We start from the raw sequence: 72,089 nt of genomic DNA on the forward strand, positions 1-72,089 counted from the left end.
GGTTCAAAACGTAGACAGTAAGAATAGTCAGTCTTCTTGTACTTAATTCGGCATTGTGCCTTTTGTATTTAATTCTGATGCAATTTCTGTGTTTCATCGTCAATAAGAAGGTCAGAGGGATACAGTAAACCTGAAGTGAAGCATCGGAATCTATAACTAGTGTCACAGGAATGGTTCAAAACATAGTCAGTAAGAAGAGTCAGTCTTCTTGTACTTAAGTCGGCACTCTGCTTTTTGTATTTAATTCCGATGCAATTTCTGTGTTTCATCGTCAATAAGTAGGTCCAAGGGATACAGTAAACCTGGAGTGAAGCATCGGAATCTATAACTAGGGTCACAGGGATGGTTCAAAACATAGACAGTAAGATGAGTCAGTATTCTTGTACTTAAGTCAGCATTGTGCCTTTTCTATTTAATTACGATGCAATTTCTGTGTTTCATCGTCAATAAGAAGGTCCAAGGGATACAGTAATCCTGAAATGAAGCATCGGAATCTATAACTAGTGTCACAGGAATGGTTAAAAGGATAGACAGTAGGAAGAGTCAGTCTTCTTGTACTTAAGTCGGCATTGTGCCTATTGTATTTAATTCCGATGCAATTTCTGTGTTTCATCGTCAATAAGAAGGTCCAAGGGATACAGTAAACCTGGAGTGAAGGATCGGAATCTAAAACTAGTGTCCCAGGGATGGTTCAAAACTTAGACAGTAAGAAGAGTCAGTCATCTTGTACTGAAGTCGGCATTTTGCTTTTTGTAATTAATTCCGATGCAATTTCTGTGTTTCATCGTCGATAAGAAGGCAAAAGGGATACAGTTAACCTGAGGTGAAGCATATTAATCTACAACTAGTGTCACAGGAATGGTTCAAATCATAGTCAGTAAGAAGAGTCAGTCTTCTTATACTTAAGTCACCATTGTGCCTTTTCTATTTAATTCTGATTCAATTTCTATGTTTCATCGTCTATAAGATGGTCCAAGGGATACAGTAAACCCAGAGTGATGCATCGGAATCCATAACTAGTGTCACAGGAATGGTTCAAATCATAGACAGTAAGAAGAGTCAGATTTCTTGTACTTAAGTCGGCATTGTGCCTTTTGTATTTAATTGCGATGCAATTTCTGTGTTTCATCGTCATTATGAAGATCAGAGGGATACAGTAATCCTGAAGTGAACCATCGGAATCTATGACTAGTGTCCCAGGAATGGTTCAAAACATAGTCAGTAAGAAGAGTCAGTCTTCTTGTACTTAAGTCATCATCGTGCCTTTTGCATTTAATTCCGATGCCATTTCTGTGTTTCATCGTCAATAAGAAGGTCCAAGTTATACAGTAAACCTGGAGTGAAGCATCGGAGTCTATAACTAGTGTCACAGGAATGGTTCATAACATAGACAGTAAGAAGAGTCTGTCTTCTTGTACTTAATTCGGCATTCTGCCTTTTGTATTTAATTCTGATGCAATGTCTTTGTTTCATCGTCAATAAGAAGGTCAGAGGGATACAGTAAACCTGAAGTGAAGCATCGGAATCTATAACTAGTGTTACAGGAATGGTTCAAAACATAGTCAGTAAGAAGAGTCAGTCTTCTTGTACTTAAGTCGGCATTGTGCTTTTTGTATTATTTCCGATGCAATTTCTGTGTTTCATCGTCAATAAGAAGGTCCAAGGGATACATTAAACCTGGAGTGAAGCATCATAATCTATAAGTAGTGTCACAGGAATGGTTCAAAACATAGTCAGTAAGAAGAGTCAGTCTTCTTGTACTTATGTCGGCACTGTGCTTTTTGTATTTAATTCCGATGCAATTTCTGTGCTTCATCGTCAATAAGTAGGTCCAAGGGATACAGTAAACCTGGAGTGAAGCATCTTAATCTATAACTAGTGTCACAGGAATGGTTCAAACCATAGACAGTAAGAAGAGTTAGACTTCATTTACTTAAGTCAGCATTGTGCCTTTTGTATTTACTTCCGATGCCATTTCTGTGTTTCATCGTCAATAAGAAGGTCCAAGGGATACAGTAAACCTGGAGTGAAGCATCGGAGTCTATAACTAGGGTCACAGGAATGGTTCAAAACATAGACAGTAAGAAGAGTCAGCCTTCTTGTAGTTAAGTCGGCATTGTCCCTATTGTATTTAACTCCGATGCAATTTCTGTGTTTCATCGTCAATAAGAAGGTCCAAGGGATACAGTAAACCTGGAGTGAAGCATCGGAATCTAAAACTACTGTCCCAGGGATGGTTCAAAACTTAGACAGTTAGAAGAGTCAGTCATCTTGTACTTAAGTCGGCATTTTTCTTTTTGTAATTAATTCCGATGCAATTTCTGTGTTTCATCGTCAATGAGAAGGTCATAGGGATACAGTTAACCTGAGGTGAATCATAGGGATCTACAACTAGTGTCACAGGAATGGTTCAAATCATAGTCAGTAAGAAGAGTCAGTCTTCTTGTACTTAAGTCACCATTGTGCCTTTTCTATTTAATTCTGATTCAATTTCTATGCCTCATCGTCAATAAGATGGTCCAAGGGATACAGTAAACCCAGAGTGATGCATCGGAATCCATAACTAGTGTCACAGGAATGATTCAAATCATAGACAATAAAAAGAGTCAGACTTCTTGTACTTAAGTCGGCATTGTGCTTTTGGATTTAATTCCGATGCAATTTCTGTGTTTCATCGTCATTATGAAAATCAGAGGGATACAGTAATCCTGAAGTGAAGCATCGGAATCTATGACTAGTGTCCCAGGAATGGTTCAAAACTTAGTCAGTAAGAAGAGTCAGTCTTCTTGTAGTTAAGTCGGTATTGTGCCTTTTGTATTTAATTCCGATGCAATTTCTGTGTTTCATCGTCAATAAGAAGGTCCAAGGGATACTGTAAACCTGGAGTGAAGCATCGGAATCTATAACTAGTGTCACAGAAACGGTTCAAAACATAGACAGTAAGATGAGTCAGTATTCTTGTACTTAAGTCGGCATTGTGCTTTATCTATTTCATTCCGATGCAATTTCTGTGATTCATCGTCAATAAGAAGGGCCATGGGATTCAGTAAACCTGAGTTGAAGCATCGGAATAAAAAACTAGTGTAACAGGAATGGTTCAAACATAGACAGTAGGAAGAGTCAGTCTTCTTGTACTTAAGTCGGTATTGTTCCATTCCAATTTCATTCCGATGCAATTTCTGTGCTTCATCGTCAATAAGAAGTTCAGAGGGATACAGTAAACCTGAAGTGAAGCATCGAAATCTATAACTAGTGTCACAGGAATGGTTCAAAACATAGAGAGTTGGAAGATTCAGTCTTCTTGTACTTAAGTCGGCATTATGCATTTTCTATTTAATTCCGATGCAATTTCTGTGTTTCATCGTCATTAATACGGTCGGAGGGATGCAGTAAACCTGACGTGAAGCAGCGGAATCTATGACTAGTGTCACAGGAATGTTTCAAAACATAGTCAGTAAGATGAGTCAGTCTTCTTGTACTTAAGTCGGTATTGTGCCTTTTGTATTTAATTCCGATGCAATTTCTGTGTTTCATCGTCAATAAGAAGGTCCAATGCATACAGTAAACCTGAAGTGAAGCATCGGAATTTATGACTAGTGTCACAGGAATGGTTCAAAACATAGACAGTAGGAAGAGTCAGTCTTCTTGTACTTAAGTGGCAGTTTGCCTATTGTATTTAATTCCGCTGCAATTTCTGTGTTTCATCGTCAACAAGAAGGTCCAAGGGATACAGTAACCCTCGAGTGAAGCATCGGAATCTATAACAAGTGTCTCAGGGATGGTTCAAAACATAGACAGTAAGAAGAGACAGTCTTCTTGTACTTAAGTCGGCATTGTGCCTTTTGTATTTAATTCCGATGCAATTTCTGTGTTTCATTGTCATTATGAAGCTCAGAGGGATACAGTAATCCTGAAGTGAAACATCGGAATCTATGACTAGTGTCACAGGAATGGTTCAAAACGTAGTCAGTAAGAAGAGTCAGTCTTCTTGTACTTAAGTTATCATTGTGCCTTTTCTATTTAATTCTGATGCAATTTCTGTGTTTCATCGTCCATAAGAAGGTCCAAGGGATATAGTAAACCTGGAGTGAAGGATCAGAATCTATAACTAGTGTCACAGGAATGGCTAAAAACATAGACAGTAAGAAGAGTCAGACTTCCTTTACTTAAGTCGGCAGTGTGCCTTTTGTACTCAACTCCGATGCAATTTCTGTGTTTCATCGGCAATAAGAAGGTCCAAGGGATACAGTAAACCTGGAGTGAAGCATCGAAGTCTATAACTAGTGTCACAGGAATGGTTCAAAACGTAGACAGTAAGAATAGTCAGTCTTCTTGTACTTAATTCGGCATTGTGCCTTTTGTATTTAATTCTGATGCAATTTCTGTGTTTCATCGTCAATAAGAAGGTCAGAGGGATACAGTAAACCTGAAGTGAAGCATCGGAATCTATAACTAGTGTCACAGGAATGGTTCAAAACATAGTTAGTAAGAAGAGTCAGTCTTCTTGTACTTAAGTCGGCACTCTGCTTTTTGTATTTAATTCCGATGCAATTTCTGTGTTTCATCGTCAATAAGTAGGTCCAAGGGATACAGTAAACCTGGAGTGAAGCATCGGAATCTATAACTAGGGTCACAGGGATGGTTCAAAACATAGACAGTAAGATGAGTCAGTATTCTTGTACTTAAGTCAGCATTGTGCCTTTTCTATTTAATTACGATGCAATTTCTGTGTTTCATCGTCAATAAGAAGGTCCAAGGGATACAGTAATCCTGAAATGAAGCATCGGAATCTATAACTAGTGTCACAGGAATGGTTAAAAGGATAGACAGTAGGAAGAGTCAGTCTTCTTGTACTTAAGTCGGCATTGTGCCTATTGTATTTAATTCCGATGCAATTTCTGTGTTTCATCGTCAATAAGAAGGTCCAAGTGATACAGTAAACCTGGAGTGAAGGATCGGAATCTAAAACTAGTGTCCCAGGGATGGTTCAAAACTTAGACAGTAAGAAGAGTCAGTCATCTTGTACTGAAGTCGGCATTTTGCTTTTTGTAATTAATTCCGATGCAATTTCTGTGTTTCATCGTCAATAAGAAGGCAAAAGGGATACAGTTAACCTGAGGTGAAGCATATTAATCTACAACTAGTGTCACAGGAATGGTTCAAATCATAGTCAGTAAGAAGAGTCAGTCTTCTTATACTTAAGTCACCATTGTGCCTTTTCTATTTAATTCTGATTCAATTTCTATGTTTCATCGTCAATAAGATGGTCCAAGGGATACAGTAAACCCAGAGTTATGCATCGGAATCCATAACTAGTGTCACAGGAATGGTTCAAATCATAGACAGTAAGAAGAGTCAGATTTCTTGTACTTAAGTCGGCATTGTGCCTTTTGTATTTAATTGCGATGCAATTTCTGTGTTTCATCGTCATTATGAAGATCAGAGGGATACAGTAATCCTGAAGTGAACCATCGGAATCTATGACTAGTGTCCCAGGAATGGTTCAAAACATAGTCAGTAAGAAGAGTCAGTCTTCTTGTACTTAAGTCATCATCGTGCCTTTTGCATTTAATTCCGATGCCATTTCTGTGTTTCATCGTCAATAAGAAGGTCCAAGTTATACAGTAAACCTGGAGTGAAGCATCGGAGTCTATAACTAGTGTCACAGGAATGGTTCATAACATAGACAGTAAGAAGAGTCTGTCTTCTTGTACTTAATTCGGCATTCTGCCTTTTGTATTTAATTCTGATGCAATGTCTTTGTTTCATCGTCAATAAGAAGGTCAGAGGGATACAGTAAACCTGAAGTGAAGCATCGGAATCTATAACTAGTGTTACAGGAATGGTTCAAAACATAGTCAGTAAGAAGAGTCGGTCTTCTTGTACTTAAGTCGGCATTGTGCTTTTTGTATTATTTCCGATGCAATTTCTGTGTTTCATCGTCAATAAGAAGGTCCAAGGGATACATTAAACCTGGAGTGAAGCATCAAAATCTATAAGTAGTGTCACAGGAATGGTTCAAAACATAGTCAGTAAGAAGAGTCAGTCTTCTTGTACTTATGTCGGCACTGTGCTTTTTGTATTTAATTCCGATGCAATTTCTGTGCTTCATCGTCAATAAGTAGGTCCAAGGGATACAGTAAACCTGGAGTGAAGCATCTTAATCTATAACTAGTGTCACAGGAATGGTTCATACCATAGACAGTAAGAAGAGTTAGACTTCATTTACTTAAGTCAGCATTGTGCCTTTTGTATTTACTTCCGATGCCATTTCTGTGTTTCATCGTCAATAAGAAGGTCCAAGGGATACAGTAAACCTGGAGTGAAGCATCGGAGTCTATAACTAGGGTCACAGGAATGGTTCAAAACATAGACAGTAAGAAGAGTCAGCCTTCTTGTACTTAATTCGGCATTCTGCCTTTTGTATTTAATTCTGATGCAATTTCTGTGTTGCATCGTCAATAAGACGGTCAGAGGGATACAGTAAACCTGGAGTGAAGCATCGGAATCTATAACTAGTGTCACAGAAACGGTTCAAAACATTGACAGTAAGATGAGTCAGTATTCTTGTACTTAAGTCGGCATTGTGCTTTATCTATTTAATTCCGATGCAATTTCTGTGTTTCATCGTCAATAAGAAGGGCCAAGGGATTCAGTAAACCTGAAGTGAAGCATCGGAATAAAAAACTAGTGTCACAGGAATGGTTCAAACATAGACAGTAGGAAGAGTCAGTCTTCTTGTACTTAAGTCGGTATTGTGTCTTTCCAATTTAATTCCGATGCAATTTCTGTGCTTCATCGTCAATAAGAAGTTCAGAGGGATACAGTAAACCTGAAGTGAAGCATCGGAATCTATAACTAGTGTCACAGGAATGGTTCAAAACATAGAGAATTGGAAGATTCAGTCTTCTTGCACTTAAGTCGGCATTGTGCCTTATCTATCTAATTCCGATGCAATTTCTGTGTTTCATCGTCAATAATACGGTCGGAGGGATACAGTAAACCTGAAGTGAAGCAGCGGAATCTATGACTAGTGTCACAGGAATGTTTCAAACATAGTCAGTAAGATGAGTCAGTCTTCTTGTACTTAAGTTGGTATTGTGCCTTTTGTATTTATTTCCGATGCAATTTCTGTGTTTCATCGTCAATAAGAAGGTCCAAGGCATACGGTAAACCTGAAGTGAAGCATCGGAATCTATGACTAGTGTCACAGGAATGGTTCAAAACATAAACAGTAGGAAGAGTCAGTCTTCTTGTACTTAAGTGACAGTTTGCCTATTGTATTTAATTCCGATGCAATTTCTGTGTTTCATCGTCAATAAGAAGGTCCAAGGGATACAGTAACCCTCGAGTGAAGCATCGGAATCTATAACAAGTGTCTCAGGGATGGTTCAAAACATAGACAGTAAGAAGAGTCAGTCTTCTTGTACTTAAGTCGGCATTGTGCCTTTTGTATTTAATTCCGATGCAATTTCTGTGTTTCATTGTCAATATGAAGCTCAGAGGGATACAGTATTCCTGAAGTGAAGCATCGGAATCTGTGACTAGTGTCACAGGAATGGTTCAAAACATAGTCAGTAAGAAGAGTCAGTCTTCTTGTACTTAAGTTATCATTGTGCCTTTTCTATTTAATTCTGATGCAATTTCTGTGTTTCATCGTCAATAAGAAGGTCCAAGGGATATATTAAACCAGGAGTGAAGGATCGGAATCTATAACTAGTGTCGCAGGAATGGCTAAAAACATAGACAGTGAGAAGAGTCAGACTTCTTTTACTTAAGTCGGCAGTGTGCCTTTTGTATTCAACTCCGATGCAATTTCTATGTTTCATCGGCAATAAGAAGGTCCAAGGGGTACAGTAAACCTGGAGTGAAGCATCGAAGTCTATAACTAGTGTCACAGGAATGGTTCAAAACGTAGACAGTAAGAATAGTTAGGTTTCTTGTACTAAATTCGGCATTGTGCCTTTTGTATTTAATTCTGATGCAATTTCTGTGTTCTATCGTCAATAAGAAGGTCAGAGGGATACAGTAAACCTGAAGTGAAGCATCGGAATCTATAACTAGTGTCACAGGAATGGTTCAAACATAGTCAGTAAGAAGAGTCAGTCTTCTTGTACTTAAGTTATCATTGTGCCTTTTCTATTTAATTCCGATGCAATTTCTGTGTTTCATCGTCAATACGTCGGTCCAAGGGATGCAGTAAACCTGGAGTGAAGCATTGGAATCTATAACTAGGGTCACAGGGATGGTTCAAAATATAGACAGTAAGATGAGTCAGTATTCTTGTACTTAAGTCAGCATTGAGCCTTTTCTATTTAATTCCGATGCAATTTCTGTGTTTCATCGTCAATACGAAGGTCCAAGGGATACAGTAATCCTGAAGTGAAGCGTCGGAATCTATAACTAGTGTCACAGGAATGGTTAAAAGCATAGACAGTAGGAAGAGTCAGTCTTCTTGTACTTAAGTCGGCATTGTGCCTATTGTATTTAATTCCGATGCAATTTCTGTGTTTCATCGTCAATAAGAAGGTCCAAGGGATACAGTAAACCTGGAGTGAAGCATCGGAATCTAAAACTAGTGTCCCAGGGCTGGTTCAAAACTTAGACAGTAAGAAGAGTCAGTCATCTTGTACTTAAGTCGGCATTTTGCTTTTTGTAATTAATTCCGATGCAATTTCTGTGTTTCATCGTCAAGAAGAAGGTCAGAGGCATACGGTAATCCTGAAGTGAAGCATTGGAATCTATGACTAGTGTCACAGGAATGGTTCAAAACATTGTCAGTAAGAAGAGTCCGTCTTCTTGTACTTAAGTCGGTATTGTGCCTTTTGTATTTAATTCCGATGCAATTTCTGTGTTTCATCGTCAATAAGAAGGTCCAAGGGATACAGTTAACCTGAAGTGAATCATAGGAATCTACAACAAGTGTCACAGGAATGGTTCAATTCATAGTCAGAAAGAAGACTCAGTCTTCTTGTACTTAAGTCACCATTGTGCCTTTTCTACTTAATTCTGATTCAATTTCTATGTTTCATCGTCAATAAGATGGTCCAAGGGATACAGTAAACCCAGAGTGATGCATCGGAATAGATAACTAGTGTCACAGGAATGGTTCAAAACATAGAAGTAAGAAGAGTCAGACTTCTTGTACTTAAGTCGGCATTGTGCCTTTTGTATTTAATTCCGATGCAATTTCTGTGTTTCATCGTCATTATGAAGATCAGAGGGATACAGTAATCCTGAAGTGAAGCATCGGAATCTATGACTAGTGTCCCAGGAATGGTTCAAAACATAGTCAGTAAGAAGAGTCAGTCTTCTTGTACTTAAGTCATCATTGTGCATTTTCTATTTAATTCTGATGCAATTTCTGTGTTTCATCGTCAATAAGAAGGTCCAATGTAAACAGTAAACCTGGAGTGAAGCATCGGAATCTATAACTAGTGTCACAGGAATGGTTCAAACCATAGACAGTAAGAAGAGTCAGACTTCTTTTACTTAGGTCAGCATTGTGCCTTTTGTATTTAATTCCGATGCCATTTCTGTGTTTCATCGTCAATAAGAAGGTCCAAGTTATACAGTAAACCTGGAGTGAAGCATAGGAGTCTATAACTAGTGTCACAGGAATGGTTCAAAACATAGACAGTAAGAAGAGTCAGTCTTCTTGTACTTAATTCGGCATTCTGCCTTTTGTATTTAATTCCGATGCAATTTCTGTGTTTCATCGTCAGTAAGAAGGTCCAAGGGATACAGTAAACCTGGAGTGAAGCATCGGAATCTATAACTAGTGTCACAGAAACGGTTCAAAACATAGACAGTAAGATGAGTCAGTATTCTTGTACTTCAGTCGGCATTGTGCTTTATCTACTTAATTCCGATGCAATTTCTGTGTTTCATTGTCAATCAGAAGGGCCAAGGGATTCAGTAAACATGAAGTGAAGCATCGGAATAAAAAACTAGTGTCACAGGAATGATTCAAACATAGACAGTAGGAAGAGTCAGTCTTCTTGTACTTAAGTCGGTATTGTGCCTTTCCAATTTAATTCCGATGCAATTTCTGTGCTTCATCGTCAATAAGATGTTCAGAGGGATGCAGTAAACCTGAAGTGAAGCATCGGAATCTATAACTAGTGTCACAGGAATGGTTCAAAACATAGAGAGTTGGAAGATTCAGTCTTCTTGTACTTAAGTCGGCATTGTGCCTTTTCTTTTTAATTCCGATGCAATTTCTGTGTTTCATCGTCAATAATACGGTCGGAGGGATACAGTAAACCTGAAGTGAAGCAGCGGAATCTATGACTAGTGTCACAGGAATGTTTCAAAACACAGTCAGTAAGATGAGTCAGTCTTCTTGTACTTAAGTCGGTATTGTGCCTTTTGTATTTAATTCCGATGCAATTTCTGTGTTTCATCGTCAATAAGAAGGTCGAAGGCATACAGTAAACCTGAAGTGAAGCATCGGAATCTATGACTAGTGTCACAGGAATGGTTCAAAACATAAACAGTAGGAAGAGTCAGTCTTCTTGTACTTAAGTGGCAGTTTGCCTATTGTATTTAATTCCGATGCAATTTCTGTGTTTCATCGTCAATAAGAAGGTCCAAGGGATACTGTAACCCTCGAGTGAAGCATCGGAATCTATAACAAGTGTCTCAGGGATGGTTCAAAACATAGACAGTAAGAAGAGTCAGTCTTCTTGTACTTAAGTCGGCATTGTGCCTTTTGTATTTAATTCCGATGCAATTTCTGTGTTTCATTGTCAATATGAAGCTCAGAGGGATACAGTAATCCTGAAGCGAAGCATCGGAATCTATGACTAGTGTCACAGGAATGGTTCAAAACATAGTCAGTAAGAAGAGTCAGTCTTCTTGTACTTAAGTTATCATTGTGCCTTTTCTATTTAATTCTGATGCAATTTCTGTGTTTCATCGTCAATAAGAAGGTCCAAGGGATATATTAATCCAGGAGTGAAGGTTCGGAATCTATAACTAGTGTCACAGGAATGGCTAAAATCATAGACAGTAAGAAGAGTCAGACTTCTTTTACTTAACTCGGCAGTGTGCCTTTTGTATTCAACTCCGATGCCATTTCTGTGTTTCATCGGCAATAAGAAGGTCCAAGGGATACAGTAAACCTGGAGTGAAGCATCGAAGTCTATAACTAGTGTCACAGGAATGGTTCAAAACGTAGACAGTAAGAATAGTCAAGCTTCATGTACTAAATTCGGCATTGTGCCTTTTGTATTTAATTCTGATGCAATTTCTGTGTTTTATCGTCAATAAGAAGGTCAGAGGGATACAGTAAACCTGAAGTGAAGCATCGGAATCTATAACTAGTGTCACAGGAATGGTTCAAAACATAGTCAGTAAGAAGAGTCAGTCTTCTTGTACTTTAGTCGGCACTGTGCTTTTTGTATTTAATTCCGATGCAATTTCTGTGTTTGATCGTCAATAAGTAGGTCCAAGGGATACAGTAAACCTGGAGTGAAGCATCGGAATCTATAACTAGGGTCACAGGGATGGTTCAAAACATAGACAGTAAGATGAGTCAGTATTCTTGTACTTAAGTCAGCATTGTGCCTTTTCTATTTAATTCTGATGCAATTTCTGTGTTTCATCGTCAATAAGAAGGTCCAAGGGATACAGTAATCCTGAAGTGAAGCATCGGAATCTATAACTAGTGTCACAGGAATGGTTAAAAGCATAGACAGTAGGAAGAGTCAGTCTTCTTGTACTTAAGTCGGCATTGTGCCTATTGTATTTAATTCCGATGCAATTTCTGTGTTTCATCGTCAATAAGAAGGTCCGAGGGATACAGTAGACCTGGAGTGAAGCATCGGAATCTAAAACTAGTGTCCCAGGGCTGGTTCAAAACTTAGACAGTAAGAAGAGTCAGTCATCTTGTACTTAAGTCGGCATTTTGCTTTTTGTAATTAATTCCGATGCAATTTCTGTGTTTCATCGTCAATAAGAAGGTCAGAGGGATACAGTAAACCTGAAGTGAAGCATCGGAATCTATAACTAGTGTTACAGGAATGGTTCAAAACATAGTCAGTAAGAAGAGTCAGTCTTCTTGTACTTAAGTCGGCATTGTGCTTTTTGTATTTAATTCCGATGCAATTTCTGTGTTTCATCGTCAATAAGAAGGTCCAAGGGATACAGTAAACCTGGAGTGTAGCATCGGAATCTATAACTAGTGTCACAGGAATGGTTCAAAACATAGTCAGTAAGAAGAGTCAGTCTTCTTGTACTTAAGTCGGCACTGTGCTTTTTGTATTTAATTCCGATGCAATTTCTGTGTTTCATCGTCAATAAGTAGGTCCAAGGGATACAATAAACCTGAAGTGAAGCATCGGAATCTATAACTAGTGTCACAGGGATGGTTCAAAACATAGACTGTAAGATGAGTCAGTATTCTTGTACTTAAGTCGGCACTGTGCTTTTTCTATTTAATTCCGATGCAATTTCTGTGTTTCATCGTCAATAAGAAGGTCCAATGGATACAGTAAACCTGAAATGAAGCATCGGAATCTATAACTAGTGTCACAGGAATGGTTATAAACATAGACAGTAGGAAGAGTCAGTCTTCTTGTACTTAAGTCGGCATTGTGCCTATTGTATTTAATTCCGATGCAATTTCGGTGTTTCATCGTCAATAAGAAGGTCCAAGGGATACAGTAAACCTGGAGTGAAGCATCGGAATGTAAAACTAGTGTCCCAGGGATGGTTCAAAACTTAGACAGTAAGAAGAGTCAGTCATCTTGTACTTAAGTCGGCATTTTGCTTTTTGTAATTAATTCGGATGCAATTTCTGTGTTTCATCGTCAATAAGAAGGTCAGAGGGATACGGTTATCCTGAAGTGAAGCATTGGAATCTATGACTAGTGTCACAGAAATGGTTCAAAACATAGTCAGTAAGAATTGTCCGTCTTCTTGTACTTAAGTCAGTACTGTGCCTTTTGTATTTCATTCCGATGCAATTTCTGTGTTTCATCGTCAATAAGAAGGTCCAAGGGATACAGTTAACCTGAAGTGAATCATAGGAATCTACAACTAGTGTCACAGGCATGGTTCAAATCATAGTCAGTAAGAAGAGTCAGTCTTTTTGTACTTAAGTCACCATTGTGCCTTTTCTATTGAATTCTGATTCAATTTCTATGTTTCATCGTCAATAAGATGGTCCAAGGGATACAGTAAACCCAGAGTGATGCATCGGAATCCATAACTAGTGTCACAGGAATGGTTCAAAACATAGACAGTAAGAAGAGTCAGCCTTCTTGTACTTAATTCGGCAGTCTGCCTTTTGTATTTAATTCCGATGCAATTTCTGTGTTTCATCGTCAATAAGAAGGTCCAAGGGATTCAGTAAACATGAAGTGAAGCATCGGAATAAAAAACTAGTGTCACAGGAATGGTTCAAACATAGACAGTAGGAAGAGTCAGTCTTCTTGTACTTAAGTGGCAGTTTGCCTATTGTATTTAATTCCGATGCAATTTCTGTGTTTCAACGTCAATAAGAAGGTCCAAGGGATACTGTAACCCTCGAGTGAAGCATCGGAATCTATAACAAGTGTCTCAGGGATGGTTCAAAACATAGACAGTAAGAAGAGTCAGTCTTCTTGTACTTAAGTCGGCATTGTGCCTTTTGTATTTAATTCCGATGCAATTTCTGTGTTTCATTGTGAATATGAAGCTCAGAGGGATACAGTAATCCTGAAGCGAAGCATCGGAATCTATGACTAGTGTCACAGGAATGGTTCAAAACATAGTCAGTAAGAAGAGTCAGTCTTCTTGTACTTAAGTTATCATTGTGCCTTTTCTATTTAATTCTGATGCAATTTCTGTGTTTCATCGTCAATAAGAAGGTCCAAGGGATATATTAATCCAGGAGTGAAGGTTCGGAATCTATAACTAGTGTCACAGGAATGGCTAAAATCATAGACAGTAAGAAGAGTCAGACTTCTTTTACTTAACTCGGCAGTGTGCCTTTTGTATTCAACTCCGATGCCATTTCTGTGTTTCATCGGCAATAAGAAGGTCCAAGGGATACAGTAAACCTGGAGTGAAGCTTCGAAGTCTATAACTAGTGTCACAGGAATGGTTCAAAACGTAGACAGTAAGAATAGTCAAGCTTCTTGTACTAAATTCGGCATTGTGCCTTTTGTATTTAATTCTGATGCAATTTCTGTGTTTTATCGTCAATAAGAAGGTCAGAGGGATACAGTAAACCTGAAGTGAAGCATCGGAATCTATAACTAGTGTCACAGGAATGGTTATAAACATAGACAGTAGGAAGAGTCAGTCTTCTTGTACTTAAGTCGGCATTGTGCCTATTGTATTTAATTCCGATGCAATTTCTGTGTTTCATCGTCAATAAGAAGGTCCAAGGGATACAGTAAACCTGGAGTGAAGCATCGGAATCTAAAACTAGTGTCCCAGGGATGGTTCAAAACTTAGACAGTAAGAAGAGTCAGTCATCTTGTACTTAAGTCGGCATTTTGCTTTTTGTAATTAATTCCGATGCAATTTCTGTGTTTCATCGTCAATAAGAAGGTCAGAGGGATACGGTAATCCTGAAGTGAAGCAATGGAATCTATGACTAGTGTCACAGGAATGGTTCAAAACATAGTCAGTAAGAATTGTCCGTCTTCTTGTACTTAAGTCAGTATTGTGCCTTTTGTATTTAATTCCGATGCAATTTCTGTGTTTCATCGTCAATAAGAAGGTCCAAGGGATACAGTTAACCTGAAGTGAATCATAGGAATCTACAACTAGTGTCACAGGCATGGTTCAAATCATAGTCAGTAAGAAGAGTCAGTCTTTTTGTACTTAAGTCACCATTGTGCCTTTTCTATTGAATTCTGGTTCAATTTCTATGTTTCATCGTCAATAAGATGGTCCAAGGGATACAGTAAACCCAGAGTGATGCATCGGAATCCATAACTAGTGTCACAGGAATGGTTAAAATCATAGACAGTAAGAAGAGTCACACTTCTTGTACTTAAGTCGGCATTGTGCCTTTTGTATTTAATTCCGATGCAATTTCTGTGTTTCATCGTCATTATGAAGATCAGAGGGATACAGTAATCCTGAAGTGAAGCATCGGAATCTATGACTAGTGTCCCAGGAATGGTTCAAAACATAGTCAGTAAGAAGAGTCAGTCTTCTTGTACTTAAGTCATCATTGTGCCTTTTCTGTTTAATTCTGATGCAATTTCTGTGTTTCATCGTCAATAAGAAGGTCCAAGGTAAACAGTAAACCTGGAGTGAAGCATCGGAATCTATAACTAGTGTCACAGGAATGGATCAAACCATAGACAGTAAGAAGAGTCAGACTTCTTTTACTTAGGTCAGCATTGTGCCTTTTGTATTTAATTCCGATGCAATTTCTGTGGTTCATCGTCAATAATACGGTCGGAGGGATACAGTAAACATGAAGTGAAGCAGCGGAATCTATGACTAGTGTCACAGGAATGGTTCAAAACATAGTCAGTGAGGTGAGTCAGTCTTCTTGTAATTAAGTTCTCATTGTGCCTTTTCTAATTAATTCTGATGCAATTTCTGTGTTTCATCGTCAATAAGATGGTCCAAGGGATACAGTAAACCTGGAGTGAATCGTCGGAATCTATAACTAGTGTCACAGGAATGGTTAAAAACATAGACAGTAAGAAGAGTCAGACTTCTTTTACTTAAGTCGGCAGTGTGCCTTTTGTATTCAACTCCGATGCAATTTCTGTGTTTCATCGGCAATAAGAAGGTCCAAGGGATACAGTAAACCTGGAATGAAGCATCGAAGTCTATAACTAGTGTCACAGGAATGGTTCAAAACGTAGACAGTAAGAAGAGTCAGTCTTCTTGTACTTAATTCGGCATTGTGCCTTTTGTATTTAATTCTGATGCAATTTCTGTGTTTTATCGTCAATAAGAAGGTCAGAGGGATACAGTAAACCTGAAGTGAAGCATCGGAATCTATAACTAGTGTCACAGGAATGGTTCAAAACATAGTCAGTGAGAAAATTCAGTCTTCTTGTACTTATGTCGGCACTGTGCTTTTTGTATTTAATTCCGATGCAATTTCTGTGTTTCATCGTCACTAAGTAGGTCCAAGGGATACAGTAAACCTGGAGTGAAGCATCGGAATCTATAACTAGTGTCACAGGGATGGTTCAAACCATAGACAGTAAGATGAGTCAGTATTCTTGTACTTAAGTCGGCATTGTGCGTTTTCTATTTAATTAAGATGCAATTTCTGTGTTTCATCGTCAATAAGAAGGTCCAAGGGATACAGTAAACCTGAAGTGAAGCATCGGAATCTATGACTAGTGTCACAGGAATGGTTCAAAACATAAACAGTAGGAAGAGTCAGTCTTCTTGTACTTAAGTGGCAGTTTGCCTATTGTATTTAATTCCGATGCAATTTCTGTGTTTCATCGTCAATGAGAAGGTCCAAGGGATACAGTAACCCTCGAGTGAAGCATCGGAATCTATAAGAAGTGTCTCAGGGATGGTTCAAAACATAGACAGTAAGAAGAGTCAGTCTTCTTGTACTTAAGTCGGCATTGTGCCTTTTGTATTTAATTCCGATGCAATTTCTGTGTTTCATTGTCAATATGAAGCTCAGAGGGATACAGTAATCCTGAAGTGAAGCATCGTAATCTACGACTAGTGTCACAGGAATGGTTCAAAACATAGTCAGTAAGAAGAGTCAGTCTTCTTGTACTTAAGTTATCATTGTGCCTTTTCTATTTAATTCTGATGCAATTTCTGTGTTTCATCGTCATTAAGAAGGTCCAAGGGATATATTAAACCAGGAGTGAAGGATCGGAATCTATAACTAGTGTCACAGGAATGGCTAAAAACATAGACAGTAAGAAGAGTCAGACTTCTTTTACTTAAGTCGGCAGTGTGCCTTTTGTATTCAACTCCGATGCAATATCTGTGTTTCATCGGCAATAAGAAGGTCCAAGGGTTACAGTAAACCTGGAGTGAAGCATCGAAGTCTATAACTAGTGTCACAGGAGTGGCTCAAAACGTAGACAGTAAGAATAGTCAGGCTTCTTGTACTAAATACGGCATTGTGCCTTTTGTATTTCATTCTGATGCAATTTCTGTGTTTTATCGTCAATAAGAAGGTCAGAGGGATACAGTAAACCTGAAGTGAAGCATCGGAATCTATAACTAGTGTCACATAAATGGTTCAAAACATAGTCAGTAAGAAGAGTCAGTCTTCTTGTACTTAAGTCGGCACTGTGCCTTTTGTATTTAATTCCGATGCAATTTCTGTGTTTCATCGTCAATAAGAAGGTCCAAGGGATACAGTAATCCTGAAGTGAAGCATCGGAATCTATAACTAGGGTCACAGGAATGGTTAAAAGCATAGACAGTAGGAAGAGTCAGTCTTCTTGTACTTAAGTCGGCATTGTGCCTATTTTATTTAATTCCGATGCAATTTCTGTGCTTCATCGTCAATAAGAGGTCCTAGGGATACAGTATACCTGGAGTGAAGCATCGGAATCTAAAACTAGTGTTCCAGGGATGGTTCAAAACTTAGACAGTAAGAAGAGTCAGTCATCTTGTACTAAAGTCGGCATTTTGCTTTTTGTAATTAATTCCGATGCAATTTCTGTGTTTCATCGTCAATAAGAAGGTCAGAGGGATACGGTAATCCTGAAGTGAAGCATTGGAATCTATGACTAGTGTCACAGGAATGGTTCAAAACATAGTCAGTAAGAATTGTCCGTCTTCTTGTACTTAAGTCAGTATTGTGCCTTTTGTATTTAATTCCGATGCAATTTCTGTGTTTCATCGTCAATAAGAAGGTCCAAGGGATACAGTTAACCTGAAGTGAATCATAGGAATCTACAACTAGTGTCACAGGCATGGTTCAAATCATAGTCAGTAAGAAGAGTCAGTCTTTTTGTACTTAAGTCACCATTGTGCCTTTTCTATTGAATTCTGATTCAATGTCTATGTTTCATCGTCAATAAGATGGTCCAAGGGATACAGTAAAGCCAGAGTGATGCATCGGAATCCATAACTAGTGTCACAGGAATGGTTGAAATCATAGACAGTAAGAAGAGTCACACTTCTTGTACTTAAGTCGGCATTGTGCCTTTTGTATTTAATTCCGATGCTATTTCTGTGTTTCATCGTCAATAAGAAGGACCATGGTTTACAGTAAACCTGAAGTGAAGCATCGGAATCTATGACTAGTGTCACAGGAATGGTTCAAAACATAGACAGTAAGAAGAGTCAGTCTTCTTGTACTTAAGTCATCATTGTGCCTTTTCTGTTTAATTCTGATGCAATTTCTGTGTTTCATCGTCAATAAGAAGGTCCAAGGTAAACAGTAAACCTGGAGTGAAGCATCGGAATCTATAACTAGTGTCACAGGAATGGTTCAAACCATAGACAGTAAGAAGAGTCAGACTTCTTTTACTTAGGTCAGCATTGTGCCTTTTGTATTTAATTCCGATGCCATTTCTGTGTTTCATCGTCAATAAGAAGGTCCAAGTTATACAGTAAACCTGGAGTGAAGCATCGGAGTCTATAACTAGTGTCACAGGAATGGTTCAAAACATAGGCAGTAAGATGAGTCAGTATTCTTGTACTTAAGCCGGCATTCTGCCTTTTGTATTTAATTCTGGTGCAATTTCTGTGTTTCATCGTCAATAAGAAGGTCAGAGGGATACAGTAAACCTGAAGTGAAGCATCGGAATCTATAACTAGTGTTACAGGAATGGTTCAAAACATTGTCAGTAAGAAGAGTCAGTCTTCTTGTACTTAAGTCGGCACTGTGCTTTTTGTATTTAATTCCGATGCAATTTCTGTGTTTCATCGTCAATAAGTAGGTCCAAGGGATACAGTAAACCTGGAGTGAAGCATCGGAATCTATAACTAGTGTCACAGGGATGGTTCAAAACATAGGCAGTAAGATGAGTCAGTATTCTTGTACTTAAGCCGGCATTGTGCTTTTTCTATTTAATTCCGATGCAATTTCTGTGTTTCATCGTCAATAAGAAGGTCCAAGGGATACAGTAATCCTGAAGTGAAGCATCGGAATCTATAACTAGTGTCACAGGAATGGTTATAAACATAGACAGTAGGAAGAGTCAGTCTTCTTGTACTTAAGTCGGCATTGTGCCTATTGTATATAATTCCGATGCAATTTCTGTGCTTCATCGTCAATAAGAAGTTCAGAGGGATACAGTAAACCTGAAGTGAAGCATCGGAATCTATAACTAGTGTCACAGGAATGGTTCAAAACATAGAGAGTTGTAAGATTCAATCTTCTTGTACTTAAGTCAGCATTGTGCCTTTTCTATTTAATTCCGATGCAATTTCTGTGGTTCATCGTCAATAATACGGTCGGAGGGATACAGCAAACATGAAGTGAAGCAGCGGAATCTATGACTAGTGTCACAGGAATGGTTCAAAACATAGTCAGTGAGGTGAGTCAGTCTTCTTGTACTTAAGTTCTCATTGTGCCTTTTCTATTTAATTCTGATGCAATTTCTGTGTTTCATCGTCAATAAGAAGGTCCAAGGGATACAGTAAACCTGGAGTGAATCGTCGGAATCTATAACTAGTGTCACAGGAATAGTTAAAAACATAGACAGTAAGAAGAGTCAGACTTCTTTTACTTAAGTCGGCAGTGTGCCTTTTGTTTTCAACTCCGATGCAATTTCTGTGTTTCATCGGCAATAAGAAGGTCCAAGGGATACAGTAAACCTGGAATGAAGCATCGAAGTCTATAACTAGTGTCACAGGAATGGTTCAAAACGTAGACAGAAAGAAGAGTCAGTCCTCTTGTACTTAATTCGGCATTGTGCCTTTTGTATTTAATTCTGATGCAATTTCTGTGTTTTATCGTCAATAAGAAGGTCAGAGGGATACAGTAAACCTGAAGTGAAGCATCGGAATCTATAACTAGTGTCACAGAAATGGTTCAAAACATAGTCAGTAAGAAAAGTCAGTCTTCTTGTACTTATGTCGGCACTGTGCTTTTTGTATTTAATTCCGATGCAATTTCTGTGTTTCATCGTCACTAAGTAGGTCCAAGGGATACAGTAAACCTGGAGTGAAGCATCGGAATCTATAACTAGTGTCACAGGGATGGTTCAAACCATAGACAGTAAGATGAGTCAGTATTCTTGTACTTAAGTCGGCATTGTGCGTTTTCTATTTAATTAAGATGCAATTTCTGTGTTTCATCGTCAATAAGAAGGTCCAAGGGATACAGTAAACCTGAAGTGAAGCATCGGAATCTATGACTAGTGTCACAGGAATGGTTCAAAACATAAACAGTAGGAAGAGTCAGTCTTCTTGTACTTAAGTGGCAGTTTGCCTATTGTATTTAATTCCGATGCAATTTCTGTGTTTCATCGTCAATGAGAAGGTCCAAGGGATACAGTAACCCTCGAGTAGAGCATCGGAATCTATAACAAGTGTCTCAGGGATGGTTCAAAACATAGACAGTAAGAAGAGTCAGTCTTCTTGTACTTAAGTCGGCATTGTGCCTTTTGTATTTAATTCCGATGCAATTTCTGTGTTTCATTGTCAACATGAAGCTCAGAGGGATACAGTAATCCTGAAGTAATGCATCGGAATCTACGACTAGTGTCACAGGAATGGTTCAAAACATAGTCAGTAAGAAGAGTCAGTATTCTTGTACTTAAGTCATCATTGTGCCTTTTCTATTTAATTCAGATGCAATTTCTGTGTTTCATCGTCATTAAGAAGGTCCAAGGGATATATTAAACCTGGAGTGAAGCATCGGAATCTATAACTAGTGTCACAGGAATGGTTCAAAACATAGAGAGTTGTAAGATTCAATCTTCTTGTACTTAAGTCGGCATTGTGCCTTTTCTATTTAATTCCGATGCAATTTCTGTGGTTCATCGTCAATAATACGGTCGGAGGGATACAGTAAACCTGAAGTGAAGCAGCGGAAACTATGACTAGTGTCACAGGAATGGTTCAAAACATAGTCAGTGAGGTGAGTCAGTCTTCTTGTACTTAAGTTCTCATTGTGCCTTTTCTATTTAATTCTGATGCAATTTCTGTGTTTCATCGTCAATAAGAAGGTCCAAGGGATACAGTAAACTTGGAGTGAAGCATCGGAATCTAAAACTAGTGTCCCAGGGATGGTTCAAAACATAGACAGTAAGAAGAGTCAGCCATCTTGTACTTAAGTTGGCATTTTGCTTTTTGTAATTAATTCCGATGCAATTTCTGCGTTTCATCGTCAATAAGAAGGTCAGAGGGATACAGTAATCCTGAAGTGAAGCATTGGAATCTATGACTAGTGTCACAGGAATGGTTCAAAACATAGTCAGTAAGAAGAATCAGTCCTCTTGTACTTAAGTCGGTATTGTGCTTTTTGTATTTAATTACGATGCAATTTCTGTGTTTCATCGTCAATAAGAAGGTCCAAAGGATACAGTAAACCTGGAGTGAAGCATCGGAATCTATAACTAGTGTCACAGGAATGGTTGAAATCATAGTCAGTAAGAAGAGTCAGTCTTCTTGTACTTAAGTCGGCACTGTGCTTTTTGTATTTAATTCCGATGCAATTTCTGTGTTTCATCGTCAATAAGTAGGTCCAAGGGATACAGTAAACCTGGAGTGAAGCATCGGAATCTATAACTAGTGTCACAGGGATGGTTCAAAACATAGACAGTAAGATGAGTCAGTATTCTTGTACTTAAGCCGGCATTGTGCTTTTTCTATTTAATTCCGATGCAATTTCTGTGTTTCATCGTCAATAAGAACGTCCAAGGGATACAGTAAACCTGGAGTGAAGCATCGGAATCTATAACTAGTGTCACAGGAATGGTTATAAACATAGACAGTAGGAAGCGTCAGTCTTCTTGTACTTAAGTCGGAATTGTGCCTATTGTATTTAATTCCGATGCAATTTCTGTGCTTCATCGTCAATAAGAAGTTCAGAGGGAAACAGTAAACCTGAAGTGACGCATCGGAATCTATAACTAGTGTCACAGGAATGGTTCAAAACATAGAGAGTTGTAAGATTCAATCTTCTTGTACTTAAGTCGGCATTGTGCCTTTTCTATTTAATTCCGATGCAATTTCTGTGGTTCATCGTCAATAATACGGTCGGAGGGATACAGTAAACCTGAAGTGAAGCAGCGGAATCTATGACTAGTGTCACAAGAATGGTTCAAAACATAGTCAGTGAGGTGAGTCAGTCTTCTTGTACTTAAGTCATCATTGTGCATTTTCTATTTAATTCTGATGTAATTTCTGTGTTTCATCGTAAATAAGAAAGTCCAAGGTAAACAGTAAACCTGGAGTGAAGCATCGGAATCTATAACTAGTGTCACAGGAATGCTTCAAACCATAGACAGTAAGAAGAGTCAGACTTCTTTTACTTAGGTCAGCATTGTGCCATTTGTATTTAATTCCGATGCCATTTCTGTGTTTCATCGTCAATAATAAGGTCCAAGTTATACAGTAAACCTGGAGTGAAGCATAGGAGTCTATAACTAGTGTCACAGGAATCGTTCAAAACATAGACAGTAAGAAGAGTCAGTCTTCTTGTACTTAATTCGGCATTCTGCCTTTTGTATTTAATTCCGATGCAATTTCTGTGTTTCATCGTCAATAAGAAGGTCCAAGGGATACAGTAAACCTGGAGTGAAGCATCGGAATCTATAACTAGTGTCACAGAAACGGTTCAAAACATAGACAGTAAGATGAGTCAGTATTCTTGTACTTAAGTCAGCATTATGCTTTATCTATTTAATTCCGATGCAATTTCTGTGTTTCATCATCAATAAGAAGGGCCAAGGGATTCAGTAAACCTGAAGTGAAGCATCGGAATAAAAAACTAGTGTCACAGGAATGGTTCAAACATAGACAGTAGGAAGAGTCAGTCTTCTTGTACTTAAGTCGGTATTGTGCCTTTCCAATTTAATTCCGATGCAATTTCTGTGCTTCATCGTCAATAAGAAGTTCAGAGGGATACAGTAAACCTGAAGTGAAGCATCGGAATCTATAACTAGTGTCACAGGAATGGTTCAAAACATAGAGAGTTGGAAGATTCAGTCTTCTTGTACTTAAGTCGGCATTGTGCCATTTCTATTTAATTCCGATGCAATTTCTGTGTTTCATCGTCAATAATACGGTCGGAGGGACACAGTAAACCTGAAGTGAAGCAGCGGAATCTATGACTAGTGTCACAGGAATGTTTCAAACATAGTCAGTAAGATGAGTCAGTCTTCTTGTACTTAAGGCGGTATTGTGCCTTTTGTATTTATTTCCGATGCAATTTCTGTGTTTCATCGTCAATAAGAAGGTTCAAGGCATACAGTAAACCTGAAGTGAAGCATCGGAATCTATGACTAGTGTCACAGGAATGGTTCAAAACATAAACAGTAGGAAGAGTCAGTCTTCTTGTACTTAAGTGGCAGTTTGCCTATTGTATTTAATTCCGATGCAATTTCTGTGTTTCATCGTCAATAAGAAGGTCCGAGGGATACTGTAACCCTCGAGTGAAGCATCGGAATCTATAACAAGTTTCTCAGGGATGGTTCAAAACATAGACAGTAAGAAGAGTCAGTCTTCCTGTACTTAAGTCGGCATTGTGCCTTTTGTATTTAATTCCGATGCAATTTCTGTGTTTCATTGTCAATATGAAGCTCAGAGGGATACAGTAATCCTGAAGCGAAGCATCGGAATCTATGACTAGTGTCACAGGAATGGTTCAAAACATAGTCAGTAAGAAGAGTCAGTCTTCTTGTACTTAAGTTATCATTGTGCCTTTTCTATTTAATTCTGATGCAATTTCTGTGTTTCATCGTCAATAAGAAGGTCCAAGGGATATATTAAACCAGGAGTGAAGGATCGGAATCTATAACTAGTGTCACAGGAATGGCTAAAAACATAGACAGTTAGAAGAGTCAGACTTCTTTTACTTAAGTCGGCAGTGTGCCTTTTGTATTCAACTCCGATGCAATTTCTGTGTTTCATCGGCAATAAGTAGGTCCAAGGGATACAGTAAACCTGGAGTGAAGCATCGAAGTCTATAACTAGTGTCACAGGAATGGTTCAAAACGTAGACAGTAAGAATAGTCAGGCTTCTTGTACTAAATTCGGCATTGTGCCTTTTGTATTTAATTCCGATGCAATTTCTGTGTTTCATCGTCAATAAGAAGGTCCAAGGGATACAGTAAACCTGGAATGAAGCATCGGAATCTAAAACTAGTGTCCCAGGGCTGGTTCAAAACTTAGACAGTAAGAAGAGTCAGTCATCTTGTACTTAAGTCGGCATTTTGCTTTTTGTAATTAATTCCGATGCAATTTCTGTGTTTCATCGTCAATAAGAAGGTCAGAGGGATACGCTAATCCTGAAGTGAAGCATTGGAATCTATGAGTAGTGTCAAAGGAATGGTTCAAATCATTGTCAGTAAGAAGAGTCCGTCTTCTTGTACTTAAGTCAGTATTGTGCCTTTTGTATTTAATTCCGATGCAATTTCTGTGTTTCATCGTCAATAAGAAGGTCCAAGGGATACAGTTAACCTGAAGTGAATCATAGGAATCTACAACTAGTGTCACAGGAATGGTTCAATTCATAGTCAGAAATAGGAGTCAGTCTTCTTGTACTTAAGTCACCATTGTGCCTTTTCTATTTAATTCTGATTCAATTTCTATCTTTCATCGTCAATAAGATGGTCCAAGGGATACAGTAAACCCAGAGTGATGCAAAGGAATCCATAACTAGTGTCACAGGAATGGTTCAAAACATAGAAGTAAGAAGAGTCAGACTTCTTGTACTTAAGTCGGCATTGTGCCTTTTGTATTTAATTCCGATGCAATTTCTGTGTTTCATCGTCATTATGAAGATCAGAGAGATACAGTAATCCTGAAGTGAAGCATCGGAATCTATGACTAGTGTCCCAGGAATGGTTCAAAACATAGTCAGTAAGAAGAGTCAGTCTTCTTGTACTTAAGTCATCATTGTGCATTTTCTATTTAATTCTGATGCAATTTCTGTGTTTCATCGTCAAGAAGAAGGTCCAAGGTAAACAGTAAACCTGGAGTGAAGCATCGGAATCTATAACTAGTGTCACAGGAATGGTTCAAACCATAGACAGTAAGAAGAGTTAGACTTCTTTTACTTAGGTCAGCATTGTGCCTTTTGTATTTAATTCCGATGCCATTTCTGTGTTTCATCGTCAATAAGAAGGTCCAAGTTATACAGTAAACCAGGAGTGAAGCATCGGAGTCTATAACTAGTGTCACAGGAATGGTTCAAAACATAGACAGTAAGAAGAGTCAGACTTCTTGTACTTAATTCGGCATTCTGCCTTTTGTATTTAATTCTGATGCAATTTCTGTGTTTCATCGTCAATAAGAAGGTCAGAGGGATACAGTAAACCTGAAGTGAAGCATAGGAATCTATAACTAGTGTTACAGGAATGGTTCAAAACATAGTCAGTAAGAAGAGTCAGTCTTCTTGTACTTAAGTCGGCATTGTGCTTTTTGTATATAATTCCGATGCAATTTCTGTGTTTCATCGTCAATAAGAAGGTCCAAAGGATACAGTAAACCTGGAGTGTAGCATCGGAATCTATAACTAGTGTCACAGGAATGATTCAAAACATAGTCAGTAAGAAGAGTCAGTCTTCTTGTACTTAAGTCGGCACTGTGCTTTTTGAATTTAATTCCGATGCAATTTCTGTGTTTCATCGTCAAAAAGTAGGTCCAAGGGATACAGTAAACCTGGAGTGAAGCATCGGAATCTAAAACTAGTGTCCCAGGGATGGTTCAAAACTTAGACAGTAAGAAGAGTCAGTCATCTTGTACTTAAGTCGCCATTTTGCTTTTTGTAATTAATTCCGATGCAATTTCTGTGTTTCATCGTCAATAAGAAGGTCAGAGGGATACGGTAATCCTGAAGTGAAGCATTGGAATCTATGACTAGTGTCACAGGAATGGTTCAAAACAGAGTCTGTAAGAATTGTCCGTCTTCTTGTACTTAAGTCGGCATTGTGCCTTTTGTATTTAATTCCGATGCAATTTCTGTGTTTCATCGTCAACAAGAAGGTCCAAGGGATACAGTTAACCTGAAGTGAATCATGGGAATCTACAACTAGTGTCACAGGAATGGTTCAAATCATAGTCAGTAAGAAGAGTCAGTCTTTTTGTACTTAAGTCACCATTGTGCCTTTTCTATTTAATTCTGATTCAATTTCTATGTTTCATCGTCTATAAGATGGTCCAAGGGATACAGTAAACCCAGAGTGATGCATCGGAAACCATAACTAGTGTCACAGGAATGGTAGAAATCATAGACAGTAAGAAGAGTCACACTTCTTGTACTTAAGTCCGCATTGTGCCTTTTGTATTTAATTCCGATGCAATTTCTGTTTTTCATCGTCATTATGAAGATCAGAGGGATACAGTAATCCTGAAGTGAAGCATCGGAATCCATGACTAGTGTCCCAGGAATGGTTCAAAACATAGTCAGTAAGAAGAGTCAGTCTTCTTAAACTTAAGTCTTCATTGTGCCTTTTCTATTTAATTCTGATGCAATTTCTGTGTTTCATCGTCAATAAGAAGGTCCAAGGTAAACAGTAAACCTGGAGTGAAGCATCGGAATCTATAACTAGTGTCACAGGAATGGTTCAAACCATAGACAGTAAGAAGAGTCAGACTTCTTTTACTTAGGTCAGCATTGTGCCTTTTGTATTTAATTCCGATGCCATTTCTGTGTTTCATCGTCAATAAGAAGGTCCAAGTTATACAGTAAACCTGGAGTGAAGCATCGGAGTCTATAACTAGTGTCACAGGAATGGTTCAAAACATAGACAGTAAGAAGAGTCAGCCTTCTTGTACTTAATTCGGCATTCTGCCTTTTGTATTTAATTCTGATGCAATTTCTGTGTTTCATCGTCAATAAGAAGGTCAGAGGGATACAGTAAACCTGAAGTGTAGCATCGGAATCTATAACTAGTGTTACAGGAATGGTTCAAAGCATAGTCAGTAAGAAGAGTCAGTCTTCTTGTACTTAAGTCGGCATTGTGCTTTTTGTATTTAATTCCGATGCAATTTCTGTGTTTCATCGTCAATAAGAAGGTCCAAGGGGTAGAGTAAACCTGGAGTGAAGCATCTGAATCTATAACTAGTGTCACAGGAATGGTTCAAAACATAGTCAGTAAGAAGAGTCAGTCTTCTTGTACTTAAGTCGGCACTGTGTTTTTTGTATTTAATTCCGATGCAATTTCTGTGTTTCATCGTCAATAAGTAGGTCCAAGGGATACAGTAAACCTGGAGTGAAGCATCGGAATCTATAACTAGTGTCACAGGGATGGTTCAAAACATAGGCAGTAAGATGAGTCAGTATTCTTGTACTTAAGCCGGCATTGTGCTTTTTCTATTTAATTCCGATGCAATTTCTGTGTTTCATCGTCAATAAGAAGGTCCAAGGGATACCGTAAACCTGAAGTGAAGCATCGGAATCTATAACTAGTGTCACAGGAATGGTTATACACATAGACAGTAGGAAGAGTCAGTCTTCTTGTACTTAAGTCGGCATTGTGCCTATTGTATTTAATTCCGATGCAATTTCTGTGCTTCATCGTCAATAAGAAGTTCAGAGGGATACAGTAAACCTGAAGTGAAGCATCGGAATCTATAACTAGTGTCACAGGAATGGTTCAAAACATAGAGAGTTGTAAGATTCAATCTTCTTGTACTTAAGTCGGCATTGTGCCTTTTCTATTTAATTCCGATGCAATTTCTGTGGTTCATCGTCAATAATACGGTCGGAGGGATACAGTAAACCTGAAGTGAAGCAGCGGAATCTATGACTAGTGTCACAGGAATGGTTCAAAACATAGTCAGTGAGGTGAGTCAGTCTTCTTGTACTTAAGTTCTCATTGTGCCTTTTCTATTTAATTCTGGTGCAATTTCTGTGTTTCATCGTCAATAAGAAGGTCCAAGGGATACAGTAAACCTGGAGTGAATCGTCGGAATCTATAACTAGCGTCACAGGTATGGTTAAAAACATAGACAGTAAGAAGAGTCAGACTTCTTTTACTTAAGTTGGCAGTGTGCCTTTTGTATTCAACTCCGATGCAATTTCTGTGTTTCATCGGCAATAAGAAGGTCCAAGGGATACAGTAAACCTGGAATGAGGCATCGAAGTCTATAACTAGTGTCACAGGAATAGTTCAAAACGTAGACAGTAAGAAGAGTCAGTCTTCTTGTACTTAATTCGGCATTGTGCCTTTTGTATTTAATACTGATGCAATTTCTGTGTTTTATCGTCAATAAGACGGTCAGAGGGATACAGTAAACCTGAAGTGAAGCATCGGAATCTATAACTAGTGTCACAGGTATGGTTTAAAGCATAGTCAGTAAGAAAAGTCAGTCTTCTTGTACTTAAGTCGGCACTGTGCTTTTCGTATTTAATTCCGATGCAATTTCTGTGTTTCACCGTCAATAAGTAGGTCCAAGGGATACAGTAAACCTGGAGTGAAGCATCGGAATCTATAACTAGTGTCACAGGGATGGTTCAAACCATAGACAGTAAGATGAGTCAGTATTCTTGTACTTAAGTCGGCATTGTGCGTTTTCTATTTAATTCCGATGCAATTTCTGTGTTTCATCGTCAATAAGAAGGTCCAAGGGATACAGTAAACCTGTAGTGAAGCATCGGAATCTATGACTAGTGTCACAGGAATGGTTCAAAACATAAACAGTAGGAACAGTCAGTCTTCTTGTACTTAAGTGGCAGTTTGCCTATTGTATTTAATTCCGATGCAATTTCTGTGTTTCATCGTCAATAAGATGGTCCAAGGGATACAGTAACCCTCGAGTGAAGCATCGGAATCTATAACAAGTGTCTCAGGGATGGTTCAAAACATAGACAGTAAGAAGAGTCAGTCTTCTTGTACTTAAGTCGGCATTGTGCCTTTTGTATTTAATTCCGATGCAATTTCTGTGTTTCATTGTCAATATGAAGCTCAGAGGGATACAGTAATCCTGAAGTGAAGCATCGGAATCTACGACTAGTGTCACAGGAATGGTTCAAAACATAGTCAGTAAGAAGAGTCAGTCTTCTTGTACTTAAGTTATCATTGTGCCTTTTCTATTTAATTCTAATGCAATTTTTGTGTTTTATCGTCAATAAGAAGGTCCAAGGGATATATTAAACCAGGAGTGAAGGATCGGAATCTATAACTAGTGTCACAGGAATGGCTAGAAACATAGACAGTAAGAAGAGTCATTCTTCTTGTACTAAATTCGGCAGTGTGCCTTTTGTATTCAACTCCGATGCAATTTCTGTGTTTCATCGGCAATAAGAAGGTCCAAGGGATACAGTAAACCTGGAGTGAAGCATCGAAGTCTATAACTAGTGTCACAGGAATGGTTCAAAACGTAGACAGTAAGAATAGTCAGGCTTCTTGTACTAAATTCGGCATTGTGCCTTTTGTATTTAATTCCGATGCAATTTCTGTGTTTCATCGTCATTATGAAGATCAGAGGGATACAGTAATCCTGCAGTGAAGCATCGGAATCTATGACTAGTGTCCCAGGAATGGTTCAAAACATAGTCAGTAAGAAGAGTCAGTCTTCTTGTACTTAAGTCATCATTGTGAATTTTCTATTTAATTCTGATGCAATTTCTGTGTTTCATCGTCAATAAGAAGGTCGAAGGTAAACAGTAACCCTGGAGTGAAGCATCGGAATCAATAACTAGTGTCACAGGAATGGTTCAAACCATAGACAGTAAGAAGAGTCAGACTTCTTTTACTTAGGTCAGCATTGTGCCTTTTGTATTTAATTCCGATGCCATTTCTGTGTTTCATCGTCAATAAGAAGGTCCAAGTTATACAGTAAACCTGGAGTGAAGCATCGGAGTCTATAACTAGTGCCACAGGAATGGTTCAAAACATAGACAGTAAGAAGAGTCAGTCTTCTTGTACTTAATTCGGCATTCTGCCTTTTGTATTTAATTCTAATGCAATTTCTGTGTTTCATCGTCAATAAGAAGGTCAGATGGATACAGTAAACCTGAAGTGAAGCATCGGAATCTATAACTAGTGTTACAGGAATGGTTCAAAGCATAGATAGTAAGAAGAGTCAGTCTTCTTGTACTTAAGTCGGCATTGTGCTTTTTGTATTTAATTCCGATGCAATTTCTGAGTTGCATCGTCAATAAGAAGGTCCAAGGGATACAGTAAACCTGGAGTGAAGCATCGGAATCTATAACTAGTGTCACAGGAATGGTTCAAAACATAGTCAGTAAGAAGAGTCAGTCTTCTTGTACTTAAGTCGGCACTGTGCTTTTAGAATTTAATTCTGATGCAATTTCTGTGTTACATCGTCAATAAGTAGGTCCAAGGGATACAGTAAACCTGGAGTGAAGCATCGGAACCTATAACTAGTGTCACAGGGATGGTTCAAAACATAGACTGTAAGATGAGTCAGTATTCTTGTACTTAAGTCGGCATTGTGCTTTTTCTATTTAATTCCGATGCAATTTCTGTGTTTCATCGTCAATAAGAAGGTCCAAGGGATACAGTAAACCTGAAGTGAAGCATCGGAATCTATAACTAGTGTCACAGGAATGGTTATAAACATAGACAGTAGGAAGAGTCAGTCTTCTTGTACTTAAGTCGGCATTGTGCCAATTGTATTTAATTCCGATGCAATTTCTATGTTTCATCGACAATAAGAAGGTCCAAGGGATACAGTAAACCTGGAGTGAAGCATCGGAATCTAAAACTAGTGTCCCAGGGATGGTTCAAAACTTAGACAGTAAGAGGAGTCAGTCATCTTGTACTTAAGTCGGCATTTTGCTTTTTGTAATTAATTCCGATGCAATTTCTGTGTTTCATCGTCAATAAGAAGGTCAGAGGGATACGGTAATCCTGAAGTGAAGCATTGGAATCTATGACTAGTGTCACAGGAATGGTTCAAAACATAGTCAGTAAGAATTGTCCGTCTTCTTGTACTTAAGTCGGTATTGTGCCTTTTGTATTTAATTCCGATGCCATTTCTGTGTTTCATCGTCAATAAGAAGGTCCAAGTTATACAGTAAACCTGGAGTGAAGCATCGGAGTCTATAACTAGTGTCACAGGAATGGTTCAAAACATAGACAGTAAGAAGAGTCAGTCTTCTTGTACTTAATTCGGCATTCTGCCTTTTGTATTTAATTCTGATGCAATTTTTGTGTTTCATCGTCAATAAGAAGGTCAGAGGGATACAGTAAACCTGAAGTGAAGCATCGGAATCTATGACTAGTGTCACAGGAATGGTTCAAAACATAAACAGTAGGAAGAGTCAGTCTTCTTGTACTTAAGTGGCAGTTTGCCTATTGTATTTAATTCCGATGCAATTTCTGTGTTTCATCGTCAATAAGAAGGTCCAAGGGATACAGTAACCCTCGAGTGAAGCATCGGAATCTATAACAAGTGTCTCAGGGATGGTTCAAAACATAGACAGTAAGAAGAGTCAGTCTTCTTGTACTTAAGTCGGCATTGTGCCTTTTGTATTTAATTCCGATGCAATTTCTGTGTTTCATTGTCAATATGAAGCTCAGAGGGATACAGTAATCCTGAAGTGAAGCATCGGAATCTACGACTAGTGTCACAGGAATGGTTCAAAACATAGTCAGTAAGAAGAGTCAGTCTTCTTGTACTTAAGTTATCATTGTGCCTTTTCTATTTAATTCTGATGCAATTTTTGTGTTTTATCGTGAATAAGAAGGTCCAAGGGATATATTAAACCAGGAGTGAAGGATCGGAATCTATAACTAGTGTCACAGGAATGGCTAGAAACATAGACAGTAAGAAGAGTCAGACTTCTTTTACTTAAGTCGGCAGTGTGCCTTTTGTATTCAACTCCGATGCAATTTCTGTGTTTCATCGGCAATAAGAAGGTCCAAGGGATACAGTAAACCTGGAGTGAAGCATCGAAGTCTATAACTAGTGTCACAGGAATGGTTCAAAACGTAGACAGTAAGAATAGTCAGGCTTCTTGTACTAAATTCGGCATTGTGCCTTTTGTATTTAATTCTGATGCAATTTCTGTGTTTTATCGTCAATAAGAAGGTCAGAGGGATACAGTAAACCTGAAGTGAAGCATCGGAATCTATAACTAGTGTCACATAAATGGTTCAAAACATAGTCAGTAAGAAGAGTCAGTCTTCTTGTACTTAAGTCGGCACTGTGCTTTTTGTATTTAATTCCGATGCAATTTCTGTGTTTCATCGTCAATAAGTAGGTCCAAGGGATACAGTAAACCTGGAGTGAAGCATCCGAATCTATAACTAGGGTCACAGGGATGGTTCAAAACATAGACAGTAAGATGAGTCAGTATTCTTGTACTTAAGTCAGCATTGTGCCTTTTCTATTTAATTCCGATGCAATTTCTGTGTTTCATCGTCAATAAGAAGGTCCAAGGGATACAGTAATCCTGAAGTGAAGCATCGGAATCTATAACTAGTGTCACAGGAATGGTTAAAAGCATAGACAGTAGGAAGAGTCAGTCTTCTTGTACTTGAGTCGGCATTGTGCCTATTGTATTTAATTCCGATGCAATTTCTGTGTTTCATCGTCAATAAGAAGGTGCTTGGGATACAGTAAACCTGGAGTGAAGCATCGGAATCTAAAACTAGTGTCCCAGGGCTGGTTCAAAACTTAGACAGTAAGAAGAGTCAGTCATCTTGTACTTAAGTCGGCATTTTGCTTTTTGTAATTAATTCCGATGCAATTTCTGTGTTTCATCGTCAATAAGAAGGTCAGAGGGATACGGTAATCCTGAAGTGAAGCATTGGAATCTATGACTAGTGTCACAGGAATGGTTCAAAACATTGTCAGTAAGAAGAGTCCGTCTTCTTGTACTTAAGTCGGTATTGTGCCTTTTGTATTTAATTCCGATGCAATTTCTGTGTTTTATCGTCAATAAGAAGGTCCAAGGGATACAGTTAACCTGAAGTGAATCATAGGAATCTACAACTAGTGTCACAGGAATGGTTCAATTCATAGTCAGTAAGAAGAGTCAGTCTTCTTGTACTTAAGTCACCATTGTGCCTTTTCTATTTAATTCTGATTCAATTTCTATGTTTCATCGTCAATAAGATGGTCCAAGGGATACAGTAAACCCAGAGTGATGCATCGGAATCCATAACTAGTGTCACAGGAATGGTTCAAAACATAGAAGTAAGAAGAGTCAGACTTCTTGTACTTAAGTCGGCATTGTGCCTTTTGTATTTAATTCCGATGCAATTTCTGTGTTTCATCGTCATTATGAAGATCAGAGGGATACAGTAATCCTGAAGTGAAGCATCGGAATCTATGACTAGTGTCCCAGGAATGGTTCAAAACATAGTCAGTAAGAAAGGTCAGTCTTCTTGTACTTAAGTCATCATTGTGAATTTTCTATTTATTTCTGATGCAATTTCTGTGTTTCATCGTCAATAAGATGGTCGAAGGTAAACAGTAAACCTGGAGTGAAGCATCGGAATCTATATCTATTGTCACAGGAATGGTTCAAACCATAGACAGTAAGAAGAGTCAGACTTCTTTTACTTAGGTCAGCATTGTGCCTTTTGTATTTAATTCCGATGCCATTTCTGTGTTTCATCGTCAATAAGAAGGTCCAAGTTATACAGTAAACCTGGAGTGAAGCAACGGAGTCTATAACTAGTGCCACAGGAATGGCTCAAAACATATACAGTAAGAAGAGTCAGTCTTCTTGTACTTAATTCGGCATTCTGCCTTTTGTATTTAATTCTGATGCAATTTCTGTGTTTCATCGTCAATAAGAAGGTCAGATGGATACAGTAAACCTGAAGTGAAGCATCGGAATCTATAACTAGTGTTACAGGAATGGTTCAAAGCATAGATAGTAAGAAGAGTCAGTCTTCTTGTACTTAAGTCGGCATTGTGCTTTTTGTATTTAATTCCGATGCAATTTCTGTGTTTCATCGTCAATAAGAAGGTCCAAGGGATACAGTAAACCTGGAGTGAAGCATCGGTATCTATAACTACTGTCACAGGAATGGTTCAAAACATAGTCAGTAAGAAGAGTCAGTCTTCTTGTACTTAAGTCGGCACTGTGCTTTTAGAATTTAATTCTGATGCAATTTCTGTGTTTCATCGTCAATAAGTATTTCCAAGGGATACAGTAAACCTGGAGTGAAGCATCGGAATCTATAACTAGTGTCACAGGGATGGTTCAAAACATAGACTGTAAGATGAGTCAGTATTCTTGTACTTAAGTCGGCATTGTGCTTTTTCTATTTAATTCCGATGCAATTTCTGTGTTTCATCGTCAATAAGAAGGTCCAAGGGATACAGTAAACCTGAAGTGAAGCATCGGAATCTATAACTAGTGTCACAGGAATGGTTATAAACATAGACAGTAGGAAGAGTCAGTCTTCTTGTACTTAAGTCGGCATTGTGCCTATTGTATTTAATTCCGATGCAATTTCTGTGTTTCATCGACAATAAGAAGGTCCAAGGGATACAGTAAACCTGGAGTGAAGCATCGGAATCTAAAACTAGTGTCCCAGGGATGGTTCAAAACTTAGACAGTAAGAAGAGTCAGTCATCTTGTACTTAAGTCGGCATTTTGCTTTTTGTAATTAATTCCGATGCAATTTCTGTGTTTCATCGTCAATAAGAAGGTCAGAGGGATAATGTAATCCTGAAGTGAAGCATTGGAATCTATGACTAGTGTCACAGGAATGGTTCAAAACATAGTCAGTAAGAATTGTCCGTCTTCTTGTACTTAAGTCGGTATTGTGCCTTTTGTATTTAATTCCGATGCAATTTCTGTGTTTCATCGTCAATAAGAAGGTCCAAGGGATACAGTTAACCTGAAGTGAATCATAGGAATCTACAACTAGTGTCACAGGAATGGTTCAAATCATAGTCAGTAAGAAGAGTCAGTCTTTTTGTATTTAAGTCAGCATTGTGCCTTTTCTATTTAATTCTGATTCAATTTCTATGTTTCATCGTCAATAAGATAGTCCAAGGGATACAGTAAACCCAGAGTGACGCATTGGAATCCATAACTAGTGTCACAGGAATGGTTGAAAACATAGACAGTAAGAAGAGTCACACTTCTTGTACTTAAGTCGGCATTGTGCCTTTTGTATTTAATTCCGATGCAATTTCTGTGTTTCATCGTCATTATTAAGATCAGAGGGATACAGTAATCCTGAAGTGAAGCATCGGAATCTATGACTAGTGTCCCAGGAATGGTTCAAAACATAGTCAGTAAGAAGAGTCAGTCTTCTTGTACTTAAGTCATCATTGTGCCTTTTCTATTTAATTCTGATGAAATTTCTGTGTTTCATCGTCAATAAGAAGGTCCAAGGTTAACAGTAAACCTGGAGTGAAGCATCGGAATCTATAACCAGTTTCACAGGAATGGTTCAAACCATAGACAGTAAGAAGAGTCAGACTTCTTTTACTTAGGTCAGCATTGTGCCTTTTGTATTTAATTCCGATGCCATTTCTGTGTTTCATCGTCAATAAGAAGGTCCAAGTTATACAGTAAACCTGGAGTGAAGCATCGGAGTCTATAACTAGTGTCACAGGAATGGTTCAAAACATAGACAGTAAGAAGAGTCAGTCTTCTTGTACTTAATTCGGCATTGTGCCTTTTGTATTTAATTCTGATGCAATTTCTGTGTTTCATCGTCAATAAGAAGGTCAGAGGGATACAGTAAACCTTAAGTGAAGCATCGGAATCTATAACTAGTGTTACAGGAATGCTTCAAAACATAGTCAGTAAGAAGAGTCAGTCTTCTTGTACTTAAGTCGGCATTGTGCTTTTTGTATTTAATTCCGATGCAATTTCTGTGTTTCATCGTCAATAAGAAGGTCCAAGGGATACAGTAAACCTGGAGTGAAGCATCGGAATCTATAACTAGTGTCACAGGAATGGTTCAAAACATAAGCAGTAAGAAGAGTCAGTCTTCTTGTACTTAAGTCGGCACTGTGCTTTATGTATTTAATTCCGATGCAATTTCTGTGTTTCATCGTCGTAAAGTAGGTCCAAGGGATACAGTAAACCTGGAGTGAAGCATCGGAATCTATAACTAGTGTCACAGGGATGGTTCAAAACATAGACAGTAAGATGAGTCAGTATTCTTGTACTTAAGCCGGCATTGTGCTTTTTCTATTTAATTCCGATGCAATTTCTGTGCTTCATCGTCAATAAGAAGGTCCAAGGGATACAGTAAACCTGTAGTGAAGCATCGGAATCTATAACTAGTGTCACAGGAATGGTTATAAACATAGACAGTAGGAAGAGTCAGTCTTCTTGTACTTAAGTCGGTATTGTGCCTTTTGTATTTAATTCCGATGCAATTTCTGTGTTTCATCAACAATAAGAAGGTCCAAGGGATACAGTAAACCTGAAGTGAAGCATCGGAATCTATAACTAGTGTCACAGGAATGGTTCAAAACATAGAGTGTTGGAAGATTCAGTCTTCTTATACATAAGTCGGCATTGTTCATTTTGTATTTCATTCCGATGCAATTTCTGTGTTTCTTCGTCCATAAGAAGGTCCGAGTGATACAGTAAACCTCAAGTGAAGCATCTGAATAAAAAACTAGTGTCAAAGGAAAGGTTGAAAACATAGACAGTAGGATGAGTCAGTCTTCTTGTACTTAAGTCGGTATTGTGCGTTTTCTATTCAATTCCGATGCAATTTCTGTGTTTCATCGTCAATAAGACGGTCATAGGGATACAGTAAACCTGAAGTGAAGCATCGGAATCTATGCCTAGAGTCACAGGTATAGTTCAAAACATAGTCAGTAAGAAGAGTCAGTCTTCTTGTACTTAAGTCGGTATTGTGCCTTTTGTATTTAAATCCGATACAATTTCTGTGTTTCATCGTCAATAAGAAGGTCCAAGGGATACAGTAAACCAGAAGTGGAGAATCGGAATCTATAACTAGTGTCACAGAAATGGTTCAAAACATAGAGTGTTGGAAGATTCAGTCTTCTTGTACTTAAGTCGGCATTGTGCCTTTTCTATTTAATTCCGATGCAATTTCTGTGGTTCATCGTCAATAATACGGTCGGAGGGATACAGTAAACCTGAAGTGAAGCAGCGGAATCTATGACTAGTGTCACAGGAATGGTTCAAAACATAGTCAGTGAGGTGAGTCAGTATTCTTGTACTTAAGTTCTCATTGTGCCTTTTCTATTTATTTCTGATGCAATTTCTGTGTTTCATCGTCAATAAGAAGGTCCAAGGGATACAGTAAACCTTGAGTGAATCGTCGGAATCTATAACTAGTGTCACAGGTATGGTTAAAAGCATAGACAGTAAGAATAGTCAGACTTCTTGTACTTAAGTCGGCAGTGTGCCTTTTGTATTCAACTCCGATGCAATTTCTGTGTTTCATCGGCAGTAAGAAGGTCCAAGGGATACAGTAAACCTGAAGTGAAGCATCGGAATCTATGACTAGTGTCACAGGAATGGTTCAAAACATAGTCAGTAAGAAGAGTCAGTCTTCTTGTACTTAAGTCGGTATTGTGCCTTTTGTATTTAATTCCGATGCAATTTCTGTGTTTCATCAACAATAAAAAGGTCCAAGGGATACAGTAAACCTGAAGTGAAGCATCGGAATCTATAACTAGTGTCACAGGAATGGTTCAAAACATAGAGTGTTGGAAGATTCAGTCTTCTAATACATAAGTCGGCATTGTTCATTTTGTATTTCATTCCGATGCAATTTCTGTGTTTCTTCGTCCATAAGAAGGCCCGAGTGATACAGTAAACCTCAAGTGAAGCATCTGAATAAAAAACTAGTGTCAAATCAAAGGTTGAAAACATAGACAGTAGGATGAGTCAGTCTTCTTGTACTTAAGTCGGTATTGTGCGTTTTCTATTCAATTCCGATGCAATTTCTGTGTTTCATCGTCAATAAGACGATCATAGGGATACAGTAAACCTGAAGTGAAGCATCGGAATCTATGCCTAGAGTCACAGGAATAGTTCAAAACATAGTCAGTAAGAAGAGTCAGTCTTCTTGTACTTAAGTCGGTATTGTGCCTTTTGTATTTAATTCCCATACAATTTCTGTGTTTCATCGTCAATAAGAAGGTCCAAGGGATACAGTAAACCAGAAGTGGAGAATCGGAATCCATAACTAGTGTCACAGAAATGGTTCAAAACATAGAGTGTTGGAAGATTCAGTCTTCTTGTACTTAAGTCGGCATTGTGCCTTTTCTATTTAATTCCGATGCAATTTCTGTGTTTCATCATCAATAATACGGTCGGAGGGATACACTAAACCTGAATTGAAGCATCGGAATCTAAAACTACTGTCCCAGGGATGGTTCAAAACATAGACAGTAAGAAGAGTTAGTCATCTTGTACTTCAGTCGGCATTGTGCTTTTTGTAATTAATTCCGATGCAATTTCTGTGTTTCATCGTCAATAAGAAGGTCCAAGGGATACAGTAAACCTGAAGTGAAGCATCGGAATCTATAACTAGTGTCACAGGAATGGTTATAAAAATAGACAGTGGGAAGAGTCAGTCTTCTTGTACTTAAGTCGGCATTGTGCCTATTGTATTTAATTGCGATGCAATTTCAGTGTTTCATCGTCAATAAGAAGGTCCAAGCGATACAGTAAACCTGGAGTGAAGCATCGGAATCTAAAACTAGTGTCCCAGGGATGGTTCAAAACATAGACAGTAAGAAAAGTCAGCCATCTTGTACTTAAGTTGGCATTTTGCTTTTTGTAATTAATTCCGATGCAATTTCTGTGTTTCATCGTCAATAAGAAGGTCAGAGGGATACAGTAATCCCGAAGTGAAGCATTGGAATCTATGACTAGTGTCACAGGAATGGTTCAAAACATAGTCAGTAAGAAGAGTCAGTCCTCTTGTACTTAAGTCGTTATTGTGCTTTTTGTATTTAATTACGATGCAATTTCTGTGTTTCATCGTCAATAAGAAGGTCCAAGGGATACAGTAAACCTGGAGTGAAGCATCGGAATCTATAACTAGTGTCACAGGAATGGTTCAAATCATAGTCAGTAAGAAGAGTCAGTCTTCTTGTACTTAAGTCGGCACTGTGCTTTTTGTATTTAATTCCGATGCAATTTCTGTGTTTCATCGTCAATAAGTGGGTCCAAGGGATACAGTAAACCTGGAGTGAAGCATCGGAATCTATAACTAGTGTCACAGGGATGGTTCAAAACATAGACAGTAAGATGAGTCAGTATTCTTGTACTTAAGCCGGCATTGTGCTTTTTCTATTTAATTCCGATGCAATTTCTGTGTTTCATCGTCAATAAGAAAGTCCAAGGGATACAGTAAACCTGAAGTGAAGCATCGGAATCTATAACTAGTGTCACAGAAATGGTTATAAACATAGACAGTAGGAAGAGTCAGTCTTCTTGTACTTAAGTCGGCATTGTGCCTATTGTATTTAATTCCGATGCAATTTCTGTGCTTCATCGTCAATAAGAAGTTCAGAGGGGTACAGTAAACCTGAAGTGAAGCATCGGAATCTATAACTAGTGTCACAGGAATGGTTCAAATCATAGAGAGTTGTAAGATTCAATCTTCTTGTACTTAAGTCGGCATTGTGCCTTTTCTATTTAATTCCGATGCAATTTCTGTGGTTCATCGTCAATAATACGGTCGGAGGGATACAGTAAACCTGAAGTGAAGCATCGGAATCTATAACTAGTGTCACAGGAATGGTTAAAAACATAGACAGTAGGAAGAGTCAGTCTTCTTGTACTTAAGTCGGCATTGTGCCTATTGTATTTAATTCCGATGCAATTTCTGTGTTTCATCGTCAATAAGAAGGTCCAAGGGATACAGTAAACCTGGAGTGAAGCATCGGAATCTAAAACTAGTGTCCCAGGGATGGTTCAAAACATAGACAGTAAGAACAGTCAGCCATCTTGTACTTAAGTCGGCATTTTGCTTTTTGTAATTAATTCCGATGCAATTTCTGTGTTTCATCGTCAATAAGAAGGTCAGAGGGATACAGTAATCCTGAAGTGAAGCATTGGAATCTATGACTAGTGTCACAGGAATGGTTCAAATCATAGTCAGTAAGACGAGTCAGTCTTCTTGTACTTAAGTCGGTATTGAGCCTTTTGTATTTAATTCCGATGCAATTTCTGTGTTTCATCGTCAATAAGAAGGTCCAAGGGATACACTACACCTGAAGTGAATCATCGGAATCTACAACTAGTGTCACAGGAATGGTTCAACTCATAGTCAGTAAGAAGAGTCAGTCTTCTTGTACTTAAGTCACCATTGTGCCTTTTCTATTTAATTCTGATTCAATTTCTGTGTTTCATCGTCAGTAAGAAGGTCCAAGGGATATAGTAAACCTAGAGTGATGCGTCGGAATCCATAACTAGTGTCACAGGAATGGTTCAAAACATAGACAGTAAGAAGAGTCAGACTTCCTTTACTTAAGTCGGCATTGTGTCTTTTGTTTTTAATTCCGATGCAATCTCTGTGTTTCATCGTCAATAAGACGGTCGGAGGGATACAGTAAACCTGAAGTGAAGCATCGGAATCTATGACTAGTGTCACAGGAATGGTTCAAAACATAGTCAGTAAGAAGAGTCAGTTTTCTTGTACTTAAGTCGGTAGTGTGCCTTTTGTATTTAATGCCGATGCAATTTCTGTGTTTCATCGTCAATAAGAAGGTCCAAGGGATACAGTAAACCTGAAGTGAAGCATCGGAATCTTTAACTAGTGTCACAGGAATGGTTCAAATCATAGACAGTTAGAAGAGTCTGACTTCTTTTACTTAAGTCGGCATTGTGCCTGTTGTATTTAATTCCGATGCAATTTCTGTGTTTCATCGCCAATAAGAAGGTCCAAGGGATACAGTAAACCTGGTGTGAAGCATCGAAGTCTATAACTAATGTCACAGGAACGGTTCAAAACATAGACAGTAAGAAGAGTCAGTCTTCTTGTTCTTAATTCGGCATTGTGCCTTTTGTATTTAATTCTGATGCAATTTCTGTGTTTCATCGTCAATAAGAAGGTCAGAGGGATACAGTAAACCTCAAGTGAAGCATCTGAATAAAAAACTAGTGTCACAGGAAAGGTTGAAAACATAGACAGTAGCATGAGTCAGTCTTCTTGTACTTAAGTCGGTATTGTGCGTTTTCTATTAAATTCCGATGCAATTTCTGTGTTTCATCGTCAATAAGACGGTCATAGGGATACAGTAAACCTGAAGTGAAGCATCGGAATCTATGCCTAGAGTCACAGGAATGGTTCAAAACACAGTCAGTAAGAAGAGTCAGTCTTCTTGTACTTAAGTCGGTATTGTGCCTTTTGTATTTAATTCCAATACAATTTCTGTGTTTCATCGTCAATAAGAAGGTCCAAGGGATACAGTAAACCTGAAGTGAAGAATCGGAATCTATAACTAGTGTCACAGGAATGGTTCAAAACATAGAGTGTTGGAAGATTCAGTCTTCTTGTACTTAAGACGGCATTGTGTCTTTTCTACTTAATTCCGATGCAATTTCTGTGTTTCATCACCAATAATACGGTCGGAGGGATACACTAAACCTGAATTGAAGCATCGGAATCTAAAACTAGTATCCCAGGGATGGGTCAAAACATAGACAGTAAGAAGAGCTAGGCATCTTGTACTTAAGTCGGCATTGTGCTTTTTGTAATTAATTCCGATGCAATTTCTGTGTTTCATCGTCAATACGAAGGTCCAAGGGATACAGTAACCTGAAGTGAAGCATCGGAATCTATAACTAGTGTCACAGGAATGGTTATAAACATAGACAGTAGGAAGAGTCAGTCTTCTTGTACTTAAGTCGGCATTGTGCCTATTGTATTTAATTCCGATGCAATTTCTGTGCTTCATCGGCAATAAGAAGGTCCAAGGGATACAGTAAACCTGGAGTGAAACATCGAAGTCTATAACTAGTGTCACAGGAATGGTTCAAAACGTAGACAGTAAGAAGAGTCAGTCTTCTTGTACTTAATTCGGCATTGTGCCTTTTGCATTTAATTCTGATGCAATTTCTGTGTTTTATCGTCAATAAGAAGGTCAGAGGGATACAGGAAACCTGAATTGAAGCATCGGAATCTATAACTAGTGTCACAGGAATGGTTCAAAACATAGTCAGTAAGAAGAGTCAGTCTTCTTGTACTTAAGTCGGCACTGTGCTTTTTGTATTTAATTCCGATGCAATATCTGTGTTTCATCGTCAATAAGTAGGTCCAAGGGATACAGTAAACCTGGAGTGAAGCATCGGAATCTATTACTAGTGTCACAGGGATGGTTCAAACCATAGACAGTAAGATGAGTCAGTATTCTTGTACTTAAGTCGGCATTGTGCATTTTCTATTTAATTCCGATGCAATTTCTGTGTTTCATCGTCAATAAGAAGGTCCAAGGGATACAGTAAACCTGAAGTGAAGCATCGGAATCTATAACTAGTGTCACAGGAATGGTTAAAAACATAGACAGTAGGAAGAGTCAGTCTTCTTGTACTTAAGTCGGCATTGTGCCTATTGTATTTAATTCCGATGCATTTTCTGTGTTTCATCGTCAATAAGAAGGTCCAAGGGATACAGTAAACCTGGAGTGAAGCATCGGAATCTATAACTAGTGTCACAGGAATGGTTCAAAACATAGTCAGTAAGAAGAGTCAGTCTTCTTGTACTTAAGTCGGCACTGTTATTTTTGTATTTAGTTCCGATGCAATATCTGTGTTTCATCGTCAATAAGTAGGTCCAAGGGATACAGTAAACCTGGAGTGAAGCATCGGAATCTATTACTAGTGTCACAGGGATGGTTCAAACCATAGACAGTAAGATGAGTCAGTATTCTTGTACTTAAGTCGGCATTGTGCATTTTCTATTTAATTCCGATGCAATTTCTGTGTTTCATCGTCAATAAGAAGGTCCAAGGGATACAGTAAACCTGAAGTGAAGCATCGGAATCTATAACTAGTGTCACAGGAATGGTTAAAAACATAGACAGTAGGAAGAGTCAGTCTTCTTGTACTTAAGTCGGCATTGTGCCTATTGTATTTAATTCCGATGCATTTTCTGTGTTTCATCGTCAATAAGAAGGTCCAAGGGATACAGTAAACCTGGAGTGAAGCATCGGAATCTATAACTAGTGTCACAGGAATGGTTCAAAACATAGTCAGTAAGAAGAGTCAGTCTTCTTGTACTTAAGTCGGCACTGTGATTTTTGTATTTAATTCCGATGCAATTTCTGTGTTTCATTGTCAATAAGTAGGTCCAAGGGATACAGTAAACCTGGAGTGAAGCATCGGAATCTATAACTAGTGTCACAGGAATGGTTATAAACATAGACAGTAGGAATAGTCAGTCTTCTTGTACTTAAGTCGGCATTGTGCCTATTGTATTTAATTCCGATGCAATTTCTGTGGTTCATCGTCAATAATACGGTCGGAGGGATACAGTAAACCTGAAGTGAAGCAGCGGAATCTATGACTAGTGTCACAGGAATGGTTCAAAACATAGTCAGTAAGAAGAGTCAGTCTTCTTGTACTTAAGTTATCATTGTGCTTTTTCTATTTAATTCTGATGCAATTTCTGTGTTTCATCGTCAATAAGAAGGTCCAAGGGATATATTAATCCAGGAGTGAAGGTTCGGAATCTATAACTAGTGTCACAGGAATGGCTAAAATCATAGACAGTAAGAAGTGTCAGACTTCTTTTACTTAACTCGGCAGTGTGCCTTTTGTATTCAACTCCGAAGCCATTTCTGTGTTTCATCGGCAATAAGAAGGTCCAAGGGATACAGTAAACCTGGAGTGAAGCATCGAAGTCTATAACTAGTGTCACAGGAATGGTTCAAAACGTAGACAGTAAGAATAGTCAAGCTTCTTGTACTAAATTCGGCATTGTGCCTTTTGTATTAAATTCTGATGCAATTTCTGTGTTTTATCGTCAATAAGAAGGTCAGAGGGATACAGTAAACCTGAAGTGAAGCATCGGAATCTATAACTAGTGTCACAGGAATGGTTCAAAACATAGTCAGTAAGAAGAGTCAGTCTTCTTGTACTTTAGTCGGCACTGTGCTTTTTGTATTTAATTCCGATGCAATTTCTGTGTTTCATCGGCAATAAGAAGGTCCAAGGGGTACAGTAAACCTGGAGTGAAGCATCGAAGTCTATAACTAGTGCCACAGAAATGGTTCAAAACGTAGACAGTAAGAGGAGTCAGTCTTCTTGTACTTAATTCGGCATTGTGCCTTTTGTATTTAATTCTGATGCAATTTCTGTGTTTTATCGTCAATAAGAAGGTCAGAGGGATACAGTAAACCTGAAGTGAAGCATCGGAATCTATAACTAGTGTCATAGGAATGGTTCAAAACATAGTCAGTAAGAAGAGTCAGTCTTCTTGTACTTAAGTCGGCACTGTGCTTTTTGTATTTAATTCCGATGCAATTTCTGTGTTTCATCGTCAATAAGTAGGTCCAAGGGATACAGTAACCTGGAGTGAAGCATCGGAATCTATAACTAGTGTCACAGGGATGGTTCAAACCATAGACAGGAAGAAGAGTCAGTATTCTTGTACTTAAGTCGGCATTGTGCCTTTTCTATTTAATTCCGATGCAATTTCGGTGTTTCATCGTCAATACGAAGGTCCAAGGGATACAGTAAACCTGAAGTGAAGCATCGGAATCTATAACTAGTGTCACAGGAATGGTTAAAAACATAGACAGTAGGAAGAGTCAGTCTTCTTGTACTTAAGTCGGCATTGTGCCTATTGTATTTAATTCCGATGCAATTTCTGTGTTTCATCGTCAATAAGAAGGTCCAAGGGATACAGTAAACCTGGAGTGAAGCATCGGAATCTAAAACTAGTGTCCCAGGGATGGTTCAAAACATAGACAGTAAGAAGAGTCAGCCATCTTGTACTTAAGTCGGCATTTTGCTTTTTGTAATTAATTCCGATGCAATTTCTGTGTTTCATCGTCCATAAGAAGGTCAGAGGGATACAGTAATCCTGAAGTGAAGAATTGGAATCTATGACTAGTGTCACAGGAATGGTTCAAAACATAGTCAGTAAGAAGAGTCAGTCTTCTTGTACTTAAGTCGGTATTGTGCCTTTTGTATTTAATTCCGATGCAATTTCTGGGTTTCATCGTCAATAAGAAGGTCCAAGGGATAGAGATAACCTGAAGTGAATCATCGGAATTTACAACTAGTGTCACAGGAATGGTCCAAATCATAGTCAGTAAGAAGAGTCAGTCTTCTTGTACTTAAGTCACCATTGTGCCTTTTCTATTTAATTCTGATTCAATTTCTGTGTTTCATCGTCAATAAGAAGGTCCAAGGTATACAGTAAACCTAGAGTGACGCATCGGAATCCATAAACAGTGTCACAGGAATGGTTCAAAACATAGTCAGTAAGAAGAGTCAGTCTTCTTGTACTTAAGTCGGTATTGTGCCCTTTGTATTTAATTCCGATGCAATTTCTGTGTTTCATCGTCAATAAGAAGGTCCAAGGGATACAGATAACCTGAAGTGAATCATCGGAATCTACAACTAGTGTCACAGGAATGGTTCAAATCATAGTCAGTAAGAAGAGTCAGTCTTCTTGTACTTAAGTCACCATTGTGCCTTTTCTATTTAATTCTGATTCAATTTCTGTGTTTCATCGTCAGTAAGAAGGTCCAAGGGATATAGTAAACCTAGAGTGATGCGTCGGAATCCATAACTAGTGTCACAGGAATGGTTCAAAACATAGACAGTAAGAAGAGTCAGACTTCTTTTACTTAAGTCGGCATTGTGCCTTTTGTTTTTAATTCCGATGCAATCTCTGTGTTTCATCGTCAATAAGACGGTCGGAGGGATACAGTAAACCTGAAGTGAAGCATCGGAATCTATGACTAGTGTCACAGGAATGGTTCAAAACATAGTCAGTAAGAAGAGTCAGTTTTCTTGTACTTAAGTCGGTATTGTGCCTTTTGTATTTAATGCCGATGCAATTTCTGTGTTTCATCGTCAATACGAAGGTCCAAGGGATACAGTAAACCTGAAGTGAAGCATCGGAATCTTTAACTAGTGTCACAGGAATGGTTCAAATCATAGACAGTTAGAAGAGTCTGACTTCTTTTACTTAAGTCGGCATTGTGCCTGTTGTATTTAATTCCGATGCAATTTCTGTGTTTCATCGCCAATAAGAAGGTCCAAGGGATACAGTAAACCTGGAGTGAAGCATCGAAGTCTATAACTAATGTCACAGGAACGGTTCAAAACATAGACAGTAAGAAGAGTCAGTCTTCTTGTTCATAATTCGGCATTGTGCCTTTTGTATTTAATTCTGATGCAATTTCTGTGTTTCATCGTCAATAAGAAGGTCAGAGGGATACAGTAAACCTCAAGTGAAGCATCTGAATAAAAAACTAGTGTCACAGGAAAGGTTGAAAACATAGACAGTAGCATGAGTCAGTCTTCTTGTACTTAAGTCGGTATTGTGCGTTTTCTATTCAATTCCGATGCAATTTCTGTGTTTCATCGTCAATAAGACGGTCATAGGGATACAGTAAACCTGAAGTGAAGCATCGGAATTTATGCCTAGAGTCACAGGAATGGTTCAAAACATAGTCAGTAAGAAGAGTCAGTCTTCTTGTACTTAAGTCGGTATTGTGCCTTTTGTATTTAATTCCGATACAATTTCTGTGTTTCATCGTCAATAAGAAGGTCCAAGGGATACAGTAAACCTGAAGTGAAGAATCCGAATCTGTAACTAGTGTCACAGGAATGGTTCAAAACATAGTGTGTTGGAAGATTCAGTCTTCTTGTACTTAAGTCGGCATTGTGCCTTTTCTATTTAATTCCGATGCAATTTCTGTGTTTCATCACCAATAATACGGTCGGAGGGATACACTAAACCTGAATTGAAGCATCGGAATCTAAAACTAGTATCCCAGGGATGGGTCAAAACATAGACAGTAAGAAGAGCTAGGCATCTTGTACTTAAGTCTGCATTGTGCTTTTTGTAATTAATTCCGATGCAATTTCTGTGTTTCATCGTCAATACGAAGGTCCAAGGGACACAGTAACCTGAAGTGAAGCATCGGAATCTATAACTAGTGTCACAGGAATGGTTATAAACATAGACAGTAGGAAGAGTCAGTCTTCTTGTACTTAAGTCGGCATTGTGCCTATTGTATTTAATTCCGATGCAATATCTGTGTTTCATCGTCAATAAGTAGGTCCAAGGGATACAGTAAACCTGGAGTGAAGCATCGGAATATATTACTAGTGTCACAGGGATGGTTCAAACCATAGACAGTAAGATGAGTCAGTATTCTTGTACTTAAGTCGGCATTGTGCATTTTCTATTTAATTCCGATGCAATTTCTGTGTTTCATCGTCAATAAGAAGGTCTAAGGGATACAGTAAACCTGAAGTGAAGCATCGGAATCTATAACTAGTGTCACAGGAATGGTTAAAGCATAGACAGTAGGAAGAGTCAGTCTTCTTGTACTTAAGTCGACATTGTGCCTATTGTATTTAATTCCGATGCAATTTCTGTGTTTCATCGTCAATAAGATGGTCCAAGGGATACAGTAAACCTGAAGTGAAGCATCGGAATCTATAACTAGTGTCACAGGAATGGTTCAAAACATAGTCAGTAAGAAGAGTCAGTCTTCTTGTACTTAAGTCGGCACTGTGATTTTTGTATTTAATTCCGATGCAATTTCTGTGTTTCATTGTCAATAAGTAGGTCCAAGGGATACAGTAAACCTGGAGTGAAGCATCGGAATCTATAACTAGTGTCACAGGGATGGTTCAAAACATAGTCAGTAAGAAGAGTCAGTCTTCTTGTACTTAAGTCGGTATTGTGCCTTTTGTATTTAATTCCGATGCAATTTCTGTGTTTCATCGTCAATAAGAAGGTCCAAGGGATACAGTAAACCTGAAGTGAAGCATCGGAATCTATAACTAGTGTCACAGGAATGGTTCAAAACATAGTCAGTAAGAAGAGTCAGTCTTCTTGTACTTAAGTCGGCACTGTGATTTTTGTATTTAATTCCGATGCAATTTCTGTGTTTCATTGTCAATAAGTAGGTCCAAGGGATACAGTAAACCTGGAGTGAAGCATCGAAGTCTATAACTAATGTCACAGAAACGGTTCAAAACATAGACAGTAAGAAGAGTCAGTCTTCTTGTTCTTAATTCGGCATTGTGCATTTTGTATTGAATTCTGATGCAATTTCTGTTTTAAATCGTCAATAAGATGGTCAGAGGGATACAGTAAACCTCAAGTGAAGCATCTGAATAAAAAACTAGTGTCACAGGAAAGGTTGAAAACATAGACAGTAGCATGAGTCAGTCTTCTTGTACTTAAGTCGGTATTGTGCGTTTTCTATTCAATTCCGATGCAATTTCTGTGTTTCATCGTCAATAAGACGGTCATAGGGATACAGTAAACCTGAAGTGAAGCATCGGAATCTATGCCTAGAGTCACAGGAATGGTTCAAAACATAGTCAGTAAGAAGAGTCAGTCTTCTTGTACTTAAGTCGGTATTGTGCCTTTTGTATTTAATTCCGATACAATTTCTGTGTTTCATCGTCAATAAGAAGGTCCAAGGGATACAGTAAACCTGAAGTGAAGCATCGGAATCTATAACTAGTGTCACAGGAATGGTTATAAACATAGACAGTAGGAATAGTCAGTCTTCTTGTACTTAAGATGGCATTGTGCCTATTGTATTTAATTCCGATGCAATTTCTGTGTTTCATCGTCAATAAGAAGGTCCAAGGGATACAGTAAACCTGGAGTGAAGCATCGGAATCTAAAACTAGTGTCCCAGGGATGGTTCAAAACATAGACAGTAAGAAGAGTCAGCCATCTTGTACTTAAGTCGGCATTTTGCTTTTTGTAATTAATTCCGATGCAATTTCTGTGTTTCATCGTCAATAAGAAGGTCAGAGGGATACAGTAATCCTGAAGTGAAGAATTGGAATCTATGACTAGTGTCACAGGAATGGTTCAAAACATAGTCAGTAAGAAGAGTCAGTCTTCTTGAACTTAAGTCGGTATTGTGCCTTTTGTATTTAATTCCGATGCAATTTCTGTGTTTCATCGTCAATAAGAAGGTCCAAGGGATACAGATAACCTGAAGTGAAAAATCGGAATCTACAACTAGTGTCACAGGAATGGTCCAAATCATAGTCAGTAAGAAGAGTCAGTCTTCTTGTACTTAAGTCACCATTGTGCCTTTTCTATTTAATTCTGATTCAATGTCTGTGTTTCATCGTCAATAAGAAGGTCCAAGGTATACAGTAAACCTAGAGTGACGCATCGGAATCCATAAACAGTGTCACAGGAATGGTTCAAAACATAGTCAGTAAGAAGAGTCAGTCTTCTTGTACTTAAGTCGGTATTGTGCCCTTTGTATTTAATTCCGATGCAATTTCTGTGTTTCATCGTCAATAAGAAGGTCCAAGGGATACAGATAACCTGAAGTGAATCATCGGAATCTACAACTAGTGTCACAGGAATGGTTCAAATCATAGTCAGTAAGAAGAGTCAGTCTTCTTGTACTTAAGTCACCATTGTGCCTTTTCTATTTAATTCTGATTCAATTTCTGTGTTTCATCGTCAGTAAGAAGGTCCAAGGGATATAGTAAACCTAGAGTGATGCGTCGGAATCCATAACTAGTGTCACAGGAATGGTTCAAAACATAGACAGTAAGAAGAGTCAGACTTCTTTTACTTAAGTCGGCATTGTGCCTTTTGTTTTTAATTCCGATGCAATCTCTGTGTTTCATCGTCAATAAGACGGTCGGAGGGATACAGTAAACCTGAAGTGAAGCATCGGAATCTATGACTAGTGTCACAGGAATGGTTCAAAACATAGTCAGTAAGAAGAGTCAGTTTTCTTGTACTTAAGTCGGTTTTGTGCCTTTTGTATTTAATGCCGATGCAATTTCTGTGTTTCATCGTCAATAAGAAGGTCCAAGGGATACAGTAAACCTGAAGTGAAGCATCGGAATCTTTAACTAGTGTCACAGGAATGGTTCAAATCATAGACAGTTAGAAGAGTCTGACTTCTTTTACTTAAGTCGGCATTGTGCCTGTTGAATTTAATTCCGATGCAATTTCTGTGTTTCATCGCCAATAAGAAGGTCCAAGGGATACAGTAAACCTGGAGTGAAGCATCGAAGTCTATAACTAATGTCACAGAAACGGTTCAAAACATAGACAGTAAGAAGAGTCAGTCTTCTTGTTCTTAATTCGGCATTGTGCATTTTGTATTGAATTCTGATGCAATTTCTGTTTTTCATCGTCAATAAGATGGTCAGAGGGATACAGTAAACCTCAAGTGAAGCATCTGAATAAAAAACTAGTGTCACAGGAAAGGTTGAAAACATAGACAGTAGCATGAGTCAGTCTTCTTGTACTTAAGTCGGTATTGTGCGTTTTCTATTCAATTCCGATGCAATTTCTGTGTTTCATCGTCAATAAGACGGTCATAGGGATACAGTAAACCTGAAGTGAAGCATCGGAATCTATGCCTAGAGTCACAGGAATGGTTCAAAACATAGTCAGTAAGAAGAGTCAGTCTTCTTGTACTTAAGTCGGTATTGTGCCTTTTGTATTTAATTCCGATACAATTTCTGTGTTTCATCGTCAATAAGAAGGTCCAAGGGATACAGTAAACCTGAAGTGAAGCATCGGAATCTATAACTAGTGTCACAGGAATGGTTCAAAACATAGTCAGTAAGAAGAGTCAGTCTTCTTGTACTTAAGTCGGCACTGTTATTTTTGTATTTAGTTCCGATGCAATATCTGTGTTTCATCGTCAATAAGTAGGTCCAAGGGATACAGTAAACCTGGAGTGAAGCATCGGAATCTATTACTAGTGTCACAGGGATGGTTCAAACCATAGACAGTAAGATGAGTCAGTATTCTTGTACTTAAGTCGGCATTGTGCATTTTCTATTTAATTCCGATGCAATTTCTGTGTTTCATCGTCAATAAGAAGGTCCAAGGGATACAGTAAACCTGAAGTGAAGCATCGGAATCTATAACTAGTGTCACAGGAATGGTTAAAAACATAGACAGTAGGAAGAGTCAGTCTTCTTGTACTTAAGTCGGCATTGTGCCTATTGTATTTAATTCCGATGCATTTTCTGTGTTTCATCGTCAATAAGAAGGTCCAAGGGATACAGTACACCTGGAGTGAAGCATCGGAATCTATAACTAGTGTCACAGGAATGGTTCAAAACATAGTCAGTAAGAAGAGTCAGTCTTCTTGTACTTAAGTCGGCACTGTGATTTTTGTATTTAATTCCGATGCAATTTCTGTGTTTCATTGTCAATAAGTAGGTCCAAGGGATACAGTAAACCTGGAGTGAAGCATCGGAATCTATAACTAGTGTCACAGGGATGGTTCAAAACATAGACAGTAAGATGAGTCAGTATTCTTGTACTTAAGTCGGCATTGTGCATTTTCTATTTAATTCCGATGCAATTTCTGTGTTTCATCGTCAATAAGAAGGTCCAAGGGATACAGTAAACCTGAAGTGAAGCATCGGAATCTATAACTAGTGTCACAGGAATGGTTATAAACATAGACAGTAGGAATAGTCAGTCTTCTTGTACTTAAGTCGGCATTGTGCCTATTGTATTTAATTCCGATGCAATTTCTGTGGTTCATCGTCAATAATACGGTCGGAGGGATACAGTAAACCTGAAGTGAAGCAGCGGAATCTATGACTAGTGTCACAGGAATGGTTCAAAACATAGTCAGTAAGAAGAGTCCGTCTTCTTGTACTTAAGTTATCATTGTGCTTTTTCTATTTAATTCTGATGCAATTTCTGTGTTTCATCGTCAATAAGAAGGTCCAAGGGATATATTAATCCAGGAGTGAAGGTTCGGAATCTATAACTAGTGTCACAGGAATGGCTAAAATCATAGACAGTAAGAAGAGTCAGACTTCTTTTACTTAACTCGGCAGTGTGCCTTTTGTATTCAACTCCGATGCCATTTCTGTGTTTCATCGGCAATAAGAAGGTCCAAGGGATACAGTAAACCTGGAGTGAAGCATCGAAGTCTATAACTAGTGTCACAGGAATGGTTCAAAACGTAGACAGTAAGAATAGTCAAGCTTCTTGTACTAAATTCGGCATTGTGCCTTTTGTATTAAATTCTGATGCAATTTCTGTGTTTTATCGTCAATAAGAAGGTCAGAGGGATACAGTAAACCTGAAGTGAAGCATCGGAATCTATAACTAGTGTCACAGGAATGGTTCAAAACATAGTCAGTAAGAAGAGTCAGTCTTCTTGTACTTTAGTCGGCACTGTGCTTTTTGTATTTAATTCCGATGCAATTTCTGTGTTTCATCGGCAATAAGAAGGTCCAAGGGGTACAGTAAACCTGGAGTGAAGCTTCGAAGTCTATAACTAGTGCCACAGAAATGGTTCAAAACGTAGACAGTAAGAAGAGTCAGTCTTCTTGTACTTAATTCGGCATTGTGCCTTTTGTATTTAATTCTGATGCAATTTCTGTGTTTTATCGTCAATAAGAAGGTCAGAGGGATACAGTAAACCTGAAGTGAAGCATCGGAATCTATAACTAGTGTCATAGGAATGGTTCAAAACATAGTCAGTAAGAAGAGTCAGTCTTCTTGTACTTAAGTCGGCACTGTGCTTTTTGTATTTAATTCCGATGCAATTTCTGTGTTTCATCGTCAATAAGTAGGTCCAAGGGATACAGTAACCTGGAGTGAAGCATCGGAATCTATAACTAGTGTCACAGGGATGGTTCAAACCATAGACAGGAAGAAGAGTCAGTATTCTTGTACTTAAGTCGGCATTGTGCCTTTTCTATTTAATTCCGATGCAATTTCGGTGTTTCATCGTCAATACGAAGGTCCAAGGGATACAGTAAACCTGAAGTGAAGCATCGGAATCTATAACTAGTGTCACAGGAATGGTTAAAAACATAGACAGTAGGAAGAGTCAGTCTTCTTGTACTTAAGTCGGCATTGTGCCTATTGTATTTAATTCCGATGCAATTTCTGTGTTTCATCGTCAATAAGAAGGTCCAAGGGATACAGTAAACCTGGAGTGAAGCATCGGAATCTAAAACTAGTGTCCCAGGGATGGTTCAAAACATAGACAGTAAGAAGAGTCAGCCATCTTGTACTTAAGTCGGCATTTTGCTTTTTGTAATTAATTCCGATGCAATTTCTGTGTTTCATCGTCCATAAGAAGGTCAGAGGGATACAGTAATCCTGAAGTGAAGAATTGGAATCTATGACTAGTGTCACAGGAATGGTTCAAAACATAGTCAGTAAGCAGAGTCAGTCTTCTTGTACTTAAGTCGGTATTGTGCCTTTTGTATTTAATTCCGATGCAATTTCTGGGTTTCATCGTCAATAAGAAGGTCCAAGGGATACAGATAACCTGAAGTGAATCATCGGAATTTACAACTAGTGTCACAGGAATGGTCCAAATCATAGTCAGTAAGAAGAGTCAGTCTTCTTGTACTTAAGTCACCATTGTGCCTTTTCTATTTAATTCTGATTCAATTTCTGTGTTTCATCGTCAATAAGAAGGTCCAAGGTATACAGTAAACCTAGAGTGACGCATCGGAATCCATAAACAGTGTCACAGGAATGGTTCAAAACATAGTCAGTAGGAAGAGTCAGTCTTCTTGTACTTAAGTCGGTATTGTGCCCTTTGTATTTAATTCCGATGCAATTTCTGTGTTTCATCGTCAATAAGAAGGTCCAAGGGATACAGATAACCTGAAGTGAATCATCGGAATCTACAACTAGTGTCACAGGAATGGTTCAAATCATAGTCAGTAAGAAGAGTCAGTCTTCTTGTACTTAAGTCACCATTGTGCCTTTTCTATTTAATTCTGATTCAATTTCTGTGTTTCATCGTCAGTAAGAAGGTCCAAGGGATATAGTAAACCTAGAGTGATGCGTCGGAATCCATAACTAGTGTCACAGGAATGGTTCAAAACATAGACAGTAAGAAGAGTCAGACTTCTTTTACTTAAGTCGGCATTGTGCCTTTTGTTTTTAATTCCGATGCAATCTCTGTGTTTCATCGTCAATAAGACGGTCGGAGGGATACAGTAAACCTGAAGTGAAGCATCGGAATCTATGACTAGTGTCACAGGAATGGTTCAAAACATAGTCAGTAAGAAGAGTCAGTTTTCTTGTACTTAAGTCGGTATTGTGCCTTTTGTATTTAATGCCGATGCAATTTCTGTGTTTCATCGTCAATAAGAAGGTCCAAGGGATACAGTAAACCTGAAGTGAAGCATCGGAATCTTTAACTAGTGTCACAGGAATGGTTCAAATCATAGACAGTTAGAAGAGTCTGACTTCTTTTACTTAAGTCGGCATTGTGCCTGTTGTATTTAATTCCGATGCAATTTCTGTGTTTCATCGCCAATAAGAAGGTCCAAGGGATACAGTAAACCTGGAGTGAAGCATCGAAGTCTATAACTAATGTCACAGGAACGGTTCAAAACATAGACAGTAAGAAGAGTCAGTCCTCTTGTTCATAATTCGGCATTGTGCCTTTTGTATTTAATTCTGATGCAATTTCTGTGTTTCATCGTCAATAAGAAGGTCAGAGGGATACAGTAAACCTCAAGTGAAGCATCTGAATAAAAAACTAGTGTCACAGGAAAGGTTGAAAACATAGACAGTAGCATGAGTCAGTCTTCTTGTACTTAAGTCGGTATTGTGCGTTTTCTATTCAATTCCGATGCAATTTCTGTGTTTCATCGTCAATAAGACGGTCATAGGGATACAGTAAACCTGAAGTGAAGCATCGGAATTTATGCCTAGAGTCACAGGAATGGTTCAAAACATAGTCAGTAAGAAGAGTCAGTCTTCTTGTACTTAAGTCGGTATTGTGCCTTTTGTATTTAATTCCGATACAATTTCTGTGTTTCATCGTCAATAAGAAGGTCCAAGGGATACAGTAAACCTGAAGTGAAGAATCGGAATCTATAACTAGTGTCACAGGAATGGTTCAAAACATAGTGTGTTGGAAGATTCAGTCTTCTTGTACTTAAGTCGGCATTGTGCCTTTTCTATTTAATTCCGATGCAATTTCTGTGTTTCATCACCAATAATACGGTCGGAGGGATACACTAAACCTGAATTGAAGCATCGGAATCTAAAACTAGTATCCCAGGGATGGGTCAAAACATAGACAGTAAGAAGAGCTAGGCATCTTGTACTTAAGTCTGCATTGTGCTTTTTGTAATTAATTCCGATGCAATTTCTGTGTTTCATCGTCAATACGAAGGTCCAAGGGACACAGTAACCTGAAGTGAAGCATCGGAATCTATAACTAGTGTCACAGGAATGGTTATAAACATAGACAGTAGGAAGAGTCAGTCTTCTTGTACTTAAGTCGGCATTGTGCCTATTGTATTTAATTCCGATGCAATATCTGTGTTTCATCGTCAATAAGTAGGTCCAAGGGATACAGTAAACCTGGAGTGAAGCATCGGAATATATTACTAGTGTCACAGGGATGGTTCAAACCATAGACAGTAAGATGAGTCAGTATTCTTGTACTTAAGTCGGCATTGTGCATTTTCTATTTAATTCCGATGCAATTTCTGTGTTTCATCGTCAATAAGAAGGTCTAAGGGATACAGTAAACCTGAAGTGAAGCATCGGAATCTATAACTAGTGTCACAGGAATGGTTAAAGCATAGACAGTAGGAAGAGTCAGTCTTCTTGTACTTAAGTCGACATTGTGCCTATTGTATTTAATTCCGATGCAATTTCTGTGTTTCATCGTCAATAAGATGGTCCAAGGGATACAGTAAACCTGAAGTGAAGCATCGGAATCTATAACTAGTGTCACAGGAATGGTTCAAAACATAGTCAGTAAGAAGAGTCAGTCTTCTTGTACTTAAGTCGGCACTGTGATTTTTGTATTTAATTCCGATGCAATTTCTGTGTTTCATTGTCAATAAGTAGGTCCAAGGGATACAGTAAACCTGGAGTGAAGCATCGGAATCTATAACTAGTGTCACAGGGATGGTTCAAAACATAGACAGTAAGAAGAGTCAGACTTCTTTTACTTAAGTCGGCATTGTGCCTTTTGTTTTTAATTCCGATGCAATCTCTGTGTTTCATCGTCAATAAGACGGTCGGAGGGATACAGTAAACCTGAAGTGAAGCATCGGAATCTATGACTAGTGTCACAGGAATGGTTCAAAACATAGACAGTAAGAAGAGTCAGCCATCTTGTACTTAAGTCGGCATTTTGCTTTTTGTAATTAATTCCGATGCAATTTCTGTGTTTCATCGTCCATAAGAAGGTCAGAGGGATACAGTAATCCTGAAGTGAAGAATTGGAATCTATGACTAGTGTCACAGGAATGGTTCAAAACATAGTCAGTAAGCAGAGTCAGTCTTCTTGTACTTAAGTCGGTATTGTGCCTTTTGTATTTAATTCCGATGCAATTTCTGGGTTTCATCGTCAATAAGAAGGTCCAAGGGATACAGATAACCTGAAGTGAATCATCGGAATTTACAACTAGTGTCACAGGAATGGTCCAAATCATAGTCAGTAAGAAGAGTCAGTCTTCTTGTACTTAAGTCACCATTGTGCCTTTTCTATTTAATTCTGATTCAATTTCTGTGTTTCATCGTCAATAAGAAGGTCCAAGGTATACAGTAAACCTAGAGTGACGCATCGGAATCCATAAACAGTGTCACAGGAATGGTTCAAAGCATAGTCAGTAAGAAGAGTCAGTCTTCTTGTACTTAAGTCGGTATTGTGCCCTTTGTATTTAATTCCGATGCAATTTCTGTGTTTCATCGTCAATAAGAAGGTCCAAGGGATACAGATAACCTGAAGTGAATCATCGGAATCTACAACTAGTGTCACAGGAATGGTTCAAATCATAGTCAGTAAGAAGAGTCAGTCTTCTTGTACTTAAGTCACCATTGTGCCTTTTCTATTTAATTCTGATTCAATTTCTGTGTTTCATCGTCAGTAAGAAGGTCCAAGGGATATAGTAAACCTAGAGTGATGCGTCGGAATCCATAACTAGTGTCACAGGAATGGTTCAAAACATAGACAGTAAGAAGAGTCAGACTTCTTTTACTTAAGTCGGCATTGTGCCTTTTGTTTTTAATTCCGATGCAATCTCTGTGTTTCATCGTCAATAAGACGGTCGGAGGGATACAGTAAACCTGAAGTGAAGCATCGGAATCTATGACTAGTGTCACAGGAATGGTTCAAAACATAGTCAGTAAGAAGAGTCAGTTTTCTTGTACTTAAGTCGGTATTGTGCCTTTTGTATTTAATGCCGATGCAATTTCTGTGTTTCATCGTCAATAAGAAGGTCCAAGGGATACAGTAAACCTGAAGTGAAGCATCGGAATCTTTAACTAGTGTCACAGGAATGGTTCAAATCATAGACAGTTAGAAGAGTCTGACTTCTTTTACTTAAGTCGGCATTGTGCCTGTTGTATTTAATTCCGATGCAATTTCTGTGTTTCATCGCCAATAAGAAGGTCCAAGGGATACAGTAAACCTGGAGTGAAGCATCGAAGTCTATAACTAATGTCACAGGAACGGTTCAAAACATAGACAGTAAGAAGAGTCAGTCTTCTTGTTCATAATTCGGCATTGTGCCTTTTGTATTTAATTCTGATGCAATTTCTGTGTTTCATCGTCAATAAGAAGGTCAGAGGGATACAGTAAACCTCAAGTGAAGCATCTGAATAAAAAACTAGTGTCACAGGAAAGGTTGAAAACATAGACAGTAGCATGAGTCAGTCTTCTTGTACTTAAGTCGGTATTGTGCGTTTTCTATTCAATTCCGATGCAATTTCTGTGTTTCATCGTCAATAAGACGGTCATAGGGATACAGTAAACCTGAAGTGAAGCATCGGAATTTATGCCTAGAGTCACAGGAATGGTTCAAAACATAGTCAGTAAGAAGAGTCAGTCTTCTTGTACTTAAGTCGGTATTGTGCCTTTTGTATTTAATTCCGATACAATTTCTGTGTTTCATCGTCAATAAGAAGGTCCAAGGGATACAGTAAACCTGAAGTGAAGAATCGGAATCTATAACTAGTGTCACAGGAATGGTTCAAAACATAGTGTGTTGGAAGATTCAGTCTTCTTGTACTTAAGTCGGCATTGTGCCTTTTCTATTTAATTCCGATGCAATTTCTGTGTTTCATCACCAATAATACGGTCGGAGGGATACACTAAACCTGAATTGAAGCATCGGAATCTAAAACTAGTATCCCAGGGATGGGTCAAAACATAGACAGTAAGAAGAGCTAGGCATCTTGTACTTAAGTCTGCATTGTGCTTTTTGTAATTAATTCCGATGCAATTTCTGTGTTTCATCGTCAATACGAAGGTCCAAGGGACACAGTAACCTGAAGTGAAGCATCGGAATCTATAACTAGTGTCACAGGAATGGTTATAAACATAGACAGTAGGAAGAGTCAGTCTTCTTGTACTTAAGTCGGCATTGTGCCTATTGTATTTAATTCCGATGCAATATCTGTGTTTCATCGTCAATAAGTAGGTCCAAGGGATACAGTAAACCTGGAGTGAAGCATCGGAATATATTACTAGTGTCACAGGGATGGTTCAAACCATAGACAGTAAGATGAGTCAGTATTCTTGTACTTAAGTCGGCATTGTGCATTTTCTATTTAATTCCGATGCAATTTCTGTGTTTCATCGTCAATAAGAAGGTCTAAGGGATACAGTAAACCTGAAGTGAAGCATCGGAATCTATAACTAGTGTCACAGGAATGGTTAAAGCATAGACAGTAGGAAGAGTCAGTCTTCTTGTACTTAAGTCGACATTGTGCCTATTGTATTTAATTCCGATGCAATTTCTGTGTTTCATCGTCAATAAGATGGTCCAAGGGATACAGTAAACCTGAAGTGAAGCATCGGAATCTATAACTAGTGTCACAGGAATGGTTCAAAACATAGTCAGTAAGAAGAGTCAGTCTTCTTGTACTTAAGTCGGCACTGTGATTTTTGTATTTAATTCCGATGCAATTTCTGTGTTTCATTGTCAATAAGTAGGTCCAAGGGATACAGTAAACCTGGAGTGAAGCATCGGAATCTATAACTAGTGTCACAGGGATGGTTCAAAACATAGACAGTAAGATGAGTCAGTATTCTTGTACTTAAGTCGGCATTGTGCATTTTCTATTTAATTCCGATGCAATTTCTGTGTTTCATCGTCAATAAGAAGGTCCAAGGGATACAGTAAACCTGAAGTGAAGCATCGGAATCTATAACTAGTGTCACAGGAATGGTTATAAACATAGACAGTAGGAATAGTCAGTCTTCTTGTACTTAAGATGGCATTGTGCCTATTGTATTTAATTCAGATGCAATTTCTGTGTTTCATCGTCAATAAGAAGGTCCAAGGGATACAGTAAACCTGGAGTGAAGCATCGGAATCTAAAACTAGTGTCCCAGGGATGGTTCAAAACATAGACAGTAAGAAGAGTCAGCCATCTTGTACTTAAGTCGGCATTTTGCTTTTTGTAATTAATTCCGATGCAATTTCTGTGTTTCATCGTCAATAAGAAGGTCAGAGGGATACAGTAATCCTGAAGTGAAGAATTGGAATCTATGACTAGTGTCACAGGAATGGTTCAAAACATAGTCAGTAAGAAGAGTCAGTCTTCTTGAACTTAAGTCGGTATTGTGCCTTTTGTATTTAATTCCGATGCAATTTCTGTGTTTCATCGTCAATAAGAAGGTCCAAGGGATACAGATAACCTGAAGTGAAAAATCGGAATCTACAACTAGTGTCACAGGAATGGTCCAAATCATAGTCAGTAAGAAGAGTCAGTCTTCTTGTACTTAAGTCACCATTGTGCCTTTTCTATTTAATTCTGATTCAATGTCTGTGTTTCATCGTCAATAAGAAGGTCCAAGGTATACAGTAAACCTAGAGTGACGCATCGGAATCCATAAACAGTGTCACAGGAATGGTTCAAAACATAGTCAGTAAGAAGAGTCAGTCTTCTTGTACTTAAGTCGGTATTGTGCCCTTTGTATTTAATTCCGATGCAATTTCTGTGTTTCATCGTCAATAAGAAGGTCCAAGGGATACAGATAACCTGAAGTGAATCATCGGAATCTACAACTAGTGTCACAGGAATGGTTCAAATCATAGTCAGTAAGAAGAGTCAGTCTTCTTGTACTTAAGTCACCATTGTGCCTTTTCTATTTAATTCTGATTCAATTTCTGTGTTTCATCGTCAGTAAGAAGGTCCAAGGGATATAGTAAACCTAGAGTGATGCGTCGGAATCCATAACTAGTGTCACAGGAATGGTTCAAAACATAGACAGTAAGAAGAGTCAGACTTCTTTTACTTAAGTCGGCATTGTGCCTTTTGTTTTTAATTCCGATGCAATCTCTGTGTTTCATCGTCAATAAGACGGTCGGAGGGATACAGTAAACCTGAAGTGAAGCATCGGAATCTATGACTAGTGTCACAGGAATGGTTCAAAACATAGTCAGTAAGAAGAGTCAGTTTTCTTGTACTTAAGTCGGTTTTGTGCCTTTTGTATTTAATGCCGATGCAATTTCTGTGTTTCATCGTCAATAAGAAGGTCCAAGGGATACAGTAAACCTGAAGTGAAGCATCGGAATCTTTAACTAGTGTCACAGGAATGGTTCAAATCATAGACAGTTAGAAGAGTCTGACTTCTTTTACTTAAGTCGGCATTGTGCCTGTTGTATTTAATTCCGATGCAATTTCTGTGTTTCATCGCCAATAAGAAGGTCCAAGGGATACAGTAAACCTGGAGTGAAGCATCGAAGTCTATAACTAATGTCACAGAAACGGTTCAAAACATAGACAGTAAGAAGAGTCAGTCTTCTTGTTCTTAATTCGGCATTGTGCATTTTGTATTGAATTCTGATGCAATTTCTGTTTTTCATCGTCAATAAGATGGTCAGAGGGATACAGTAAACCTCAAGTGAAGCATCTGAATAAAAAACTAGTGTCACAGGAAAGGTTGAAAACATAGACAGTAGCATGAGTCAGTCTTCTTGTACTTAAGTCGGTATTGTGCGTTTTCTATTCAATTCCGATGCAATTTCTGTGTTTCATCACCAATAATACGGTCGGAGGGATACACTAAACCTGAATTGAAGCATCGGAATCTAAAACTAGTATCCCAGGGATGGGTCAAAACATAGACAGTAAGAAGAGCTAGGCATCTTGTACTTAAGTCTGCATTGTGCTTTTTGTAATTAATTCCGATGCAATTTCTGTGTTTCATCGTCAATACGAAGGTCCAAGGGACACAGTAACCTGAAGTGAAGCATTGGAATCTATAACTAGTGTCACAGGAATGGTTATAAACATAGACAGTAGGAAGAGTCAGTCTTCTTGTACTTAAGTCGGCATTGTGCCTATTGTATTTAATTCCGATGCAATATCTGTGTTTCATCGTCAATAAGTAGGTCCAAGGGATACAGTAAACCTGGAGTGAAGCATCGGAATCTATTACTAGTGTCACAGGGATGGTTCAAACCATAGACAGTAAGATGAGTCAGTATTCTTGTACTTAAGTCGGCATTGTGCATTTTCTATTTAATTCCGATGCAATTTCTGTGTTTCATCGTCAATAAGAAGGTCCAAGGGATACAGTAAACCTGAAGTGAAGCATCGGAATCTATAACTAGTGTCACAGGAATGGTTAAAAACATAGACAGTAGGAAGAGTCAGTCTTCTTGTACTTAAGTCGACATTGTGCCTATTGTATTTAATTCCGATGCAATTTCTGTGTTTCATCGTCAATAAGATGGTCCAAGGGATACAGTAAACCTGAAGTGAAGCATCGGAATCTATAACTAGTGTCACAGGAATGGTTCAAAACATAGTCAGTAAGAAGAGTCAGTCTTCTTGTACTTAAGTCGGCACTGTGATTTTTGTATTTAATTCCGATGCAATTTCTGTGTTTCATTGTCAATAAGTAGGTCCAAGGGATACAGTAAACCTGGAGTGAAGCATCGGAATCTATAACTAGTGTCACAGGGATGGTTCAAAACATAGACAGTAAGATGAGTCAGTATTCTTGTACTTAAGTCGGCATTGTGCATTTTCTATTTAATTCCGATGCAATTTCTGTGTTTCATCGTCAATAAGAAGGTCCAAGGGATACAGTAAACCTGAAGTGAAGCATCGGAATCTATAACTAGTGTCACAGGAATGGTTATAAACATAGACAGTAGGAATAGTCAGTCTTCTTGTACTTAAGTCGGCATTGTGCCTATTGTATTTAATTCCGATGCAATTTCTGTGTTTCATCGTCAATAAGAAGGTCAGAGGGATACAGTAATCCTGAAGTGAAGAATTGGAATCTATGATTAGTGTCACAGGAATGGTTCAAAACATAGTCAGTAAGAAGAGTCAGTCTTCTTGTACTTAAGTCGGTATTGTGCCCTTTGTATTTAATTCCGATGCAATTTCTGTGTTTCATCGTCAATAAGAAGGTCCAAGGGATACAGATAACCTGAAGTGAATCATCGGAATCTACAACTAGTGTCACAGGAATGGTTCAAATCATAGTCAGTAAGAAGAGTCAGTCTTCTTGTACTTAAGTCACCATTGTGCCTTTTCTATTTAATTCTGATGCAATCTCTGTGTTTCATCGTCAATAAGACGGTCGGAGGGATACAGCAAACCTGAAGTGAAGCATCGGAATCTATGACTAGTGTCACAGGAATGGTTCAAAACATAGTCAGTAAGAAGAGTCAGTTTTCTTGTACTTAAGTCGGTATTGTGCCTTTTGTATTTAATGCCGATGCAATTTCTGTGTTTCATCGTCAATAAGAAGGTCCAAGGGATACAGTAAACCTGAAGTGAAGCATCGGAATCTTTAACTAGTGACACAGGAATGGTTCAAATCATAGACAGTTAGAAGAGTCTGACTTCTTTTACTTAAGTCGGCATTGTGCCTGTTGTATTTAATTCCGATGCAATTTCTGTGTTTCATCGCCAATAAGAAGGTCCAAGGGATAAAGTAAACCTGGAGTGAAGCATCGAAGTCTATAACTAATGTCACAGGAACGGTTCAAAACATAGACAGTAAGAAGAGCTAGGCATCTTGTACTTAAGTCGGCATTGTGCTTTTTGTATTTAATTCCGATGCAATTTCTGTGTTTCATCGTCAATACGAAGGTCCAAGGCATACAGTAACCTGAAGTGAAGCATCGGAATCTATAACTAGTGTCACAGGAATGGTTATAAACATAGACAGTAGGAAGAGTCAGTCTTCTTGTACTTAAGTCGGCATTGTGCCTATTGTATTTAATTCTGATGCAATTTCTGTGCTTCATCGGCAATAAGAAGGTCCAAGGGATACAGTAAACATGGAGTGAAACATCGAAGTCTATAACTAGTGTCACAGGAATGGTTCAAAACGTAGACAGTAAGAAGAGTCAGTCTTCTTGTACTTAATTTGGCATTGTGCCTTTTGCATTTAATTCTGATGCAATTTCTGTGTTTTATCGTCAATAAGAAGGTCAGAGGGATACAGGAAACCTGAAGTGAAGCATCGGAATCTATAACTAGTGTCACAGGAATGGTTCAAAACATAGTCAGTAAGAAGAGTCAGTCTTCTTGTACTTAAGTCGGCACTGTGCTTTTTGTATTTAATTCCGATGCAATATCTGTGTTTCATCGTCAATAAGTAGGTCCAAGGGATACAGTAAACCTGGAGTGAAGCATCGGAATATATTACTAGTGTCACAGGGATGGTTCAAACCATAGACAGTAAGATGAGTCAGTATGCTTGTACTTAAGTCGGCATTGTGCATTTTCTATTTAATTCCGATGCAATTTCTGTGTTTCATCGTCAATAAGAAGGTCCAAGGGATACAGTAAACCTGAAGTGAAGCATCGGAATCTATAACTAGTGTCACAGGAATGGTTAAAAACATAGACAGTAGGAAGAGTCAGTCTTCTTGTACTTAAGTCGACATTGTGCCTATTGTATTTAATTCCGATGCAATTTCTGTGTTTCATCGTCAATAAGATGGTCCAAGGGATACAGTAAACCTGAAGTGAAGCATCGGAATCTATAACTAGTGTCACAGGAATGGTTCAAAACATAGTCAGTAAGAAGAGTCAGCCTTCTTGTAGTTAAGTCGGCACTGTGATTTTTGTATTTAATTCCGATGCAATTTCTGTGTTTCATTGTCAATAAGTAGGTCCAAGGGATACAGTAAACCTGGAGTGAAGCATCGGAATCTATAACTAGTGTCACAGGGATGGTTCAAAACATAGACAGTAAGATGAGTCAGTATTCTTGTACTTAAGTCGGCATTGTGCATTTTCTATTAAATTCCGATGCAATTTCTGTGTTTCATCGTCAATAAGAAGGTCCAAGGGATACAGTAAACCTGAAGTGAAGCATCGGAATCTATAACTAGTGTCACAGGAATGGTTATAAACATAGACAGTAGGAATAGTCAGTCTTCTTGTACTTAAGTCGGCATTGTGCCTATTGTATTTAATTCCGATGCAATTTCTGTGTTTCATCGTCAATAAGAAGGTCCAAGGGATACAGTAAACCTGGAGTGAAGCATCGGAATCTAAAACTAGTGTCCCAGGGATGGTTCAAAACATAGACAGTAAGAAGAGTCAGCCATCTTGTACTTAAGTCGGCATTTTGCATTTTGTAATTAATTCCGATGCAATTTCTGTGTTTCATCGTCAATTAGAAGGTCAGAGGGATACAGTAATCCTGAAGTGAAGAATTGGAATCTATGACTAGTGTCACAGGAATGGTTCAAAACATAGTCAGTAAGAAGAGTCAGTCTTCTTGTACTTAAGTCGGTATTGTGCCTTTTGTATTTAATTCCGATGCAATTTCTGTGTTTCATCGTCAATAAGAAGGTCCAAGGGATACAGATAACCTGAAGTGAATCATCGGAATCTACAACTAGTGTCACAGGAATGGTCCAAATCATAGTCAGTAAGAAGAGTCAGTCTTCTTGTACTTAAGTCACCATTGTGCCTTTTCTATTTAATTCTGATTCAATTTCTGTGTTTCATCGTCAATAAGAAGGTCCAAGGTATACAGTAAACCTAGAGTGACGCATCGGAATCCATAAACAGTGTCACAGGAATGGTTCAAAACATAGTCAGTAAGAAGAGTCAGTCTTCTTGTACTTAAGTCGGTATTGTGCCCTTTGTATTTAATTCCGATGCAATTTCTGTGTTTCATCGTCAATAAGAAGGTCCAAGGGATACAGTAAACCTGAAGTGAAGCATCGGAATCTGTAACTAGTGTCACAGGAACGGTTCAAAACATAGACAGTAAGAAGAGTCAGTCTTCTTGTACTTAATTCGGCATTGTGCCTTTTGTATTTAATTCTGATGCAATTTCTGTGTTTCATCGTCAATAAGAAGGTCAGAGGGATACATTTAACCTTAAGTGAAGCATCGGAATCTATAACTAGTGTCACAGGAATGGTTCAAAACATAGAGTGTTGGAAGATTCTGTCTTCTTATACATAAGTCGGCATTGTGCCTTTTGTATTTCATTCCGATGCAATTTCTGTGTTTCTTCGTCCATAAGAAGGTCCGAGTGATACAGTAAACCTCAAGTGAAGCATCTGAATAAAAAACTAGTGTCACAGGAAAGGTTGAAAACATAGGCAGTAGGATGAGTCAGCCTTCTTGTACTTAAGTCGGTATTGTGCGTTTTCTGTTCAATTCCGATGCAATTTCTGTGTTTCATCGCCAATAAGACGGTCATAGGGATACAGTAAACCTGAAGTGAAGCAACGGTATCTATGCCTGGAGTCACAGGAATGGTTCAAAACATAGTCAGTAAGAAGAGTCAGTCTTCTTGTACTTATGTCGGTATTGTGCCTTTTGTATTTAATTCCGATACAATTTCTGTGTTTCATCGTCAATAAGAAGGTCCAAGGGATACAGTAAACCTGAAGTGAAGAATCGGAATCTGTAACTAGTGTCACAGGAATGGTTCAAAACATAGAGTGGTGGAAGATTCAGTCTTCTTGTACTTAAGTCGGCATTGTGCCTTTTCTATTTAATTCCGATGCAATTTCTGTGTTTAATCATCAATAATACGGTCGGGGGGATACACTAAACCTGAATTGAAGCATCGGAATCTAAAACTAGTGTCCCAGGGATGGTTCAAAACATAGACAGTAAGAAGAGTCAGTCATCTTGTACTTAAGTCGGCATTGTGCTTTTTGTAATTAATTCCGATGCAATTTCTATGTTTCATCGTCAATAAGAAGGTCCAAGGGATACAGTTAACCTGAAGTGAATCATCGGAATCTATAACTAGTGTCACAGGAATGGTTCAAATCATAGTCGGTAAGAAGAGTCAGTCTTCTTGTACTTAAGTCATCATTGTGCCTTTTCTATTTAATTCTGATTCAATTTCTGTGTTTCATCGTCAACACGAAGGTCCAAGGGATACAGTAAAGCTAGAGTGATGCATCGGAATCCATAACTAGTGTCACAGGAATGGTTCAAACCATAGACAGTAAGAAGTGTCAGACTTCTTTTACTTAAGTCGGCATTGTGCCTTTTGTATTTAATTCCGATGCAATTTCTGTGTTTCATCGGCAATAAGAAGGTCCCAGGGATACAGTAAACCTGGAGTGAAGCATCGAAGCCTATAACTAGTGTCACAGGAACGGTTCAAAACATAGGCAGTAAGAGGAGTCAGACTTCTTTTACTTAAGTCTGCATTGTGCCTATTGTATTTAAATCCGATGCAATTTCTGTGTTTCATCGGCAATAAGAAGGTCCAAGGGATACAGTACACCTGGAGTGAAGCATCGAAGTCTATAACTAGTGTCACAGGAATGGTTCAAAACATAGACAGTAAGAAGAGTCAGTCTTCTTGTACTTAATTCGGCATTGTGCCTTTTGTATTTCATTCCGATGCAATTTCTGTGTTTCATCGTCCATAAGAAGGTCCGAGGGATACAGTAAACCTCAAGTGAAGCATCTGAATAAAAAACTAGTGTCACAGGAGTGGTTAAAATATAGACAGTAGGAGGAGTCCGTCTTCTTGTACTTAAGTCGGTATTGTGCGTTTTCTATTTAATTCCGATGCAATTTCTGTGTTTCATCGTCAATAAGAAGGTCAGAGGGATACAGTAAACCTGAAGTGAAGCATCGGAATCTATAACTAGTGTCACAGGAATGGTTCAAAACATAGTCAGTAAGAAGAGTCAGTCTTCTTGTACTTAAGTGAGTATTGTGCCTTTTGTATTTAATTCCGATGCAATTTCTGTGTTTCATCGTCAATAAGAAGGTACAAGGGATACAGTAAACCTGAAGTGAATCATCGGAATCTATAACTAGTATAACAGGAATGGTTCAAAACATAGTCAGTAAGAAGAGTCAGTCTTCTTGTACTTAAGTCATAATTGTGCATTTTTTATTTAATTCTGATGCAATTTCTGTGTTTCATCGTCAATAAGAAGGTCCAAGGTATACAGTAAACCTTGAGTGAAGCATCGGAAGCTATAACTAGTGTCACAGGAATGGTTCAAACCATAGACAGTAAGAAGAGTCAGACTTCTTTTACTTAAGTCGGCATTGTGCCTTTTCTATTTAATTCCGAGTTTATTTCTGTGTTTCATCGTCAATTAGAACGTTTAAGGGATACAGTAAACCCGGAGTGAAGCATCGGAGTCTATAACTAGTGTCACAGGAATGGTTCAAAACATAGACAGTAAGAAGAGTCAGTCTTCTTGTACTTAATTCGGTATTGTGCCTTTCCAATTTATTTCCGATGCAATTTCTGTGTTTTATCGTCAATAAGAAGGTCAGAGGGATACAGGAAACCTGAAGTGAAGCATCGGAATCTATAACTAGTGTCACAGGAATGGTTCAAAACATAGTCAGTAAGAAGAGTCAGACTTCTTGTACTTAAGTCGGCACTGTGCATTTTCTATTTAATTCCGATGCAATTTCTGTGTTTCATCGTCAATAAGAAGGTCCAAGGGATACAGTAAACCTGAAGTGAAGCATCGGAATCTATAACTAGTGTCACAGGAATGGTTATAAACATAGACAGTAGGAATAGTCAGTCTTCTTGTACTTAAGTCGGCATTGTGCCTATTGTATTTAATTCCGATGCAATTTCTGTGGTTCATCGTCAATAATACGGTCGGAGGGATACAGTAAACCTGAAGTGAAGCAGCGTAATGTATGACTAGTGTCACAGGAAAGTTAAAAACATAGACAGTAAGAAGAGTCAGACTTCTTTTACTTAAGTCGGCAGTGTGCATTTTGTATTCAACTCCGATGCAATTTCTGTGTTTCATCGGCAATAAGAAGGTCCAAGGGATACAGTAAACCTGGAGTGAAGCATCGAAGTCTATAACTAGGGCCACAGAAATGGTTCAAAACGTAGACAGTAAGAAGAGTCAGTCTTCTTGTACTTAATTCGGCATTGTGCCTTTTGTATTTAATTCTGATGCAATTTCTGTGTTTTATTGTCAATACGAAGGTCAGACGCATACAGTAAACCTGAAGTGAAGCATCGGAATCTATAACTAGTGTCACAGGAATGGTTCAAAACATAGTCAGTAAGAAGAGTCAGTCTTCTTGTACTTATGTCGGCACTGTGCTTTTTGTATTTAATTCCGATGCAATTTCTGTGTTTCATCGTCAATAAGTAGGTCCAAGGGATACAGTAAACCTGGAGTGAAGCATCGGAATCTATAACTAGTGTCACAGGGATGGTTCAAACAATAGACAGGGAGAAGAGTCAGTATTCTTGTACTTAAGTCGGCATTGTGCTTTTTCTATTTAATTCCGATGCAATTTCGGTGTTTCATCGTCAATACGAAGGTCCAAGGGATACAGTAAACCTGAAGTGAAGCATCGGAATCTATAACTAGTGTCATAGGAATGGTTAAAAACATAGACAGTAGGAAGAGTCAGTCTTCTTGTACTTAAGTCGACATTGTGCCTATTGTATTTAATTCCGATGCAATTTCTGTGTTTCATCGTCAATAAGATGGTCCAAGGGATACAGTAAACCTGAAGTGAAGCATCGGAATCTATAACTAGTGTCACAGGAATGGTTCAAATCATAGTCAGTAAGAAGAGTCAGTCTTCTTGTAGTTAAGTCGGTATTGTGCCTTTTGTATCTAATTCCGATGCAATTTTTGTGTTTCATCGTCAATAAGAAGGTCCAAGGTATACAGTAAACCTGAAGTGAAGCATCGGAATCTATAACTAGTGTCACAGGAATGGTTCAAATCATAGACAGTAAGAAGAGCGGACTTCTTTTACTTAAGTCGGCATTGTGCCTTTTGTATTTAATTCCGATGCAATTTCTGTGTTTCATCGGCAATAAGAAAGTCCCAGGGATACAGTAAACCTGGAGTGAAGCATCGAAGCCTATAACTAGTGTCACAGGAACGGTTCAAAACATAGGCAGTAAGAGGAGTCAGACTTCTTTTACTTAAGTCTGCATTGTGCCTATTGTATTTAAATCCGATGCAATTTCTGTGTTTCATCGGCAATAAGAAGGTCCAAGGGATACAGTACTCCTGGAGTGAAGCATCGAAGTCTATAACTAGAGTCACAGGAATGGTTCAAAACATAGACAGTAAGAAGAGTCAGTCTTCTTGTACTTAATTCGGCATTGTGCCTTTTGTATTTCATTCCGATGCAATTTCTGTGTTTCATCGTCCATAAGAAGGTCCGAGGGATACAGTAAACCTCAAGTGAAGCATCTGAATAAAAAACTAGTGTCACAGGAGTGGTTAAAATATAGACAGTAGGAGGAGTCCGTCTTCTTGTACTTAAGTCGGTATTGTGCGTTTTCTATTTAATTCCGATGCAATTTGTGTGTTTCATCGTCAATAAGAAGGTCAGAGGGATACAGTAAACCTGAAGTGAAGCATCGGAATCTATAACTAGTGTCACAGGAATGGTTCAAAACATAGTCAGTAAGAAGAGTCAGTCTTCTTGTACTTAAGTGAGTATTGTGCCTTTTGTATTTAATTCCGATGCAATTTCTGTGTTTCATCGTCAATAAGAAGGTACAAGGGATACAGTAAACCTGAAGTGAATCATCGGAATCTATAACTAGTATAACAGGAATGGTTCAAAACATAGTCAGTAAGAAGAGTCAGTCTTCTTGTACTTAAGTCATCATTCTGCATTTTTTATTTAATTCTGATGCAATTTCTGTGTTTCATCGTCAATAAGAAGGTCCAAGGTATACAGTAAACCTTGAGTGAAGCATCGGAAGCTATAACTAGTGTCACAGAAATGGTTCAAACCATAGACAGTAAGAAGAGTCAGACTTCTTTTACTTAAGTCGGCATTGTGCCTTTTCTATTTAATTCCGAGTTTATTTCTGTGTTTCATCGTCAATTAGAACGTTTAAGGGATACAGTAAACCCGGAGTGAAGCATCGGAGTCTATAACTAGTGTCACAGGAATGGTTCAAACATAGACAGTAAGAAGAGTCAGTCTTCTTGTACTTCATTCGGTATTGTGCCTTTCCAATTTATTTCCGATGCAATTTCTGTGTTTTATCGTCAATAAGAAGGTCAGAGGGATACAGGAAACCTGAAGTGAAGCATCGGAATCTATAACTAGTGTCACAGGAATGGTTCAAAACATAGTCAGTAAGAAGAGTCAGACTTCTTGTACTTAAGTCGGCACTGTGCATTTTCTATTTAATTCCGATGCAATTTCTGTGTTTCATCGTCAATAAGAAGGTCCAAGGGATACAGTAAACCTGAAGTGAAGCATCGGAATCTATAACTAGTGTCACAGGAATGGTTATAAACATAGACAGTAGGAATAGTCAGTCTTCTTGTACTTAAGTCGGCATTGTGCCTATTGTATTTAATTCCGATGCAATTTCTGTGGTTCATCGTCAATAATACGGTCGGAGGGATACAGTAAACCTGAAGTGAAGCAGCGTAATGTATGACTAGTGTCACAGGAAAGTTAAAAACATAGACAGTAAGAAGAGTCAGACTTCTTTTACTTAAGTCGGCAGTGTGCATTTTGTATTCAACTCCGATGCAATTTCTGTGTTTCATCGGCAATAAGAAGGTCCAAGGGATACAGTAAACCTGGAGTGAAGCATCGAAGTCTATAACTAGGGCCACAGAAATGGTTCAAAACGTAGACAGTAAGAAGAGTCAGTCTTCTTGTACTTAATTCGGCATTGTGCCTTTTGTATTTAATTCTGATGCAATTTCTGTGTTTTATTGTCAATAAGAAGGTCAGACGGATACAGTAAACCTGAAGTGAAGCATCGGAATCTATAACTAGTGTCACAGGAATGGTTCAAAACATAGTCAGTAAGAAGAGTCAGTCTTCTTGTACTTATGTCGGCACTGTGCTTTTTGTATTTAATTCCGATGCAATTTCTGTGTTTCATCGTCAATAAGTAGGTCCAAGGGATACAGTAAACCTGGAGTGATGCATCGGAATCTATAACTAGTGTCACAGGGATGGTTCAAACAATAGACAGGGAGAAGAGTCAGTATTCTTGTACTTAAGTCGGCATTGTGCCTTTTCTATTTAATTCCGATGCAATTTCGGTGTTTCATCGTCAATACGAAGGTCCAAGGGATACAGTAAACCTGAAGTGAAGCATCGGAATCTATAACTAGTGTCATAGGAATGGTTAAAAACATAGACAGTAGGAAGAGTCAGTCTTCTTGTACTTAAGTCGACATTGTGCCAATTGTATTTAATTCCGATCCAATTTCTGTGTTTCATCGTCAATAAGATGGTCCAAGGGATACAGTAAACCTGAAGTGAAGCATCGGAATCTATAACTAGTGTCACAGGAATGGTTCAAAACAGAGTCAGTAAGAAGAGTCAGTCTTCTTGTACTTAAGTCGGCACTGTGATTTTTGTATTTAATTCCGATGCAATTTCTGTGTTTCATTGTCAATAAGTAGGTCCAAGGGATACAGTAAACCTGGAGTGAAGCATCGGAATCTATAACTAGTGTCACAGGGATGGTTCAAAACATAGACAGTAAGATGAGTCAGTATTCTTGTACTTAAGTCGGCATTGTGCATT

Source organism: Schistocerca piceifrons, chromosome X (assembly GCF_021461385.2).
Source record: "Schistocerca piceifrons isolate TAMUIC-IGC-003096 chromosome X, iqSchPice1.1, whole genome shotgun sequence".
Taxonomy (NCBI): domain Eukaryota; kingdom Metazoa; phylum Arthropoda; class Insecta; order Orthoptera; family Acrididae; genus Schistocerca; species Schistocerca piceifrons.